Source organism: Hordeum vulgare, chromosome 2H (assembly GCF_904849725.1).
Source record: "Hordeum vulgare subsp. vulgare chromosome 2H, MorexV3_pseudomolecules_assembly, whole genome shotgun sequence".
Classification (NCBI taxonomy): Eukaryota; Viridiplantae; Streptophyta; class Magnoliopsida; order Poales; family Poaceae; genus Hordeum; species Hordeum vulgare.
The window spans coordinates 478,594,933-478,667,021 of NC_058519.1; the positions used below are offsets into that span (position 1 = coordinate 478,594,933).

Sequence of the window (72,089 nt, forward strand, 5' to 3'; positions counted from 1 at the left end):
GCAGAGTTGTTGTCTCCAGCCACGGCCACTTGGGACGAAGGACAGATTCGAACAGTCTTTATTCCTTTTGATGCCGATGCAATTCTGAAAATTCCCGTATGGACACGAAAAACAGAAGTTTTTTGGGCCTGTTTCCCGGATAAACATGGGAGATTCTCGGATAGTTCTGCATACAAGTTCTTGGTCACCACAAAGTTGCAAAGGGAAGAGTGGCTAGAGGGGCGATCTGGTTCTTCGATTTCAGAAAGAGATGAAAATTCATGGACCATGTTGTGGAAGATACTAGTCCCATCCAAAGTGAGGGTCTTTTTATGGAGACTTGCTCGACACTCATTACCCACTACGGATGTGTTACAGAAACGAAATATGGAGGTTCAGAGTGCATGCCCGTTGTGCCGGTGTGAGGACTCCTCGCGTCATGCCCTCTTGTCGCGCACAATGTTGAGGTGTATATGTGCCTTATTTGATGAATCAGTTTTACCCAAGACTGGATTTTTGACCTGCACGAGTCGTTACCGCATGCAAGTTACACCAGGATGGTGGTGACACTTTGGTCAATCTGGTATGCTCGCATAAAGCAGTTTACAAAGGATTTTTTCAAAGCCCTCACAAGACCATCTCTTTTGTCAACACATTCATTGGGGAGCTCGAGCAAATTTTGACAAAGACTGCTAGAACACCGGTGCTAGGGCATCTTTGCCCGAACCTCCACGGTGCCTAGCCCCGCCTGCTGGTTAGATGAAAGTTAACGTTGATGGAGCTGTCGCTAGGAACAGCCACGACGGAGCTGCGGCAGCTATATGTAGAGACGATACTGGAAACTATTTAGGTTCATTGGCAATAGTCTTAAGAGGAACGTATGATCCAACAATTTTGGAGACTTTTGCGTGTAGGGAGGGATTATCATTGTGAGAGGACTTGGCCATACAACACTTTGTCGTCGCTTCAGATTGTAAGGGAGTTGTCAAAGACATCAATGAGGGGACTAGAGGCCCTCATGTAGCAATTGTACATGAAATACAAGACCGTAGCTCTAGTTTTTCTTGCTCTTTTATTCATGAACGTAGAAATTTTAATTTCAAGGCTCACAATCTCGTCAAGCTTGCATGTAATTTAGGTGTTGGGAGTCATGTTTGGTTTGGAAACACGCATGACTCATCTCTTGTACCTATGAACATTATACACAATCAATAAAAGGGGCGAGATTTCTCTCTCTCTAAAAAAAAATGAACACAAGGACCTCACCATAAACCATAACAAATGAAAGGTCCAAACGGAAATTAGTTCCCGGAGAAAACAAATCATGAGCACGCCATATCATGGCACATCATCATCATAATCTAATCACCAAACAAAACTAGTAGTACTAGTACTACTACTACCTCAGAACACCAGCAGCAGCAGCAGTGGTATTAATTAATCGAACCCATCCCAGCGAAGAAGAGGAGGAGGAGGAAGAAGAAGCCTCTCCTTCTCCTTTAAGCTTCGAATCATCCTTCCCCTTCCCTCCCACTTCATCTCGCCGCGACGAAGCTTCCAAAACCCCCCAAAAGGATCCCCCAATCTTCGCCTCTGCCTCCGGCCCGATCAATCTCTCAGCAGCGGATAGCGCTCGGCTAGGCCCCGGGATCCATGGAGAGGTACGAGCTGCTCAAGGACATCGGCGCCGGCAACTTCGGCGTCGCCCGGCTGATGCGTAACAAGGAGACCAAGGAGCTCGTCGCCATGAAGTACATCCCACGAGGCCTCAAGGTGCGCCCGCGGCCTGCCACCACCGGCGGGATTCGGGTTCCCCTGTGATCCATCCCAGCATGGGAACGCCCCAGCCGAGTTTTTCTTATCCCCCCTGCTGCGAATTCAGTAACGGAGTTTTCCTTTTTGGGCGTTTCTTGGTGTTTGCAGATTGATGAGAATGTGGCGAGGGAGATCATAAACCACCGGTCGCTGCGGCACCCCAACATAATCCGATTCAAGGAGGTGGGCGAGGGAACGGGCAAGGCGCCGGGATCAATCCTTTCCGCCTTCTCTGGCCGAAGAAGAGCATAACGGATGGATTCTTTTGCAGGTGGTGGTCACGCCGACGCACCTGGCGATTGTGATGGAGTACGCGGCCGGCGGCGAGCTCTTCGACCGGATCTGCAACGCCGGGAGGTTCAGCGAGGACGAGGTGAGGGATCGGTCCATTGCCCGTGCCCATTTCCGGCGCCGATTCGCTCGTGTAACCGATGTTCGCCCTGTTTCCTGCAGGCCAGGTACTTCTTCCAGCAGCTCATCTGCGGCGTGAGCTACTGCCACTTCATGGTAAGAACAAACAAACCGGTGCAATCGCTGATAAGTACTCCGTATAAAATAGTCTTTGATCATCAGATGGCATAAAACACTCGTTGATCTGCAGCAAATTTGCCACCGGGACCTGAAGCTGGAGAACACTCTGCTGGACGGCAGCCCGGCGCCCCGCCTCAAGATCTGCGACTTCGGTTACTCAAAGGTAACAATAAAAATAGTAGTAACAACAACAATAATAAAAGGAAGCATTTTCTGCGGGGGGTCAAAAGTTGCACTTTGCTTGGCTTTGCGGCCGGAAAGACGGGAGGATTCATCTCGCCCTCCCGGAATGCAATTGGTTTCCTCTTCCTGCGCGAAGAAACTGCTCGCGAAAGCAACGTCCCCCTGCCATTGTTGACCCGAACAAGTTCGGCGCCACGCCAAGGCCAACGCCTTTTTTCCCGCTGCGGGGCACTGAATATGCTTCCCTTTTCTTCCTTTTGCAGTCGTCGCTGCTGCACTCGAAGCCCAAGTCGACGGTCGGCACGCCGGCGTACATCGCCCCGGAGGTGCTCTCCCGCCGGGAATACGACGGCAAGGTCAGTCAGCCAGCTCTCCCCGCCCGCCGTTTTCTCTACTCTTCTGCCTCGTGACTCTGCGCGTGGGCCCGCCGTGCGGTGGGTCCCGGCGGCAGTGGCGGTAGCGACCCACTTGTCCTGGCCCGTGAGCACGTGCCGCCTGCCGCGGCAGTACACGTACACGTAGCGTGGCTCTCGCTTCTCGAGGCTGCCAACCGGCAGCCTTTGTGGACTGGGTCTATGGGCCACACCACTACATCAGCAAGTGGGCCCGCGGGTTCATTCAGGCGTGGGTCTATGGGCCGGGTCCTCTGTGGCCAGCTATCTCTGACTGGTGGATTCGGAATTTGTCCCTAGTTACAGATTTGCCTGCCTGTTACCGGGCAGACGTGCGCACTCCCACTGGGCGGTGGGTCCAGCGCCACGCTGGCTCTGAGATAGTGTCTCTCGCTTGCTGCTGCTGCTGCTGCTCCTGTGGCAGGTGATTAGATTCCCGGTTAAATGTGGACAGTCCTTGTCGTGGCGGTCCTCCGATTTTTTATTTTTATTTTGGAAGGCAGTGGATTTTGTTGAAATACCATCTCGAAAAAAGCGAAAAAGTGAGAGATTATGCAAAGATATGTTGTTCTTTCTGTGTCTGATGATGTCGATTTGGACATTCATATTCTCGTGAACGAAATTCACACATCATGCTGGATCGATGGCGATGCTCGCTCCAACCAGCGATGTCTGCTTTCCATGCACGCCATCCAAATGTGAAAAGAGGGGAGGAAAGGTTTAGGTTGATCGGATTAGTGGCTTACGAGTTCTTTTTGTTTCTTCGCGAGAACATCACGAGTTCGTAAGCTCGTGTGCGTCCTCTTGGTTTAGTTTATTGTGCCCTGGGAGTAAAGTTAGATTTCGTGGAGAAACCATGGATTCTGTCGATACAGATATTAGAATTAGATTCCCTATTTTTGCACTTGATCCTAGCAACCTTAGCTGGGGACCGGGCTAGGGTTGTTTGTAATTTCAGTTGCAAAATGCAACTTCAGTGCGTGAAGAGTCGAGTGCGTGATTATGTCTATAGGAGCATGCGTCAAAAGGAGTGATTTTACATCACTACGGAATTAAAATGCTCAGACGGAGATAGATCAGTTGAATGCATGTTTTGTGACAAGCAAGCCCCATGAGGCAGACACACCCATAGGCACATCAGCTTGACAAATCGTTTGGTTCTTGTTGGACGTGTCATTTTTTTAGGCTCATTTGATACTTTATGTCCTTGTCTAAGACATTTTACCATCATGGTCCTAGTGCTACAGATACCGATTAGCTAATTGATGTTGTCACAAAGGGCCATCTGACCCAATCCTTTTCAACTAGCCTTGTTAGACTGAACTTCTCGTTGGCACTTTGTGGTCCTTTATAAATATTTCATTACCCATCTCTTTTTCTCTCGTTGTCTGATACTGGCATGATATCTCGTGAAGAATTTTCTGTACGACGGTTACCGTTTTTTTCTTCCTTCACTGTCCAAGAAATCATATCAGACTGGTTACATCTTGCCTTTCCAGCTCTGCAAAATTGGTCGTGTTTGCTTGTCAAAGAGAGACAGTATGATGCGCTGGAGATCAGCATAGATAGTCTATGGATAGCATAGCAAGCAGCACTACTTTATTGTTCGTTTCTAGGCCAACCCTTTTAAGACTGCAAAGTGTCATTGATTTCCCTAAACATATGGCGTCCACTTTTTCTGCAATAAAATATATGCATTTTGTCTGCTTTCACATTAAATTATGCTCATGTTTGTCTTGACCTACCGATCTTCGGTTAGATTGTTTTGAAATTCGCTGATTGCCTTCGTGGAACTAAAGTTGCATCTAAATCATTTTGTTTGAAGTTCGTAAATATAATACTGTAGTTATGTGTGACTTCCCCAAATACCAACTGCATAGAACACAACAGGTGTGATTATTATATGTAGGCATGTAGCTCATCTCATTTCCCAGGGGGAATAGATTTAAGTTCAATACAATCTTACAAACATGTAAACGCAGGTGAATTTTGAGCACTTGAAGCTTTATGTACTATTTCTGCATTTGTGATCGCACATCTTAAAATGGTTATGTTCCAAATGTGCTTTCCTGCAAGCTGTTCTTGCCTTATTGCCTTTCATTTATATATATTTGTCTGTTAGTTTGTTATGTGTTCTAACAATAACATATTTGCATCTATTGATGGTTCAGACAGCCGATGTGTGGTCTTGTGGAGTGACCCTTTATGTGATGCTAGTCGGCGGTTACCCTTTTGAGGATCCTGATGACCCCAAGAATTTCAGAAAGACCATCGGGGTAGCAATTTCAAACCTTTTTTTGTGTGTGTGTGCTAAGTAGCGTTGAATTCAGCTTTCTTATGGTTGGTCCATTTGTTCTTATCGCAGAGAATAATGTCAATCCAATACAAAATACCGGAGTACGTCCACGTATCCCAAGACTGCAAGCAACTCCTTGCCAGTATTTTTGTTGCAAACCCTGCAAAGGTACTTTTCGGATTAAATTCAGGTCAGCTTTACTGGAGAGATTCATCGTTGGCTTATTCCTTTTCCAACCATCATGCAGAGAATAACAATGAGGGAGATCAGGAACCACCCCTGGTTCTTGAAGAACTTACCAAGGGAGCTCACGGAAGCTGCCCAAGCAATGTACTACAAGAGAGACAACAGCGCCCCAACCTACTCGGTCCAGTCCGTGGAGGAGATCATGAAGATTGTCGAGGAGGCGCAGAAACCGCCTCCTTCCACCACTCCGGTAGCAGGTTTCGGGTGGGCGGAGGAGGACGAGCAGGAGGATGGCAAGAAGCCGGAGGAAGAGGCGGAGGAGGACGATGAGGAAGACGAGTATGAGAAGCAGTTGAATGAGGTCCGTGCCAGCGGTGAGTTCCACATCAGCTAGCTGATGGGGGTGCTTCACTGGCGTGAGAAGGCCACAGACCGGGGATAAAATTTGTCATATAGTTTGTAGTTTGTGGTTTTGTTCTCGAGTTTTTCTCTTCATTCTTGTCTCTGATTCTGCAACAGTGTAAATTACCAAAGTGGTTCCGTCGCTGTCTTTACAATGACTGATTAAGTTAGCATGCGGAAACATAATGTATGGAATAAATCATCTTATTGAGCATGTTCTTGCAGTTATCTTTCATGTCCTGAAGATTACAGCTGCACCCTGAGCTGTTAATTAATCTCGTCTGTTAAATCGTGCTGGGACAATTGTCAAATGATCCAGAGTGGTGCCACGGGCGGCAAAATTTCATGTTTTGATCCTTTATCAAAGTTGGCAGCAAAATTTCATGTTTTGATCCTTTTATCAAAGTTGATCGAGATTTGACCCTCATTTGTAAAATTTCGGGATCTGATCATTTTCCTACCGCCGGGGTCCATGGCAGTAGGGTATAACAGTCTACCGTCGAGATCCCTGATACTATAAAACTTATCCACGTCAGCACGACGCACCCCTATAGCTAAATATGTTGGCAGTAGTCTGTACAACCCTACCGTCGAGGTGCTCGGCGATATACTTAGGAAAATTTTACGGTACAACATGCACCCTATAGTCAGGGTATTCGATGGTAAGCTGTTATACCCTACCGTCATGAACCCCGACGATAGGAAAAGAGTCAGGTCCTATTTTTTTTAACAAATCAAGGTCAGATCTCGATCAACTTTCATAAAATGATCAAAACACGAATATTTAGGCTGCTCTTTGTTGATGTCCATGTACTACTTGTGAATCCTGATGTGCAACTTTCCTCTCTAACTTCAGAGAAAACCCTGCAGATATTTCCAAATGTATCACGTAGTGCTTTCACTGCAGTATGTGGTCCAGTTTCCGTCCACATACTTGGGGATGCCGCTCTCCCTTCGCTCCCTCCGGAGGCTAGACTTTGATCAGTTCATTGCATCCTTCGATGGAAAGTTGGCGGGCTGGATTGGAGGACTGCTGTCGAGAGACGGCCGGATTGCGTTGGCACGGTCGGTGCTTGCTATGATGCGTGTATACATGATCTCGACACACCCATTTCCAAAGTGGCTGCTAACCTGGATTGACAAACGGACCAGAGCATGGATATGGAGGGGAATGGAAACCTATAGAGAAGGTCACTGCCGGGTCAGCTGGCTACAGGTGTGTAAGCCGCTTCATCTGGGAGGCTTGGGTCTGCTCAATACCCGCATGTTTGGGGCGGCTTTGAGGATGCGGTGGCTGTGGCACCGATGGAATGATCCATGTAGAGCCTGGTTTGGTTTCCCGATTCCATGCTCGGATGAGGAAGTTGCAATGTTTGCTTCGGCCACAGTGGTAACGATTGGGGACGGCCGCACGACCCTCTTCTGGTTTGATGCATGGCTGGACGGTATGGCCCCGAGGGACATGGCGTCGGGCCTGTTAAAAGTGTCTGCTAGGAAAAGAAGAACAGTTGCTGAGGCACTGGCGGGCTCGACATGGCTCCTGGACTTGTCGGCAGGTTTTGAAGAGGAAATGCTAGATGAACTTATAGCACTGGCTTCCAGGCTTCAGTGGCTAGCGCTGCGTGATGGTATCAAGGACGGCATAGTTTGGAAGCTGTCGGATAATGGAATCTATTCAACCAAGTCAGCATACAAGCTTATGTTCTCGACGCATGTTGGCACTCTGATGTTAAGCTTGATCTGGTGGGTGAAAGCCACGCTGAAGTCCAAGGTGTTCATGTGGACGGCGTTGCAGAATTGTGTCCTCACGGTCGATGTATTGCTACTGAGAGGATGGGAGAATGATTACTCTTGTCCACTATGTCGGCGGAACCTTGAAACAATCAGTCACATTCTCAGCGAATGCTCCTGATCCAAGCAGCTTTGGGGAATGATAGCTTCATCCACGGGATGTCAATCGCTGAGGCCGGCAGCATGGAGAGCGAACGACGACCTCATGTCGTTGCTGCACGGGTTATCTGGTAGGCTTACCAAGCAGCAGGGAGATTCAGTTAAATCCTTGGGAATGCTAGTTTGCTGGGAAATATGGAAGGAGCGGAATAGACGTATTTTTTACAACAAAGAAAGGTCGGTCCAGGCTACAATGGTGATCATCCAAGACGAAGCTACAATTTGGCGGCCCGCAGGATGCCCGGTGCCCTTCGATCCCGGTTGAGTACAGTAGCCAGTTAGTTAGTTGAGCTGGTTTAGCAAAGCTAATCCCTCGGTTGTTTTTCTTGACGCGGTGAACTCTATTTGCTGCTGTAAACGTTGCCCCTTTCTTTTCCTTTTGGGTTTTTGTTCTATTTGTATCATCCGTGGCTTCGGCTTCCCTTCTGCAATAGAATCTTAGCAGTTCTCCTGCTAACTTTGAAAAAATAGAAAATGAAAATGGTGCTGCTATTAGAGCAACTCTAACGCGTCGACTCAAACGAACGCCGTTTTGACTGTTTTTTATTCGTTTTAGTCGGTCATCCGCTCGACGTCCGTCCTGTTTAAGATTTGGGTCGGCAGTGTGCTCAAATGCGTGACCCATTTTATGTCCGCGGACATGTTTGAAAAGGCCCGTGGCCATAGATCAAACCAATGACCATATGCCGCCACCCAAAGTTCATGCCGACATCATGCGAGCGGCAGTCATACAATGTCCGCTTCAGAAAACACCACACAGTTCATGATGGCGCACTTGCCAGCCGTCGGCACACATTTTTACACACAGAAAAGGGACGGGAGTTCGACCACGCCATTGCGGCCGTGGTCATGCCTGCACACTTGCCGACATACAAAAAGGGATGGCGCTCGCTGCCATAGATCACTCCTCGTCAAACTTGAGCATGTCGGCCTGCATCTTCTTGAACCACGACCTCTTCCTTGGTGACACAGTGTTGAGATCCACGTTCATGATCTCCACCTCCGTCATCATGCTAGCGAGAGCCACTTCTTTCGCCTTAGTCTTGGCATTGGCGGCCTCGATCTCTAGCATCTTTGCTTTCTTCTCCGCCTTCATCTCAAGCATCCCAGCTTGCTTCTCCGTCTCCATCTCAAGCCTCCTCCTTTGGATCTCCATGAAGCTGTTCGTTTGCTCTTCCTTGTCTTTCCGGTGCTTCTCCTCCCTTGAATCCTTTCTGGTCATCATGTCCTTCACGGTTGCAATCAAGGCGATCGACACTACATCTCGCTTGTCCTCTTTCTTGGAGTTGGTCTTTCCCTGCGGTCGTGGCTTCTCACCTTCCCCAACCTCCTCCACAGCTTCCCTCCCCACATGTGATGTGAGGGCGGCATATTGGAGCTTGAACTTCTCCTCATCTTTGATGATCCTCCAACAATGAGAATGATTGAAGGACTTGCCTTCGTGTTGGACCTTGAATGCCTTCAAAGCTTCGAATGCCTACAAATGAATTACACACAAGGATATTAGAAAATGAACATGCAAACAAAGAGGGGCGTATGCATGCATACCATGTCTTGCATGCCGATGCCGCTCATGGGGCATGCCTTGCTGCTCTCATAAGTGGCACAAAACTTGTTGCATTCTTGTTGGATCAACTTTCCATCACTTTGAAATGGACACCCACCTATGCATACTTTGCATTTGGTACGACGAAAACCTCTTGCATTCGTGAAACTCACGATGGAAACAAATCCAAAAGGTTGATGCCTTTTGTTCAGCGCCGACCTTCGGGTCTTGCCCAATGTCCCGCCAATACTCACAAAGGGGCTTGTCCTTGGCCGTCGTGTATTTCTTCGTCCGTGTGCTCTTGCGCTTCGGCTGCACCCCGGCGGCTTGATTGGCGAGCTCGTCCTCAAACAAAGGCTCCTCGTCGATGTCCACCTCATCCTCTTCCTCGAGGCCGTAGTCATCCGGAAACACGTGGTCGAGCACGAAGCTGTCGAGGTCGAGGCCGGCCTGATCTTGCATGGAGGCGGGCTGCATGCCAACTTGATTATAGGTCGACGACGTGAATGGCCCACCTCGGTCGTCCTGACTTTGGGTCACTTGGGGATCGTAGCCAGCCGCAGCCGCGGTGGCACCGGCTGCAGTCGCCGCATCACCCTTGAAGATGATGCTCTACATGAAGCGGTTGGCCCCTTCATCGTCGACGGCGGCCGGCATTCCGTCAAACCGGTTGCGGGCGCCGGAGAGCATATCGACTGACATCTCTCGCGCGCGTTTCCTCAGCCCACTGGATGATGAGGCACCGGCTACCAGTGTGGCGTTGAGGTTAATGGGCGTGGGCACGGGCGTGGAAGGTGCCACCACGCTCACCTACGACGGGCATTCCGCGGAGAGACGGGAGGCTTGCGGGTAGACTTGGAAATGGGAATCGGCTGAGTTGTCGACGCACGGGGCGACTTTGACAGCACCATCCGAGGGAATGCATGCGAGCATGTGCTGGCTGCGGCCATGGTGGCGTTGACGATCCCGTGCTGGCCAGGGTTTAACCCTAGGTAGAATAGTGCCTTCCTCGTTGCCACCGCGACGCGTGCAGCGGTATCCTCCTGCTGCACTAAGGCGGTTATGGCCGCGGCGGTCGCTTCTTCATCCCTTGCGTCCGCCCATGCCTTCGGCCCTTTCTCTTTGCCGACTCCCTAGCTCGCTCCTCAGATGTAAACTCCTTCTTCTTGGGCACGGTGGCGGTCTTGCGGTGGGGTGGGGGAGACTTACCTTTGCGGGAGGGGGCGGTTGTAATGCAGGACGAGGCGAGGGAGGCGAGGCCAGCGACGACATCGAGGTCGTCGTCCATGGCGAGCGGTCGGGAGCGCGCGCGGACTGGAGGGTTTTAGGAAAGTGAAGGAAAATGGTGGAGACTTTGCCATCGATTAGCGGGCAAGAAGGAGTAGTTGGCATGCAGTGCGCACGTCCGTCTCATGTCCGCGCCGACGCAAATCAAGCTCAAAAATGGGTCGACACGTGGACGAAAAACGGACGCACGTCTGCTTGGGTCAGCTCGTTGGGATGAATTTTCTGTCCGCCATGATCCGAACGGACGCGCAAGAACGAAATGGGTCAGCGTTTTGAAGTTGCTCTTAAACCACTAAAGTTTTTTGGCCCTCTTTGGATCCATGGGTTAGAGTTAGTTTGAGCTAGTTTTGGTTCAACTAGCCCTAAAGTATCCAAACATAATGGTTAGATTGGAGCTAGTTGCATCTAGCCAATCCAAAAAAACTATCCCACCCAAGAGGTGCTAATTGGAGCTAGTTCTCATGGGGTTCATTAAAAAAATATTTTTCTCTCTCTCTCCCACCAGCCAAGAGATGCTAATTGGAGCTAGTTTTCATGGGGCCCATTAAAAAATCATTTTTCTCTTTTCATAAAGTGCATCTATTGTCAATCTAACCCTTTCATCCAAACACCTATTTGGCTAGAGTTAGTTTAGGGTTAGTCATGAGCTAAAAACTAACTCTAACCACTAGCTAAGCTAGAGTATCCAAACAGGGCCTTTGCCAACAGAAAATTGCATATACCATGAGTTCTCTTAGTGATCTGTTTAATATACCATCAAGTGATCCCGCAAATCTATACTACTAATAAACAGTCCAACGTATTCATCGCTACGTCACCCCAACCAAAGCTACACAATTTCCCGCAGAGGAATTATAACCTTACGATCAGATCTTGTAATTATATCTAACCATCCAAATTGTGGCAGGCCCACCTTAAATGTGTGTCTACCATATTAGTTGCACGGACGAAAACTCTGCCAGTTGACGTGCAACCAAAAAAATCTCCCCCGTTCACGTTCACGTCCAGCACCTTCCTTCGAAAAATTAGGGGAAGTGCTAAACAAAGTAGCTGAATTCACGTCCAGCAACTTATACGGAAACAAACAGCAAATAAGGGAAATCATATAACAAAGTATTTGAATTCACGTCCAGCAACTTATACGGAAACAAACAACAAATAAGGGAAATCATATCAATCTGCCCCCGTTCAATGTTGCCGTCCAGACGTCCAGCAGTTCGTGCGCCGTCGTCGCCGTCCAGACGCAGCCGTCGACGCATCCACCAACGGCCGCTACGACGAGCTCTTCACCAACAGAGCTGCAAACGTCGACGCATCCGCCAACGGCCGCGACGACGAGGTCTTCACCAATAGAGCTGCAGCCGCCGAGGCACCCGTCCACGGCCGCGACGACAAGCTATACACCGTATAAGGTGTTGCCTTCTCTCTGCGTTCAGATCCATCTATTGCTTTGATTGATCTGGTTGTCTTTCTGCAAAAAATTATCATAACAACTACATCATGATCCATTGTTCTAAATAATTAATAATCTATTGCTTTGATTGATCTGGTTGTCTTTCTGCAAAAAATTATCATAACAACTACATCATGATCCATTGTTCTAAATAATTAATAATCTATTGCTTTGATTGATCTGGTTGTCTTTTTGCAAAAAATTATCATAACAACTACATCATGATCCATTGTTCTAAATAATTAATAAAAACTAAATTCAAATGATTCCATACGCAGAACAAGAAAAGTTTGATGGTAAATAGTAGGATGTAGTTGAACATAAAACTCTATACCTTCCTGTACAATGGTATGATGACATTTTTCACATTAACAGAGTTGGCGGAGTTCGTATGACACCAACCACTCCCAACGGGACGCGCACCCCCTTCCAGGATATAAGCAACTCCCAGTCGTTGGGTGATGATCAGTACCTAATCAGTATATTTTTGTTTTGTTGCTCGACTACTAAATTGTCTCATTTATTACAGACCCTAAAGAAGTAAAAAGGCAGAGGGATAGAGAGCGGTATGGACAAAATAGGGATGAGATTAATAAGAGACGGCGTGAGACCTATAAACAGAAGAAGATTGTCGCTGCCGAGAACAGTGCGGGAAACGCACAGCTGACTATATCACAAGGTAATGACCATCAACTAAATGATATAAGGCCCATACGTATTGTTATTTAACGATCTATTCTTTGTCTATTCAGACCGTAGTGATATTAAGAACCGCATTGAACGTGAGCGGTATGCACAGAATAGAGAGGAAATATTAAAGCGACAGCGACAGGCCCGTGACCAGAAAAAGCATAATGTTGTCGTCCTTGATGGCAGTAACCTTGTAACACAAGTCATGGCTACCGGACAATCAACAGTCATACAACTGGCTAACATAACATGTGCGGGTGGTGCAGTACCAAATTCCAGAGAGCTTCTAGACGAAAACGAGAATATTTATGGTGGCAACGAATCCGATTGGTTGCAGAGAAATGATGCATACCAGATTCAACGAAAGTCTGGACAAGTAAGAGTCACACAAATGGAAGTGGTAGAGAACCCACAACTCAACCTACGTATCCAAGAAGATTCTTTTAAAAAAAGAGGTTACTTCTGTGACTTATTAATGGTGCTAAATTCTCAGGTTTGACTTTCTTCTTTAATTTGGCCCTCTCCTATAGTTTCAGGTATAGCGCATTCTGATGATAATGGTCCAGTGATGCAGCCTACACCAGCTGCAGGGCAAACCACTCATAATCAAGGTGGTGTGCGTTTTTTTCTAAAACTGGTACATGACAAAGGGTTACAACCAAAGGTACTTACTCATTGGGACACAAAATGTTTTCAGGCAACGACCATGAAGAACATGCATACGGAATACTGGAGCCCGATGTCCACACCGTCAACATTGATGGTGTGCATTATGTCCTTTTGTGTTTCATCTCCTCATTGTTGTTGAACATGAACTTAACATGATTTCTGACCCTTAATGAATTATTCATATCTTCGGTACTAGAATGCGATGGAGATAGGAAGGAGATAGAAACTACAGACGTTAACCATGATGAAGAAGCTAGGATCTTCGCGGAACGAGGTATATTGTTGCTATCATGAGTTATCAGTAAACTATAACATATGATACTATGGTTTCTACATGCAGTTTGATTAATGCAAGTGTCTAATCTTATCCAGAAGTTGCTTTTGAATCCTAGCGAGTGGATCAACAGGATGGTCATGCGACTCCCAGTACTGATATTTATGACAGGGTTTACATGAACCTGCCCAAAAAGCACCATGTGCTTAGGAAAGTTAGTGATTGCCACCACTGTGGAGCTTTGAGGATTCAATACGAGGGGCCTGCATTTTGTTGCAGAAAGGGGAAAGTGGATATATTTACTCCAGATGTTCCTGAAGAGTTGAAAAGGTTGTTTACAAGTCAGGATGATGAGGATGCTAAGTATTTCAGAGAAAATATACGGTATTTCAACTCTCATTTCTCTTTCACAAGTCTTGGAGTCACACTTGATCGTCGAGTCAGCACCGCAACAGGAACCGGTGTATATACATTTCGTGCATGTGGGGGGTTGTACCACGCTCTTAACGATCTATTGTCTTCTGATAATGGCCCTCGACATTTGCAGCTATATATTTATGATACAGATGAAAACTTGTTTCACAGGGTTAAGAGGACTCCGAATCTTAGGTTAGATCTCATCCGAAAGATTCTGAAAATACTAGAGCACAACCCTTATGCTCAAGTTTTAAAAAGCCTTGGTACTGTTCCGAATCTAGATGAATACAGAATCTCATTAAATACAGAGATCAACCTTGATCAAAGAAGGTACAATGCGCCAACTACCTCTCAGGTAGCAGCAATCTGGGTTGAAGGGAGCGACCCACAAAAAACTTTTGATAGAAGTGTTATCGTGTATGCCAAAGTAGACTGTCCCCTGTATATTAGAGCATACTATGGGTGCTACGACCCATTGTCATATCCACTATTCTTCCCACATGGGGAGATTGGTTGGAATCGTGAGATGCCGTATATTGGGCCGGTCGCTGACACAAACCAGGATTCAGTGGATTATTCTACACGTCAAGAGAACCAAGCCTGTGTTTTTCCTTCAGGTATAATGTTCATTATTGGTTTTTCCATTTTAGTAAAAGTCAGCCTTACTCACTAATCCATCTTTCAGACGATAATAATGACAATATAACAGAACAAGTTGGTCATACTGCACACCAGGATGAAGAGGCTACTGATTTACCTGGAGGTATGTGACCAGATTGTTGTTTTTATATTCTTATGATTCTGTTATACCAAATTAAATGATGTTAAACATTTTTTAGATGACAACGAGGATAACCCGGTTGAGGATTTTGGTGACAATGAGATGAATGCCACAAACTCAAGGAAATTTGTTAGCGCGAGGGAGTATTATTGCTTCAAGCTGCAGGTCCGGAAGAAGCTTCTTAATATCATCTTGTTTGGGGGGCGCCTTTTCCAACAGTGGCCTGTTGACATGTACATCAAGATTGAGACAATGAGGCTTGACTGGTACTCAAAGCCAGTGAATCAAAAGGTTATACGCGCTGACCTCTCCCACGTAATGTACTTGTATTTATACCTATAAATTACATTATAGATGCCACACTCTTTGCTTGGACCATGTGTACTAATTGGCGCCAAATATTAATTTATTATAGGGTCTTGTTGACACCATCATCGCTAGTGAGTCACGCGGTGACCGGATTGGGAAGCGAATCGTGCTTCCACGTACATTTCCTGGTGGTGATCGTGACATGCAGCGCATGTTCCTGGATGCGATGGCAATAGTTCAGCGATGGGGTAAACCGGATTATTTTATCACGATGACATGCAATCCCTACTGGGAGGAGATAACTCAGGAATTGTTGCCTGGACAGCTGCCACAAGACCGTCCAGACCTTGTCGCAAGAGTATACAGAGCTAAACAACGAAGTATGATGGACTTACTGACTAAGGGTAAGCATTTTGGAGAAGTCGCGGCTTATGTACATGTCACTGAGTTTCAGAAAAGAGGTCTCCCTCATGAGCATATACTTCTGATCATGAAAGCAAAAAGCAAGATAAGGACCCCGGATGATTATGATGGGGTGATATCTGCAGAGATACCCAACAAAAAGAAATATCCTGTTCTCCATGATCTGGTAGTCAAACACATGTTGCACGGACCATGCGGTGCACTCAAGAAAAGTTGCCCCTGCATGATAGATGGACAATGTCGGTTTCATTACCCGCGAGATTTCTGTGATGCTACATTACAAGGGAAAGACTCATATCCCATCTACAGAAGGAGGGATGATGGGGTGCGAGTTAGGATCAGAGGAGCAGAATTGGACAATAGATGGGTGGTCCCTTACAACCCCTTTCTGCTGACGACATACAATTGTCACATTAATGTCGAAGCATGCTCGAGCATCAAGGCAGTCAAGTACTTGTTCAAGTACATCTACAAAGGGCATGATAAGGCGTCTTTTGCGTTTGAGCAGGATATTATCAATGATGGGGGAATCATCAATGAAATTCGGCAATATAGGGATGCACGATATATATCTCCTCCCGAAGCTATTTACAGGATTTTCGGCTTCAAAATGTTTGGTGTCAGTCCATCTGTATTGCAGCTCCAGCTTCATTTGCAAAACATGCATACAGTCGCATTTAAGGCACATGATAATCTGGAAGATGTTGTTGCTCGGCCATCTTCTTCCAAATCCATGCTTACCGAGTACTTTGAGATGAACCAGAAGTATCCGCACGCACGGAAATTGTTGTATAGAGAGTTCCCGGAACATTATAGGTGGATAGCCGGTGGTAAGAAGTGGCAGACAAGAAAAAATAAGAAAACACAGATTGGAAGGCTGGTGCATGCACACCCTGCTGAAGGAGAGAGGTACTACTTGCGTGTGCTCCTAAGTCATCTCAGAGGTGCCACTTCATTTGATGATTTGAAAACAGTAAATGGCAAGCTATGTGGGTCCTTCTGAGAGGCGTGTGAGCACTTAGGACTCATTGAGCACGACAGGACACTTGATGATTGCATGACGGAGGCAGCAACATTTCAAATGCCTTGTGCTCTTAGACGTTTGTTTGCGACTATACTGGTATTCTGCGAGGCAACACAAATCCGTCAGTTGTGGGACAAACATCTAGCATCAATGTGTGAAGATTATCGCCGTACTCAGTCGAATGAGGTAGCACTTGAGCAGATGGTCCTTAGGGATATCAAGGATCTGTTGCAATCCATGGGAAAGGATATTAAAAGCTATGGACTTCCGGTTCTGGTTGACATATATGGTGATTCTGACGTTGAGTATAAAGAGGTAACATAGGAGAGACAAGTCAAAGTGGACCAAGAACATCTAGACATATTCAGCCGTTTGAACACTGAGCAACTGGCTGGTTTCAATGACATAATGGATCATGTGACGAACCAAAAAAGCCAGATATTCTTTGTTGATGGTCCAGGAGGCACTGGGAAGACCTACCTATACAAGGCATTGCTTGCAAAGGTCCGTTCAATGGGTCTAATAGCGATCGCAACTGCTACATCAGGTATCGCAGCGTCGATAATGCCTGGAGGCCGGACTGCACACTCTAGATTCAAAATTCCAATCAAGCTCACTCACAACAGCATGTGTAGTTTCACAAAGCAGAGTGGTACGGTAGAGTTGCTTAAACATGCCTCCTTGCTAATTTGGGATGAAGTTGCTATGACAAAGCGTCAAGCAGTAGAGACACTCGATAGATCACTACAGGATATAATGGAATGTGCTTTACCGTTTGGCGGAAAGGTTGTCGTCTTTGGTGGGGATTTCAGGCAGGTCCTCCCCGTTGTGACCCGAGGGACAAGAGCACAGATCACTGATGCTACACTGTTGAGATCCTATCTGTGGGAGAAGATCTGCAAGATACGCCTCACGCGCAATATGCGGGCACAGACAGACCCTTGGTTCTCTGAATACCTCCTAAGGATAGGCAATGGAACGGAAAAAACAATTGGTGACGACTATGTGTGTTTCCCTAAAGACATTGTGATAACTTATACCGAGGATGAAAAACAAGTTAACAAGCTTATTGAAGATGTCTTCCCATCCCTGCACACCAATGCTACGTCGAGAGAGTACATGAGCACACGTGCAATTCTCTCAACAAAAAACGAGTATGTGGATGACCTGAATGACAAGATGATCTTGAGGTTTCCGGGGGAAGAAAAGGTCTACCATAGCTTTGACTCTATCGAGGATGATTTCCAGAACAATTACACGATTGACTTTCTGAACTCGATCACACCAAATGGGTTGCCCCCGCATGTCTTGAAGGTAAAAATCAACTGCCCGGTCATCTTGCTACGGAACCTCGACCCTCATAATGGGCTATGTAATGGAACACGGCTTATGATCAGGGCCTTCCAGGATAATGCAATCGATGCAGAGATTGTTGGTGGCGAGCATGCTGGAAAGAGGGTGTTCATACCTAGGATCCCTATGTCGCCCTCGGAGGACACCTCACTTCCCTTCAAGCTTAAGAGAAAACAGTTCCCCATCCGCCTGAGTTTTGCGATGACCATTAACAAGGCACAGGGTCAAACCATTCCAAATGTCGGTATTTACCTTCGAGAACCTGTTTTCTCACACGGCCAACTATATGTTGCACTGTCAAGGGGTGTGTCAAGAAAGATGACGCGGATTTTAGCCAAGCCTAACAAGGAGATTGATAAAGCTGGGACAAGCACCAAAAACATTGTCTACAAAGATGTTTTAGAGGGGTGATGTATGTGCAATCTTTCGTGTTTTGTTTGCACCTTTGCTTTTGTACCTATAACTATTCTGATCTGGTTTTCTTTCACACCACATGCAGTGCATTTTTTGGACATTTTTAGTTTCTTGGCTGGTCAATACTGGAGGGCCTCACCGTGCAGGTGGGGAACTGTCCTAAAATGAAAAGGCGTTCACATATGAACTGTCCTAAAATGAAAAGGCGTTCACATCTCACCTTATGTTATGATTACTTGTATCATCATTTGGGGAACATACAAATTTCCATTTATTTGGTCAATTGCAGACCTGAAGATCCCTATACCAGCAAAATTTAAGCTGGATGGGATCACTGTGACAAATAATGAAATATTGCAGATTTAAGATGGTTGGAATTACCTTGATTTTAGTAGACACAAATTTGGGACATATGTTATGATTACTTCTCAATGCAAATTTTTATTTAACACATGACCAGGAATATAAGAAACAGGAGTACGAAACTCACCTTGATTTTAGTAGACACAAAATCAAAGAAACATTAGAATGAAATGTGACAGAGAGATGCTTCAGCAGCGAGAAGATAACCTCCATCAGGTGAAAAACAGTGCAAAAAAATATATCAATCTTTGAGAAAAGAACAAATCAAAGAAAGTATATCAATCTTTTAGAAAAGAACAAATCAAAGAAATAAGTATTGTCTACCTCTAAAACAATTCAGAAGGAAAATATGCAACATATTATTAACATGTATTTTTATGTGAACCACCAAGTGAAGAAGGTTACTCGCCTCTTAGTTCCACACCCGGTTGAAAAGTTTCCCGTTTACTACCATCTTTAGCAATACCAACATCATTGGTTGCAACGCCTATGACTATTTGATTTTCATCATAAAGGATCTGTCAGAGCAGAACTGAGGCAAATATTAGTCCTCCCACGAAAGAGTTCGTCAACTGAAAAAGGGTCAAAAAGAATGGTACCTCACTCGCAGCAAACCCTGGATACACTTCAACACCTAATTCTTCATCCTTTACGGACATCCATCTTACCAATTGGCTCAAGCTGAACAAAAGCAAGTATGTTAACACACACGGATTCTCTGAAATAAGAGGAATATAGAACTATACAAGCATCAAGCGAATAATAAAAAGAAAATATCAGCACCTTATTACATAGTTCCCTTTGTTATCAAAAGGAGATGGAAGTGTCCATGCCTTGTTCTTTCTTAACATCCAGAACTTGTCAGATGAGACATGGACTCTGATTGGGGCCTGTTGAACATATCACAGTCACATAAAAATGAGTATCCAAGTTACTTGGTACATCCCACTCTCAGTTTTCCATAGAGCACTCATAACAAGAATGATTTTAGGAACACAAAACTTGCATTTGTTCTATTTGAAGATATCACAACAACCTCCCACAAAATAATATCTTTAATTTCGTATGTTCAGCTGAATCTCCCCTTTTTCATAAAGGGCGCTTTTATTTACTCAAAATATAGCTAAGATGCACACAACCAAACACCAACAGTATGACAAGAACAAATATATTGGTTATAATAGTATACAACCAAATATTTTATCTCCATACCAGATATGAAGAAACTAAGACTCGAGCTATTTGTTTCCAAAAAGAAACAGAGGACCAGAACTCCATGAAATTAAGGCATGAACTATCTATTTAGGAACTCCAGACTACATTATTCAAGCATCCGAACAACCGCGAAAGGCGCAGCAACAACTAAAAGCCAAGCTGTGCAAAAAGCATCATCAGATCTGCTTGTCCAAGCTGTGCAAAACCCAGTATTACTGTATACAATGTATTACGAAAATAACTCCATTAATTTTGGGTGCGTGGGGTATAAAAAAAGGATGGGGGTCTGAGATAAATAAAAATAAAAGTGTGGGGCCTGAGATAAACATCATGATTCCCTTTCATCCTCACGTTATGGAAGTCCTTCCCATGATTTCTGGGAGGGACAGTACCTATAACTAACAATCTCTCGATCAGGAGCCTAATAAAAAACAGTTTTTCCACCCTAGGGTTTTCTTCCACCTCTCCTTCATCCTCTCTCCCGATCTCGCTGCCACATCCTCACACCCCTCCACCGCACCGGCCTCTAGCTTGCTGTATACATCTGTCTGTGGTGAACCATCGTCCTACATGTATCAGGCACAATCCTCGGTGGCCTCTGCGGTTCAATCTGATATCATCGTGGTAATGATGTCTCTCTGTAGTTACATCTTATTCACGATTCCAGATCTACAAGGCAAGGACGAACATAAGAAGATAAGCTTGGGTTTTCAGGAAAGCATTGGCAAGGGAGCCAAGGACGCAGAATCTAATGGAATAGCCGACAAAGATGAAGTGGAGAAAAAGGAGAGAACACATCCCACTAATTCCGAGGTGACAGACACATCTTTTCTTTTCCAACTAAGTCCTAAATTGTTTTAATTCTAATTATATTTTATCCTGCATACAAATTATTCTTTGTAATGTTGCTCTCAGGAATTAAACTTTAACGAAACAAGTGAAGAGATGCAGCCAACTCGGAACGAGGAATTAGCCTTCCATGAAACAAGTGAACAACTGCAGCCAGCTCAAGATGATGAATTAGTTCAAGATGATGACACCAAAGGGACAAAAACTATAGGGGAAAGGCTGGCAGAATCTAATGGAATAGCCAACACAGATGAAGTGGAGAAAACAAATAGCATGCAGTCCACTGATTCCGAGGTGACAGACGCATCTTTTCTTTTCCAACTAAGTCCTAAATTGTTTTAATTGTAATTATATTATATCCTACATACAAATTATTCTTTGTAATGTTGCTCTTAGGAATTAAACTTCAACCAAACAATTGAAGAGATGCAGCCAACTCGGAACGAGGAATTAGCCTTCCAGGAAACAAGTGAACAACTGCAGCCAGCTCAAGATGATGAATTAGCTCAAGATGATGACACCAAAGGGACAAAAACTATAGGGGACAGGCTGGCAGAATCTTGGAATAGCCGACACAGATGAAGTGGAGAAAAAAATAGCATGCAGTCCACTGATTCCGAGGTGACAGACGCATCTTTTCTTTTCCAACTATGTCCCAAATTTTTTTATTTCTAATTATTTTAGGTCCTGCATACGAATTATTTTTTGTAATGTTGCTCTCAGGAATTAAACTATGCTGGTACAAGTGAAGAGATGTAGCCACCTCAGAACGAGGAATTAGCACAAACATTCGTCACCGAAGGGGCAGAAACTATATTATGGGACAAGCTGGGAGAATCAAATGGAATATATGAGAACGATGAAGTGGAGAACATGACGAGCACGCAATCCACTGATTGCGAAGTCTCCGAAGTGACAGAGGCAGGTGGGGATGAAGAATTAGAACAAACGTCCGGCAGGGAAGGGGCAGAAATTATAGGGGACAAGCTAGCAATGCCTGCGCAGACAGGGAAGCCTATCCGACTGCATAACAAACCTAAGAAGGCACAAGACTACGTGGTGGCTCCAGAAGGCACGGACTAATATTTCTATTCCCTGGTTTTGCTACATTTGTTTTATTCGTTATTAATAAATGTTATTACTTGCATCATGATAGATTACGCCTGCACCGACGATGATTGGTCTGTGATTGAAAATATCATGTCTGAACCAAATGATAAAAGAAATTTAGTGAGCATTGACGACTCAAATCTCCAAAGAAGACACTTGGAACGTCTTTTAATCCCCGTAGAATTTCTTGGCGACGAAGTAAGTATATGTAGCTTTATGACGAGACGATGCTATTTGAACATGAGTTTCTATTATGTCCTATAACCAAGGTGTGCACTTCATATTGCAGATCATAGATGCATACATCTAAAGAGCATCTAAAGATGAGGACAGGTGGAAGTGTGTTCTTAGAGAATGCATGCATCTCTAAGTTGATAAAGGAATTTAAGTTTATACGTGATGACGCACCAAGATGGCTGTTAGACAGAGCTATAACTTATTTGGAACATGATATGGTGAGTCCCAGTTCCTTAAATATTACTATGAATTCAATCATGGATGAATGTTTGTACAGATGGGACCTAAACTAACAAAAACTCTATTTTCAGATATATGTTCCAGTAAACATTAAAGACTTTCATTGGTACCTAGGAGTTATAAATACCGGGGTGCGACGTATCCAGGTGCTCGACTCCCTAGGCCCACGAATGAACCGCAAAGACCTCATCGCTATGGTTAGTTATTAGTTCCACTGCACCATCTTTTGATAAGACGATTTATGTTATTCTTCGGTTGTGATGCTAATGCGTTGTCATTTATTCATGCAACAGCTCGAAGGACTGGAAAATGTATTCCAATATGCATCACTTCACATGGAACTAAAATTTGATAAGTGGAAAGACGTAAACATTACAGCATGGCGAAGGGAAGAATGTATTAAGAGCAGTCTGCAGACAGATGGGTATACCTCTTTCGAACCAAACTTGTTGCTCCCATCCCCTTTCGGTACCTCCTTCTCCTTCAGCATATCCGAACCATTAATATTAAGACATATGTTGTAAGGGCCCGTGCGTTGCAACGGAAGAAAAAAAAAATTCATAATCTCCAATTGTGATAATCACATTATGCTCTTAAAATTTTAGGACATTTCTTGAAATGCATGAACATTATTTGAATTATGATGAAAATGGCAAAGTATGTTTTGTTAATTAATGATAGCATATGCATAAGAACATTATTTTTATCTTGCTGATATATGTGTTTGCATTTGTAATCTAAATAAAGTCTTAATTTGGTTGCAAACATGTTAGACATATTCATCGAAAACAATCAATTGTCCTTGGGCACACATGAAACCAGAATTCCAAAGCCATGGTTGTTTGCCTTCAGAACCTAAATGCGCCAAGAAGACACCTTTATACACCTCACAACGTTGAAAGAATGTATGTTAAGCAAGCAAACCAGAGGCGTGACTCACCTTGAATGCATCTTCGTCAGTCTTGTCATCTCCAACATAGATGGGAAGAACATCGTCACTCTCGCTTAGTCCAAGTGATTCAAGCAAAAATTCCACAACTTTCCCCTTGTTCCAGTCAATGACAGGGCGAACTTCAAGAACCTTCAATTAAGAACGTAGCTGACTAAAACAATGCTATAATTAACAAATAATTTGATACAAAGCCTGGTGATTGTGCATAATATTCACCTTCCTCCCATGGGTAAGCCTAAGACAAGGGTAGTCCTTCAGAACAGCAGTTACACGCTGATGAACTGTTTCATAGTCCTACGAAGCAATAAACAGAGAAGATAAGTGCCCAGTCAACATTTTAAAAAGAGAATTTGTTTCTGATATGAAACTGAAAGGAACTCTTAGTTGTAGAATTACATGTGGTGCAACGTTCTGGTAATGCACAGACACGCAGAACTTGTTATCTTCCATCCTTGCACCATCGATGTCCTTTATACTCTCGCTAAGATTTTCGAACACCTGGCAAGCCACCAAGGTGAGCAACCTGAACTATATGTTCTAACATGGCACCGTAACCTTTAGAGTTTAGACATTGATACATACCTCAGCTATCATAGGTAAAAACTCACTTGCAGGTTGGAAGAGATTGACCTCTTTACCCTGCGAGTGAAAAGAAGTGAACAATCAAAATTTCGAAACAGAAGAAAAGATCGTGTTGGAACAAAATCAAGAAAGTTGCTTCACCTCTGAATAAGTGGACTAACACATTCCACATGCTGGCCATTGGACTCAGACTTCCTAATAGGCCCCATGATGTCCATTCCATGACTTCCAGCATAGTACAGTTCAGTTAGTTTCACAAAGTCAAATACCTAAAGGGACAGAAAACGTCAGGTAGAAGAAATATAGAGTAAAAAAGGAGGCAAATGATATAACAACATACCTTGTCACGAGATCTTCCGCTAATGATTGTAGTCGGGAAAAGTGATGCGACATGCCTCAGAGCAGCACACATCTGGGAAAACAGATCTTTAGAAAGCTGAATGGAGTGAAGCCGGAAACAGCGAGCTTCCGCTCTTCCCCTTTCAGCCTCACCAGCCACCACTCCCACAGCGTGACCTAGCCAAGCACCAAATCGAATCAAACCACCGCCCATCTAAGAAGAAAACAAGTAGGAGAGGCGCATGCGAAATGCGGGAAAGGAAAGGGGGAGAGAGCGTACGTGTGGGTGCTCGGCGGCGGGGGCTGCGGTTGACGATAACGAGATCTTGCCCTCGGCGGAGGGTTGCGGGTCTTTCTTGCCCTGGGTGGAGTAACCTGCCGGCGACGGGATTCCTGGCGACGGGACCTCCCCGCATCACATGGAAGAAGGAGGGCCCCGGCGCCGGCGTAGACGAAGAAGGGGCGGGGCGTGGTAGAGCATAGGGCCAGCTCGCGAACCCCCGCGTCCGAAGGAGGACGAAAGGCTCGACATCGCTGGCGACCATGCCGAGCTCGACCACCCCGCGTCGCAAGGAGGAGGGAGGGCCCCGGCGTCGGCGCATACGAAGAAGGGCGGGGCGGAGTAGAGAACAGGGCGGGGCCCTCGCGGGCGCTGATGACGAAGGGGAGGCGCTGCCGGCGATGGAGATGAAGGGGAGGGGAGGCCACCAGAGAGCAGTCGCCGTGGAGTTGTGGATAGGGATGGGGTGGGGAGAGGAGGGAGTGGGTGAGATTGTGAGTTTTTTTTCTATAACCGAGTTGGGGAGTGGGTGATGTTGTGAGTGGGTAGCGTTTATCTCCTATAAAAACATTTTTTTAGCAACTCGGTTATTTCGTGTAGGCATGTCCGATTCACTTGCATGGGTGAGGTTTTTTTATCACCGCGGCTATCAAATATCTATAATTTAATTTAATTTAATTTAATTTCTATAAAAATCATTTTTATATAAAACATTTATAAAATTGATAAAAATGTATTGGATATATTTAATTTCTATAATCATATATAGGTCATCTTGTGGTCTGTGGATGATAAATTTTATGGAGTACTTCACTGGAAATGATTTGTCTGACACTCCTACGCAGGTAATTTTTATGTAATACTTATTCTATGTTGTATCATTATTTAACTCTTATTTCTACTTTAATAGGATCATTTTTATGTAATACTTATTCTATGTTGTATCATTATCTAACTCTTATTTCTACTTTAATAGGATCATATGGCAGATTTTAGAACAAAACTAGCTGTCATTTTAGTGGACTCGGAATTGAATGATGATAATATAAGAAATCGAGACATGGAAGATGACGAAACCATTATAGATCCCACGGATTGTATGATTTTGGATGGACCCCCTCATAATCTCAAAACATCGAACACGTCATTAGATGTTGAGCTCATCTCACAGTCATATATCCTTTCACCGTGTGTCAACCCAACAAACGATGACTTAATAGACGAACCGTGCTTGTTCATCAGTATGATTGATGATGACGCTTTACTAGAGTAAGCCATGTTCTTTTAGTTCATTTTGTATTCTAATAAATTACTCCCATGTCATTATAATTGACGAAATTTTGATTTTACAGAAGCGAATGGGTGAAAAGCTCTGATCCTTACCCTATCAGCTTAGAGTTGAGACAAATAAAAAACATATTAAACAATGATGAATATATGGATATTGATTGCTTTAACATGGTTGTGCGGATACTAGCGCGGCACGAAGTCCAGCTTCTTAGAGACATTCCATCTCACTACATGGATCTAAACTTTTGTGTAAGTTACTATAATTGCGTTTTACATATTTTTTCTCATAGCACTATTGTTTTCTTATTTTTATTTTAGTCCATGTTCCAATATGCACGAGAGCCAAGTCATCATGAAAATATGGACAATGCTACGTTTAAACGATTCTTTCATAGCTGGCCTGACAGCAATGAGTATCATATCTCACAGTGTGATATGGTAAGATTTTAATTTTTCGTTTATAACAGTGGTTTATTTGATTTTAATTAATATTTCATGTATTTATAAATGCATGCATCATTGCAGATTTTATTGCCTTGGGACATTTTTGGGGTGTTTCTATTGTTTGTCTTGGATCAAGATAAAAAAATTATCTCAATTTTTGATCCGATACCAGTACCTACTTTGGGGAAGAATATACTTAAAACCGTGGTTAGTAACCTAAATCTCGCACTCCAAGTTGCAAACCCTGCATTCAAGGACGATATCTCTAAATGGGAATGTATAGTTCCGGTTGTTCCAACAAACTCACACCGGTATGAATCTTTTCAATGCATTAAATATTAAATAATTCATTCATTCAACACACATTATGTGTTTATTTCATACATGCAGTGCCTTGTCGGGGTATTTAGTTTTTAACTACATGCACTCATTGTGCGATGGAAAGCTATATTTTCCTATACCCGAGGTGAGTATTTACACCATGCTTATTTGTATACACATTGCACATACAAACTTGGTATAACAATGTTGTCTAATGCCTATGTAGGATTGTTTTGAACTGAGGAAGCGATTTTTGGTGCATATTTTAAAGTATGAAGAAAATGAATCTCAAAACAATATCCCATACATTGAAGGAAGCATCATAGATCGCATCTATAGATGGACTTTCATTGCTTCAAAAGATGGACCATCAAGGTGTGCTTAGTCCTGGTTTTTAAAATATATTTCTGTAAGAATTATAATACAATTATTATGTGATCGTGAATTTTATGCGGAGACATGTTTCTGGATCATATGTTACGCACGTTCTCATATTGTTTTATATAAGACACCGATAAATGGCTCAATAAAAAACTCAAATATGTTTTACTATAGATTATGAAACGTGTGTTGGATCATAAATATGTCACAATTTTGAATATACAATTTGAATGACATAATAACATTTTGTACCCGTCTGAAAAAAGCAGAAATTATTTTTCTATATGATACCATATGAATCCAATATTTTTTAGACGTGCGTTGCACGTGCATGCTTACTAGTCATTGCAAATAATCAAATCCCGTAAAAGGAAACTTTCTATTAAAATGAGTTTTATCTTCTATGGGTTATGCCATTTTATTCTCCAGCAGAAATAATAATCAATTCAATCAAGAAAAACCCGAGGGTTGATGTTTAATGGCAAGAAATGCGCATTTGCTGCCTAGGTGCAGAAAAACTGACGTGAATTAGCACGGTCTTAAAACAAGCGTACAATCAGTATGGAAGAGACAACTATATGATGGAAGGTTATTACAGTATTAAATTAAATCCTGCATACTCTCTCCGTTTCTAAATATAAGTCTTTCTACAGATTTAATTAGTGAACTACATACATTTTAGAATGTAGATTCATTCATTTTGCTCCATACGTAGACCCTTGGTGAAATCTCTTAAAAGACTTATATTTAGAAACGGAGAGAATATATATTAGATTAAGCTTAAGGGTTTAGCCATACAACACGTCCAACTATAAAATGCAATGCCACTCGCATCTCACAAAATAGTCGCAAGTCAAGATAAGATACCACACACCCATGCTGAGATATAGGCTGTAGTTAATTGAGCGCTTTGTTTCCATTTCCTCTCAACAACCGCAGCCTACTTGCTGCTATTGTCTAATCAGACGGAGAAAGTACCTCCCTGCCTTGGAAAAATTGGAAGACGCCCGCAAGTATAAGTGTATAACTGTATGCCCATACGATCGACATTGATGGCGTTGCCAATTATAGGACGGAGAAAGTTTTTCCTCTGTCATAGTGCTCACCCACGGAGTGGGCAGAGAGCTCCATACCTACACTTGGCTAAATAAATAAGTTCCACATTTCACCCCCTAAGATTCGTGGTGATACTTTTCTACCCCCACTTGGAAATTGCTTAAAAATACCCCATTTAGGCAAGTTTCTTCAAGGCTTTATCATTTTAAAGGTTTACCAGTTTTTACCAACAGGTTTCTTTTTTCTAAATGAAGACGCTAGGAGCGTCCAGCTCTAGCTTGATAAATCCCACAACAGGGAGGATACCCATGACAAACCGAAGAAGTACGAAAGAAGGTTTAGAAATCCAGCCAAAACTTACAGGACCATTTGCGCAGCCAAAACTTATAGGGCCATCTGGGCGAAATGAGCATGCAGGCTCGAAACATTCAAAAATTACAACTACCCTAAGAAGCACTAGGAAGGGATCTGGTGATGTTGTTGACATGTCGAACTATGACCATTGCTGTCTGCAGGCAATCAACATCCTGTGAGATAATATAGAAGCGTCTCAATCTCCTAGACAAGGAGACCCGCAACTTATATTGATAGGTAGATTGAAGTATGAGTTAGGGATAGAGAAGATCTTAAACTATCCTAACCATACAATAGAATCCTACCATACCAAGGCACTGTGGCCAACAGATTTCTTTTTTAAAAAGGAACAATTCATTTGAGCCTCTAGTTGTGTCATGCCCATTTTATTTGCCCCTAAATTCAAAAAACTCTCGTTTCTATCCAAGCTCCTTTGCTCCTCTTATGTTTTTGCCCTTTGTCCGTTTGACCGCCACTTTGAAAACTTCACAACGAATTCATACTAACTCGAAAAAATTCAATAAGATATCAAAATGTTTGAAAAAAAGTCACCTATATCTGCATGCCATTTAAATTCATGACAAAAGTGCTGGGAAGTCATCATCTCAATTTCACCTCATATGATGTCACCAAGAATAGTAAAATCCAAAAAAATTGAAAACAAATTAAGAAAATTCTGATTTTTTATTGGAAAACGTTGAAAAATGTGTTGAGTTTTTGCAAAGTTTCATTCGGGAATGACATTCATGGAAGTCGTGGCAAGAAAAATGATGCTCCAAAACAAAAGCATTTTTGAGTGCTAATTTTGATTTTTTGCCACGACTTCCACAAATTTCATTCCCACATGAAACATTTCAATCACTCCAAACATTTGTCAATGTTTGGCACTAAAAATTTCATAATTTTTTGAATTTGTTTTCAATTTTTATGGATTTTACTATTTGTGCTGACATTATATGAGCTCATATTGAGATGTGGACTTCCCAACACGTTTGTCATCAATTTAAATGACATCAAAATGTAGGTGATTTTTTTCTGAACATTTTGATATCTTATTTGAATTTTTCGAAGATAGTATGAATTTGTTATGAAGTTTTCAAAGTAACGGTCAAACGATAAAAGGGCAAAATCATAAGTGGAACAAACGAGTTTGGACAGAAACGAGTTTTTTTTAATCTAGAGGCAAATCAACGAATGTGACACAATTATGAGCTCAAATATAATTGTCCTTTTTTTAAAAAAATATGCTAGGAGCGTTCGGCTCTAGCTTGATAAAGCCCACAACAGGCAGAGTACACACACAAACCGAACAAGTATGGAAAAAGGTTTAGAAATCCAGCCAAAACTTACAAGGCCATTTGCGCAGCCAAAACTTGGCCATCTGCGCGAACTGAGCATAAAGGCTCGAAACATTCAAAAATTACAACTACCCTAAGAAGTATCAGGAGGGAATCTGGTGATGTCGTTGACATGTCGGACTCTGACCATTGTTGTCTGCAAGCAATCAACGTCCCGCCACCTCCCAAGAGGAGCCCACTGCTACAAAAAAAAGAATACATTTGAAGATGTAGTGAGCTGGGTCCGAAGGGAATACCCCATAGATGGTAGTCTTGCTACATATGTGCCAAAGCGACCAAAGCAATGCCCCAACACACCTCCATGTTAAGCGTTGGATCTTGATACGTCTCAAACGTATCTATAATTTTTGATGGTTTCATGCTGTTATCTTGTCATCCTTGGATGTTTTATGTACCTTTTATATTTTTTTGGGATTAACTTATTAATTCAGTGCCAAGTGCCAGTTCCTGTTTTTTTTATGTTTTTGGCTCTTTTCAAATCTGATTTTGGAACGGAGTTCAAACGGAATAAAATCCCCGAAATAAATTTTTTCCGAATGGAAGAAGATCAGGGGGCTTGTGGGCCAAGCCAGGAGGGCTACAGGGAGCCCACAAGCCCCCCATCCACCACCAGGGGGCGGCGGATGGCAGGCTTGTCGCCTCCCTGGCGCCCCCCTGACATAGATCCTTCGCCTATATATTCCCTAAAATACAGAAAAAAATCATGGGATCCACGAAAATACTTTTCCGCCGCCGCAAGCTTCCATTTCCGCGAGATCTCATCTAGAGACCCTTCCCGATGCCCTGCCGGAGGGGACTTTGGAGTTGGAGGGCTTCTACATCAACATCATCACCCCTCCAATGACTCGTGAGTAGTTCACTTTAGACCTACGGGTCCGTAGTTAGTAGCTAGATGGCTTCTTCTCTCTCTTGGATCGTCAATACAAAGTTCTCCATGATCTTCATGGAGATCTATCCGATGTAATCCTCTTTGGCGGTGTGTTTGTCGAGATCCGATGAATTATGGATTTGTGATCAGATTATCTATGATATATATTAGAGTCTTTGCTGATTTCTTATATGCATGATTTGATATCCTTGTAAGTCTCTCTGAGTCTTAGGTTTTGTTTGGCCAACTAGATCTATGATTCTTGCAATGGGAGAAGTGCTTGGTTTTGGGTTCTTACCGTGTGGTGACCTTTCCCAGTGACAGTAGGGGCAACAAGGCACACATCGTGTAGTTGCCATCAAGGGTAACAAGGTGGGCTTTGTCGTAGATATGAGATTGTCCATCTACATCATGTCATCTTGCTTAAGGGGTTACTCTGTTCTTTTGGACTTAATACACTAGATGCATGTTGGATAGCGGTCGACGTGTGGAGTAATAGTAGTAGATGCAGAAAGTATCGGTATACTTGTTTTTGACGTGATGCCTATAGATATAATCATTGCCATAGATGACGTCACGACTTTGCGCGGTTCTATCAATTGCTCGACAATAATTTGTTCACCCACCGTCTACTTGCTTTCATGAGAGAAGCCATTAGTAAACACTACGCCCCCCGGGTCTATTCACATCTATTGTTTTCACTTTCGCTTTTACTTTGCTTTGTTACTTTGTTGCTTTCAGTTCTCACTTGGCGAACAATCTATAAGGGATTGACAACCCCTTCATAGCGTTGGGAGCAAGCTTTTTGTGTTTGTGCAGGCACTTGAGATACTCCTTCACTGGATCGATACCTTGGTTCTCAAATTGAGGGTAATACTTACCACCGCTGCGCTACATCACCCTTTCCACTTCGAGGGAACACCAACGCAAGGCTCCAAGGCCACGGGGGAACCTTTGCATATTTGCCTAGGAAGTCCCTTAAGGCGTAGCCGTAGCAGAAGGATTCCTGGTGCCGTTGCTGAGGAGTATCAAGACAAGAACAGTCTCCCTTCAACACTCCTATTTCTGGCGCCGTTGGAAGGTCTTTTGTTGCAGTAGCAGATCCACACAAGGCCTTGTTTGGTTTCGGGGGAACAAATCCCCTAGTGGAACAAAACTTCTAGGGGATTGGGTTGACCCCCTTCTGTCACCAGATCCCCGAGATCTCCGTCCACCCCACATCCCCTGTTTATATTTTCTTTGGTTCCTCTAATCTTAATCCCCCATTGAATAAAAAATCATACTCATATGTCTTGCGCTGTCTGCGTTGCTTCTAGTGGACTAGTTCCATGGGTGCCAGCAGATTCTTCTGCACCCCGTGGAATGAAGTGGATTGGGCCGGTATTTTCCATGCCTTTAACCAAGCCAAACAGTCAAAGTGTGATCCACGTGTAATATTTCCCGGCCTAAACAACCCACGTGGATTGGGCCATGATTCCGGGTAAACCACGTGGTTTACAGCATAACCAAACGAAGCCCAAAGAAGACACGCAAACTAGAATACCAACACACGACAAAGGAGTCCAGCTAACCCACACGGCCTCCCTAACGTCTGAAAAGACCTCGATGACGCCTAGAGGGGGGGTGAATAGGCTATTTAAAAACTTCTTCAGATTTGGCTTGAACCTGATGCGGAAATAAACTAAGAGGGTACTTGTCAAGCACAAATCCTAAATGCACTAGGCACTGCAACGTGTATCAACAACACGATCTACTAAGATGGACACAATGCAGTTACTAACAAGCACAAGTAAGGTACACAAACTTACTTGAGCTATATCACACGACAAGTAGGTGAACAACACAAGATACTAGATCACACTATATCACACGATATATCAAGGGCTGCAAGTATGTACGTGTGAATATAGAGGGTATGCTTGAATGATTAATATTGTACAAGAAATGACCAACACAATATAATGAGCACAAGCAATATGCAATGTATGTATGCTCAAATAACACAAGTAAACCACAAGTAAGGAGTTAGGGTTAAGGATAACCAAGGTCACTGAGACGAAGATGTATCCCGATGTTCACTTCCTTGGAGGGAAGCTAGTCACCGTTAGAGAGGTGGATGTTACCACGAAGGCACACCAACGCCACGAAGGCTCACCCTATTCTCCCTTTGAGATAACTCCACGAAGGCGTTTCTCAACCACTAGTGGTAAGCCTTTGAGGTGGCTTCCAAACCCTCACAAACTTTTCCAGGGGAAATCACACGGATTGATTCCTCTCCGAAGAACTCCAACCGCCTAGGAGTCTCCAACCTCCAAGAGTAACAAGATCACGGGGAATGCTCAAAACTTGCTCAAATCACAAATAGCTTGGGTGGAGAGAAGGAGAGGGACAAGATCTATATTTTGATTGGAACAACTCTCAAAGGGGCTCACAAATGCTCTTGGGATCTAAGATTTGGAGTGAGCAAATGTGTGTGAGGTGGAAATGTGTTCTTATGAGGATAAGGCTGTGTTGGGCAACCCTCTCACGAAGTGGGAGGGGGTATTTATAGAGTGGAGAGAAAAAGAGTCGTTGGGGACACTTTAAGTCACACAGGGTCCGGACGTCCGACAGTTGTCGGAAGTCCGGGCGTCCGTGAGGGGCGGGACGTCCGACCGGGGTCGGACGTCCGAGACTTTTAGGCATGACTGGAACTCTTCTGAATTCATCAGCGGCCGGACGTCCGACAGGGGTCGGTCGTCCGAGGCCTGTAGATGTGCCTGAACATATTTGAAATCATCAGCATACGGACGTCCCGAGTGGCCCGGAAGTCCGTGTTATACATCTCAACTTCTACTCGTGGTAGGTTCCGGATTTCCGACGGGTGTCGGATGTGCGGCGCTCGGTCGTCCGGAGGGAGCCGGATTTCCGAGATATAGAACTCAACTTATACTGGTGCAGGCTTCCGGATTTCCGGGACTTGCCCGGACATCCGGGCCTCGGACGTCCGGAGGTGGCCGGAAGTCTGAGTTATATGGCTCTGATTTCTCTGGTATAGGATTCCGGATTTCCGAACTAGTCAGTCGTCCGGTCCGAGGCACTGGTTCTGTTTTTAGATAACAACAAAACAGTGGAGATGTGGTCTGAGCAGAAAGTGATGATGTAGTTTGAGCAAGTTCATCGCAAAACCTGTGATCCCCTCTTAATAGTGCGGGATCCCTAAGGACTCAAGAATCATAAAAGAGTACTGATGATCCATACTTGAGTGTATACTTTTATTCGCTGATCATCACTCCGCACAACTAACGTCAAAGGAACTGATACCTTTGAGTTAGCCCTTTCACTTGAGCTTGATGTTGTTCTTCCTTCTTGGCTCAAGTTGAAAGCAAGACATGATGAAGTCTTCAAGTAGCTTTCCCATACACAATGCGGAAAGCCTAGCTTATGTATTCATCTTCATTTGTCCACCATGTGAACATCCACAAGAATCAAGCATGAAGTTCTCAAGAATTCTTATCTTGATCTTGTCCTGTCCACCATGTGAACATCCACAAGAATCAAGCAGGTAATGCTCAGGAATGCTTATCTTGATCTTGTCCTTGTTAGCACATGAGGTTGTCCTTGTCAGCACATGATCATTGACAATAGTTTCAATGACATATTCGTGTTGATCCGCTTGAACTTGCACACCACAATCTTGATGACGATCACCACTTGACGTCATCCTTCGTGGGTTGTATGAGATCTTCCTTTTGAAGCAAGCCCAATGGAAGCACACCTAACCCCCACACAGGAATCTCACAAAGACCATGGGTTAGTACACAAACACGTAATGGACAATGCTTACCATACCATGGGATCACTTGATCCCTCTCGGTACATCTTGTACGCTTTGTGTGTTGATCATCTTGATTTACTCTTGTCTGAGATCTTGATCAACCTAGTGTTTCTATGACCATTCTTTGGATAATACCTTGAATAACATCTTGGTCATCATATAAACTCCTTGAACATAATACCTTGAATAACATCTTGGTCATCATATAAACTCCTTGAACCCCAACAGATGGACTTCAAGAAGTGTCTATGGACAAGTCCTATAAATATAACTTAAAGCAACCATTAGTCCATAGGAGTTGTCATCAATTACCAAAACCACATATGGAGATATATGCTCTAACAATCTCCCCCATTTTGGTAATTGAAGACAAGCAGTTCAAGAGAGTTTATATAAGGAGATAAGCATAACCAAGCGCACACAGACAACCAGTTCAAGAGAGTTTATATAAGGAGATAAGCATAGCCAAGCGCACACATACAAGGTAATAATGCATGTGTGCAATATGTAAATGCTTACGCAATAAAAGCAAAACCCTCTAAACATATCCAAAGTAAACTTGCATGTGTGCAAGATGTAAATGCTTACGCAATAAACGCAAAACCCTCTAAACATATCCAAAGTAAACTCTCTAAACTTTTCCCCCATTGGCATCGATTGCCAAAATGGACGACAAGTTTAGAAAGCCAAAATAGTAGGTGGTCCTCCAAAAAGTGTGTACTTCTCAGCAAATGAGTGCAGAAAAATACACAAATACAATGATAAGTAGTTGGAGGAAAACAACCTATATTGAGGACCCAAAGATTGCAAATAAAAGGATCGTATGCCACAAAGACATACAAAGGTGGAGGCAAGCAATCAAGGAATTCTAGATGGAACAAACAATCATATGGTCCTTCGAACCACATGAGTAAAAGATATTATGATAGATGCAACATAGTGCTTTATCAAAAACTAGAGAAGCTCCCCATGATTTGTGCACTAATATGAGATTTTTGTATTTGACACAGGTGCACAAAATAGGATCGTTGCTCCCCCATAATTAATAGACACACACAACGAGTGCAAGAAGATAGATGAGACAATAGGCATATCAATTGCACAAAACTAATGGTTGAGAAACATGTAAAGGAAGCAACTTAAGAATAAGCTCAACCAAAGTAATGTGTGTGAGTCATGGCAAAGCACTTGAGAAGACTTAAGATAAGGATGAGCATTGCTCATCAACATAGTCTTGATGAATATGAGATACAAAGTGCAAGACATATCATTCCCACACACACATACTAGAAAATGGGTTCACTAGCTTACTAATAAACAAAATAAGAACCAACGCTTGTGACAACCCATTGTGAAGATAGGAAGTAAGAATCTTGTCAAGAGGAGGGATACTAATTGAAAATGGCAAAACCCTCATCAAGACAAGCATGAGGAAAAATAATCTTCACGACCAAAGAGTGCACCAAGATGTAGGAAAATAAGATACGCACTCAAAACAAATCCTTTCACGTTGCCACCAAAACCGAAAAAGGAAATGCAGCGGTGGACGTGAAAGAAAAGAGGATATCAATTAGAGATGTAACTTCTCTCATGTGACCAAGATTCTAAGTAGAAGACAATCATGATGATATATATATCCACAAAAAAGGATGTACACACGAAATGGTTACAAGAAGGAAGAACACTAGATATCCAAAAAGGGAAGTCATAAATATATCAATGAGATCTTTTGCTTGGAAGCATAGCACATGGCCTAATATTTTCTTATTGTATAATATGAACTTCCAACATACGAACATCAAAGACATCCCAACTAGCAGTAAGACATCATCGTTCGGATGCTTTGAGAAAGCAAACAAGTACTACGAGAACAAATCAAGAGATTCATGCCATGATGCAACCTGGAAAAGAAAAGACAGGTTGGGTCCTTTGCAAGAAAAGAATGCATGAAGTGGATACTTGTTACCGAGACAACATTGGATTGATGTAGTAGATAGTTGTTCTTTGATCATCCTAACTTGGCTCCAATAATCACATGGTCTCAACATCTTCCTTATAGGTGAGCCGAGCATCCAATGCATCTCCAATTGTTCCTGGAACAACAAAACAAACAAAATGGTGCCCAAACTCATTGGGACCAAAGAGTTAGAAAACCAGCAATACATAGGACAAACTCCACACACATATGTGCATATAGATATGAATTTGAATTTCATGCACACTTTAGCCAATTTATGACAGGGTGGAGTTTCCCTTATATATTGGGTCAAAGGAGGAAAGCAAGCAAAAGAAGTTGTATATAGTAGCTAGATATGCATGCTCAAGACTCTCAAGAATCAACTCAACACAAAGTTGATAAGTCATCAAAAGACAAGATATCAAGTGATAATAAGATCCTAAAACAAAAGAACTATCACTTGAAAGATATCAATTAAAAGATACATCAAGGAATGAGATATCCATTGACACATGCCAAATAGAAGGCAACAAGAAACCAATTAAAGGAAAACAAACACGAGGTATCTAGTTTCTAAGAGAGAGCTAGGTTCCAACAAACAAAGCCCTCTACAAATTTTCATGATGACACAAAGCATCATAAAGAGCAAGACTTGCCTCCCATCAACACACACTTGATGGGGATCAAATGATTTTATGATGGGTGAATAAAGAGAGTGTTTTTAAAGGGAATAGGATAGCTCCCCCAAGGGACGTGCATTATATAGAATTTGCATTTGAATACAAAACGCACACGATGGGATCATCACTTTCTCTATATCTGTAACCACACTAGACATGTTAAAAATAGATTCATAAGAGGCAAGAAAGACAAACGAAACACAAAATCCAATGTAAAGATGATTAGCAATTCCAATCACATGATGGGAATACCAATTGTCAAGGACAAGAAGTATTTTCGAAATGATACTCATTGGTAGATCACAAATATATATCCAAGATCATCTTTACCCATAAAACGCAAGCATATGACACTTGTAGAGATAACATGCCACCTAGGAACAGGATAATTTACAATATCAACACTAAGTGGCAACACCTCAAATGTACACATTTTCTAGGTTTGTAATATGCACATAGCATATTACTCCCCCATAATGTGATAAACCAACAATATTAACAAGTGGCAAATTGAAACCAACAAGAGATAATTAATGGACCATATAGAATTTGAATTTCTCATGAGTAAGACATACCACATAGAAACTAGATAATCTTGAAATATAAAAACTAAGTGGTATTCCCCATGTATACACATTTATAGGATTGAGAGGTGTGCAAAGCACATCACTCCCCCACAATGGGACAATCCATTAATCTCTCACAGGAGCCAACAAAAATACAAACAAGATGCAAATAGGCTCAATACAAGACTCGCATGTACATGATGTGCAAAGCAACACATACTTGATTACTCAAGATAAGCAAGTTGGAAGCACAACATATACAAACGCATGCAAGGTACAAAACCACAACATGCAAAAGGGGGCAAGCACCTAACAACGTAAACAGTTTAAGTATAAGTTACCGTAAGGAGGCACATTGGATATAAGATAGAAACTCGATAATCCAAATGACTTGGCTTGAGATAATATGAATGATGAAGACCCCTTAGTTCTTCATTATGTATCCAAGTCTCTAATGTCCTCCATAGTCACCTATTGATCAAGTTTGAGCTTGTTGGTCCCCAACTACGTTGGGTCCTAAGAGGTTAATCACAATAGGCTTGGCAACCCAAATGGTTCTTTTCTTGACACCATTTTGAGTACCAACAAACTTGGCAAACACATTGCCAACCTTATCCTTCCCAAGGGAATAGATATCATCAATAGTGATTGGGTTGGATAAGTTACCTCGTGTGCAAGACGAAGCAACGTGACCTTTCTCACGACATAAGTAGCAACATCTACCCTTTGCTTTCTTCCCAGTTGATTTCTCACCTTGGGGAGTGTTGGTTTGGGTCTTATTGGGAAGAGGCCTTCCTTCAACTTGTAGTTGAATATGTGATTGAGTTTGTGGCCGCTTCCCTTGTTGCTTGTGACTTTGAGACTTCGTATTCAGAGGGCAAGATCTAACATGGTGCCCTTTAACTTTGCACTTGAAGCAAATGATTTTGGCCGAATTCTTGACTTGTTCTAGGCCCCTCTTGTTCTTGTTTGAGTTTACTCCAAACTCATTTTTGTCATTCGGAGATGTTTGCTCACACATGACGTTGTTGAGTGTGGGCATCCCTTCGTGACACTGTTCCAAGTCTTTCTTCAAAGAAGTGACTTGGGCCTTGAGCTCTTTGATTTCCTCTGCACGGTTAGTATCAATGCAAGTACTAGAGGAAGTGTAGGCTTCAATGTTAGAGCAACAAGGCAAGGAAAGTAATTCATCACATGAGGTAGCAACATTATGAGTAGACGAATTACGAGGACTAGCACATGGAAATATAGTACTTTGACCAGAAGTAGTGCCATTGTCCACATGAGGCTCGCTTGATGTTACCTTGGTGATGATAGCCTCATGAGCTAACTTTTGCACATTAAAGGATGTTAGAAGATCGGCATGAGAGCTTGTGAGCATTACATGGTTTTCTTCCAACTTCCCATAATTGCTAGTTAGTAAATCAAGTTGAGCATGTAGCTCAAAATTCTCCTTCAATGTTGATACTTCAAAAGAGGTAGAGTTAGATGTACAAGTATCATCAACAATATGAGAGGAGTAAGTAGCAAATAGAGACTTCTCATGAGTAGATTGAAGCTCCTCATAGATCTTAGAGGTTTTGATGAGCTCTCCCTTGACATTATTGCATTCAAGGATAAGGACCTCAAAATCCCTTTTAAGTTTATCATGAGCAACTTCAATCTCTCCTTTTGAAGATCTTAAGTCTCTACATGTTTGATGACTCTTCTCAAGTTCATGTTCAAGTTGTTCACTTTTAGCTTGTTCATGATTAAGTGAATCATTACAGTTTTCAAAGTAAGCAAGAACATCTTGGAACCTTTGAAGAGAGTTATTTTTAGCTTTATGAAGAATTTTACTGATCACATAGATATTTTCAGTCAAGTCATCATCATCATCATCATCGCAAATATCATCGTTATTGCACACGGAAGATGATACCTCATTATTACCTCTTGCCATGAGGCACATGTGAACTGGAGGAGTTGATGATGATTATTTTGGTGAATCAGATTCTTGATTAGCCAAAAGTACTTCATATTTCTTGATTTCCCCTAAATGGTTAGTCATAGAACAACTAGGGAGAAACAAGATATTTTGATCAAGAGTACACGAGGAAGCAGGCATATCACCACAGACATTTGTCAAGGAATCTTTAGGTGAAATGCATGACCTATCAGCACAATAATTTACACTATGTGTGGTGCTAGATATGCTCGTTTCCATAGAGGCTATGCCATTTTCATCAACATATATTTCTTCACTCACCATGTCATTACCTTGTGAGATTGAAGATGCTGAGGTGAGCAAGCAATCGGATATGGGAGTAGTGGTGGACTCTTTAAGATCGAAAAGAGTGAAGAGCTCATGCACCAACTCCTTCATCATAATACCGTCTTCATCAAGATTGGACCCACCATATATATCTTCAAGTTTAGTCCAAACTTCATGAGCTGACTTGCAAGTCGAGATAGACTTGAACACTTCAGGACTTATGGTTTGATGAATGGCAAGAAAGGCCTCACAATCAAGATACATTTCATTAGTAGATGAAGATGCATCATCCTTTTTGTCGGCAATCCCTACAAGAACAATTCGTAAAGTATTTGGGCCCATGGCCCGAAAGTGATGAAGCATACGAATTCTCCATAGGGTATAATTTGTGCCATCAAAGTCAAAGATGCCATTGTGCACTAATCCAATAGTCGACATCGATACTCTCTAGGTCGTGAAACCTAATTAAAGAGAAACCTAGCTCTGATACCAATTGAAAAGACCTCGACGACGCCTAGAGGGGGCTGAATAGGCTATTTAAAAACTTCTTCAGATTTGGCTTGAACCTGATGCGGAAATAAACTAAGAGGGTACTTGTCAAGCACAAATCCTAAATGCACTAGGCACTGCAACGTGTATCAACAACACGATCTACTAAGATGGACACAATGCAGTTACTAACAAGCACAAGTAAGGTACACAAACTTACTTGAGCTATATCACACGACAAGTAGGTGAACAACACAAGATACTAGATCACACTATATCACACGATATATCAAGGGCTGCAAGTATGTACGTGTGAATATAGAGGGTATGCTTGAATGATTAATATTGTACAAGAAATGACCAACACAATATAATGAGCACAAGCAATATGCAATGTATGTATGCTCAAATAACACAAGTAAACCACAAGTAAGGAGTTAGGGTTAAGGATAACCAAGGTCACTGAGACGAAGATGTATCCCGATGTTCACTTCCTTGGAGGGAAGCTAGTCACCGTTAGAGAGGTGGATGTTACCACGAAGGCACACCAACGCCACGAAGGCTCACCCTATTCTCCCTTTGAGATAACTCCACGAAGGCGTTTCTCAACCACTAGTGGTAAGCCTTTGAGGTGGCTTCAAACCCTCACAAACTTTTCCGGGGGAAATCACACGGATTGATTCCTCTCCGAAGAACTCCTACCGCCTAGGAGTCTCCAACCTCCAAGAGTAACAAGATCACGGGGAATGCTCAAAACTTGCTCAAATCACAAATAGCTTGGGTTGAGAGAAGGAGAGGGAGAAGATCTATATTTTGATTGGAACAACTCTCAAAGGGGCTCACAAATGCTCTTGGGATCTAAGATTTGGAGTGAGCAAATGTGTGTGAGGTGGAAATGTGTTCTTATGAGGATAAGGCTGTGTTGGGCAACCCTCTCACGAAGTGGGAGGGGGGGGGGTATTTATAGAGTGGAGAGAAAAAGAGCCGTTGGGGACACTTTAAGTCACACAGGGTCCGGACGTCCGACAGTTGTCGGAAGTCCGGGCGTCCGTGAGGGGCCGGACGTCCGACCGGGGTTGGACGTCCGAGACTTTTAGGCATGACTGGAACTCTTTTGAATTCATTAGCGGCCGGACGTCCGACAGGGGTCGGTCGTCCGAGGCCTGTAGATGTGCGTGAACATATTTGAATTCATCAGCATACGGACGTCCGGAGTGGCCCGGAAGTCCGTGTTATACAGCTCAACTTCTACTGGTGGTAGGTTCCGGATTTCCGACGGGTGTCGGACGTCCGGCGCTCGGTCGTCCGGAGGGAGCCGGATCTCCGAGATATAGAACTCAACTTCTACTGGTGCAGGCTTCCGAATTTCCGGGACTTGCCCGGACATCCGGGCCTCGGACGTCCGGAGGTGGCCGGAAGTCCAAGTTATATGGCTCTGATTTCTTTGGTATAGGATTCCGGATTTCCGAACTAGTCAGTCGTTCGGTCCTCGGACGTCCGGAGAAAGACGGATGTCCGAGGCACTTGTTCTGTTTTCAGATAACAACAAAACGGTGGAGATGTGGTCTGAGCAGAAAGTGGTGATGTAGTTTGAGCAAGTTCATCGCAAAACCTGTGATCCCCTCTTAATAGTGCGGGATCCCTAAGGACTCAAGAATCATAAAAGAGTACTGATGATCCATACTTGAGTGTATACTTTTATTCGCTGATCATCACTCTGCACAACTAACGTCAAAGGAACTGATACCTTTGAGTTAGCCCTTTCACTTGAGCTTGATGTTGTTCTTCCTTCTTGGCTCAAGTTGAAAGCAAGACATGAAGTCTTCAAGTAGCTTTCCCATACACAATGCGGAAAGCCTTGCTTATGTATTCATCTTCATTTGTCCACCATGTGAACATCCACAAGAATCAAGCATGAAGTTCAAAAGAATGCTTATCTTGATCTTGTCCTGTCCACCATGTGAACATCCACAAGAATCAAGCATGTAGTTCTTAGGAATGCATATCTTGATATTGTCCTTGTTAGCACATGAGGTTTTCCTTGTCAGCACATGATCATTGACAATAGTTTCAATGACATATTCATGCTGATCCGCTTGAACTTGCACACCACAATCTTGATGACGATCACCACTTGACGTCATCCTTCATGGGTTGTATGAGATCTTCATTTTGATGCAAGCCCAATGGAAGCACACCTAACCCCCACACAGGAGTCTCACAAAGACCATGGGTTAGTACACAAACACGTTATGAACAATGCTTACCATACCATGGGATCACTTGATCCCTCTCGGTACATCTTGTACGCTTTGTGTGTTGATCATCTTGATTTACTCTTGTCTGAGATCTTGATCAACCTAGTGTTTCTATGACCATTCTTTGGATAATACCTTGAATAACATCTTGGTCATCATATAAACTCCTTGCACCCCAACAGATGGACTTCAAGAAGTGTCTATGGACAAGTCCTATAAATATAACTTAAAGCAACCATTAGTCCATAGGAGTTGTCATCAATTACCAAAACCACATATGGAGATATATGCTCTAACAACGTTGCTCCAAGAAAATTTAGCTAGATGACACCTAAAAACCCGTGGTTGGCATCCTCGTGCACCGAGCACACAAAACATTGGCCTTCGTAAGGGCCATTTCTCTTTGCTACGTCGGCCGAGGTAGGAACATGGTTACGAAACATTGGCCACATGAAGATCTTTTCTTTAAGGGGAATTCCGGTTTTCCATCACCCCCTCACTACGGTCCTTGGTAAATATGGCATGTGAATACTTGACCAAAAACTATCTCGGGGAGGAAAGATGCAACGACACCTTGTCTGAATTATTTAGACAAAAGGTCCCCAACTTGGCATACAACACATTCGAGGTGCCATGCTCGAGGAGGGAGAGATCATGGCGAATGGAAAATGTTCGGATGAGAGGATAGAAAGGCATCACTCACCCTAATGTTCGACTCAACCACGAGGGAGAACATGGACTCGAACTCCGTCCAAAGCGGTTGAAGATCCACACATGAGTCCAACCAAAAGCGACTTTTTTAGAAATGGAGGAAGACCACTGGCCTCTGCATCTGAGCGATGCATGCAACCATTTTATTAATTATTCACAAAAGACCTTACAAAGTAATACATCAGTAAGACTGAAGCCATCGTCTAGGCAACATATGTCGCTACTTCTATACAATTGATGAAGGGATGTTGGTAGTCTGGGCCTAATACCAAACAGACCTCGGAGCCAAACCTAACATCTATGACATGAGGCCTCAACCAAGCCACCTGTCGGGTATGGGGCACTCACCGGTCCGGCGCACACTCAGAGGTCGCCGCCGCCAACTGCCACCAATTCATATTCAGAACTGTACCGACACATCCACGTTGCCCGGTCTAGTTGCCGTCAACGTCACCACGATGCCAAACAGGGTCACCCTCCTGCGCGAGTCCATCTTCGCACATCAGACGCCTAATCACCACGGCGCCACGCCATCGAGATTTGTCGCCTTCAATGTGCAAGATGAAACACCACTCCATCGAAGAAAACATCCACTAGTCCCCCGAGCCCGCATACACCTCCAAGAATGATGCCCCCAAGGACCACTGGACCAACTATTGTTAGCCTTAAATTGTTTCCAAGGCAAAAGCGGGTTTAACTTCTTGGATCCTATTCCAAAACGGCGACCCACATGCAGAGGACTTGAAGAATAATCCCTTAGGAAAATACTTGGCTTTAAGCATATCCGACCAAAGAAGTGTCAAATTTTAGTATGTTTCCCCAATCCATTTGTAAAGGAGATCTACTTTCATGAGTTTGGAGTTAATCACCCCTAGCCCTCCCTAGTTCTTGGGGCGACAGACAACCACCCACTTGACCATGTGGTACTTATGTTGCCCCTTTCCAAAAGAACAGGGATCACTGAGAATCTAACATAGCATGAACCCCATCACCTAGGAACAACATACCCATGGTAAACACGAGGAGCGAAGATAAGCTAGAGTTGGTTAACATAAGCCTAGCATCTAAAGACATAAATTTTCCACGCCACGGGGCAACCCTACCCGCAACTTTGGTGCACAAAGGTACCCACTCCACTATGGCTAAAGTTTTGGTGGAGATTGGGAGACCCATATAAGTTATGGGGAAATGGCCTAACTTGCAATTATGAAGGTTCGCTACCCTCTTCCTCTCAAGAATGTCGAAGTCCATGGACACCACCTCACACTTGTGGAAGTTAAATTTTAGATCGGACATCGTCTCGAAACAAATAACAATAACCTAGGCATGGAAATGTTGTTCTAGCCCGGCTCAAAGAGCAACATCGTGTCGTCTGCATACTAAAGTTGATAAACCTCCCCCTCCGATAAGGTGGGTCATGACCCCCTTGATGTGCTCCCACAGACTTGGCCTCGACAAACATAGCAGATAAAGCATTTGGGAAAAAAATAGAGAGGAAAGGGCGATAATGGATTGCCTTATCACAAGTCTCTCTTGTTAATGAAGAAATGCCCAACTTTCGTGTTGATGGCAATTGATGTCTATCCCGCCAAGACCAGCTGGAAGACATAGTACACCCAGGGTGCCACCAAATCGTTCCACACAAGCACTTCCCGCGAGAAGGCCTAGTTCACACGGTCATAGGCCTTCTCAAAATATAGTTTAAGAAGAATTACTCTTTATTTCATGTACTTTAGCTCATGAACAATCTCATGAAGCTCTAAGATCCCTCCAGAATGTATCGACATTTGATTAATGCATAATGGCATTTATGAATAACACAATGAGCGACCAGGTCCATACACGAGGCACAACCTTTGGCACATATTTTATAAGGAATTCTTATTAGAGCATTGACCAAAACTGTCATATATCATGTGTCACATGCACTTTCGGGATAAGCGATAGGATGCCAAAAATTGAGGTGCGAGATATTTCTACTTGTAAACTACGTTGGGGTTTTCCCCAAAGAGGAGGGGAGTTGCAGCACAGTAGAGATATGTATTTCCTTCAGTGAGAACCAAGGTTATCGAACCAATAGAAGACTCGCATAAACCTCTTTTAGCAGCACCTACACACACAGAACCAAACACTTGCACCCAACACGGGCAAGAGGGTTGTCAAGCCCCTTGAACTCATTACTTGCAATTATTAAGTACTGATAGATAGATAATATAACTATAAAAGTAAATAAATTATAGCAAGGTAAATAATGTTTCTGTAGATATATTTAAGTAGACCCAAGGGCCACAATTTTCGCTAGAGGATTCTCTCTCGAACATAGCATATGGTGGGAAAACAAATTACTGTTGGGTAATTGACAAAATAGTGCATAGTTATGAGAAGTTGTTCACAACAATGATCATGTATATATGCCTCACGTCCATAAACAAGTAGACCGACTCCTGCCTGCATCTACTATTATTACTCCACCCATCGACCGCTATCTAACATGCATCTAGAGTATTAAGTATGAAATAGAGTAATGCTTGAAGCAAGGTGACAAGATGTAGACAAAGTAAGACAAGAAATATGTTCATAGCCATCGTTTTATCCTTAATGGGAACAATACAAATACGTGTCATGTTCCTTTCTTCACTGGGATTGAGCACTGTAAGATTGAACCCATCACAACGCACCACCCCCACTGAAGATAAATCAATCTAGTTGGCCAAACCAAACTGATAGATCGGAGAGAGATACAAAAAATATAATAATCATGCATAAAATAATTCAGAGAAGACTCAATATATATTCATGAATAATATGATCATAAACCCACAATTCATCGGATCCCAACAAACACACCGCAAAACAGGATTACATCGGATAGATCACGACAAGAATCACGGTGAACTTTGTATTGAAGATCAAAGAGAGACAAGAAGGCATCTAGGTACTACCTATGGATCCATAGGTCGGTGGTGTACTACTTAAACATCATCATGGAGGCAACAAGGTTGATGTAGATGGCCTCGTGATCAATTCCCCATCTCGTAGGTAATACTTGTGATCTGTGTTGGGTTTTCCGTGAAGAGGAACGGGTTATCGCAACACAATGTGGGTAAGTATTTCCCTCAGTTATGAAACCAAGGTTTATCGAACCAATAGGAATATCAACCACAATCGTCTTCAATGGTTGCACACAAAAGGACAAACAACTTGCACCCAACGCGGGTGAGAGGGTTGTCAATCCTTTTGTTCTTGTTATTTGCAAGCGAGTGTGGTGTGTAGATAATTGTATATAGCAAGATAAAAACAAGTGAATGGCAGCAAGGTATTGAAGGTTATATATATATATATATATATATATATATATATATATATATATATATATATAGAGAGAGAGAGAGAGAGAGAGAGAGAGAGAGAGAGAAACTCTATTCATCACTCAGGGTGCAGAATAATTTATTCTTCACCTGAGATAATATTATGATCAATTTACAAATAAATTACATTTGAAATACAAATATTTACATTTATATTGAATCATTACTTAAAATTTGACAAAAGAAAAACAAAAATATAGGTCACAAGACCAATTTTTTTTGAGTTTATTGTATTTTTTGCACTATTTTTGTATGGTCGTAATTTTACGTGACATAAAATATTTTTACATTGATTATATTTTTTTACTGTCTCTTTTGCATATAAAATAAGACAAAATTTACGGAACATAAAATTACGATGCATTGATGTTAAAATAGAGGGGGGTGAAGAATAACTATTCCTCACCCAGGGTGACGAATAGTGCGACCCTATATATATATTGTGAATAGACCCCGGGGGCATAGTTTTCCCTAATGGCATCTCTCATGAAAAATAGCATACAATGGGTAAACAAATTACTGTTGGGCAATTGACATAAAGCGGATAGTTATGCGATATTCACGGCAATGATCATGTATATATAGGCATCATGTCCATAAATAAATAGGCTGACTCCTGCCTGCACCTATTACTATTACTCCACTCATCGACCGCTATCTAGCATCCATCTAGAGTATTAAGTAAAATAGAGTAATGCATGGAGCACAATGACATGATGTAGACAAAGTAAACTCAAGAAATATGAATAAACCCCATCGTCTTATCCTTAGTACGAGCAACCCAAAGATGCATCTTGTCCCCTTCTATCACTGCGATATAGAAATTCGCCACGTTGAACCTCCCACAACGCACCTATCTCACCAAAGAAATATCAATCTAGTTGGCCAAACTATTTCAATAGATCGACGAGAATTACGAAGCTATCATAATCATGCACATAAGGATCATATAAGCATTAAGAGGACTCAAATATTTATCATGAATAATCTGAACATAAACCCACAATTCATCGGATCGCAACAAACACACCGCACAAAAGGAATTACATCATGTGGATCAAAGAGAAGATGTGATGATCATTGTATTAAAGATCAATAGAGAGAGATTGTCATCTAGGTACTCACCATGGACCCATAGATCTGTGGTGAACTATTCACACATCATTGTAAGGACAACAAGGTTAATTAAGAGGCCCTCCGTGATCGATCCCCCTCCAGCAGGGTGCCAGAACGGATCTCCAGATGGCACTTACGACGGCGTAAAAATTGTTTCGCGATTCCTCTTGGTGTTTCTAGGGTAAAAGAGAATTTATAAGCTAGAGAACGGAGTCGGGAGGGCCACAAGGGAGGCACAAGCCATCATGGCGCCCCAGACCGTACCCTTTTGGCTTGTCGGCCCCTCATGCAGCCACCAGCCTTCTTCTGATACTCCTCGGTCTTCTTTTGGTCCGGAAAGAATCTCCAAAAAGTTTCAAGTCAATTGGGCTTCGTATGGAAAACCTGAAAAGTGAAAACATGCAGAAAACAAGTGGCACTAGGCACTGGGTCAATAGGTTTGTGCTAAAAGATAATATAAATTGGTAGATAAATACCCCAAAATTATTCTAAAATTATAATATATCAACACAGAACAATAAAAATTTGTAGATACATTGGATACGTATAAAGCATACCCAAACTTAATTCTTGCTCGTCCTCGAGTAAGTAAATGGTAAAAACAGAATTTTTGATGTGACAAGCTATCCATGATGTAACCTTATGCATGCATGCTCACTGATAAATGATGAATTAACGAATATTAACACAACAATACTTATAGGTATAAGCAGAAAATCATTGATCTTTCAAAGTATACGATCCTCAAAGATTGTTTTACCCCATTGAAAGGACGTGGATGTCGCCTAGAGGGGGGGGTGAATAGGCACTTTAAAATAATTAAGGTTTAGGCTAGAACAAATGCGGAATAAAACTAACGTTTAATTTGTCAAGCACAAAACCTACAAACAACTAGGCTCACCTATGTGCACCAACAACTTATGCTAAGCAAGATAAACAACTAAGTGGTAGCAAGATATATTACAATAAACAATATGTCTATCACAAAGTAAAGTGCATAAGTAAAGGGTTCGGGTAAGAGATAACCGAGGCACGGGGAGACGATGATGTATCCCGAAGTTCACACCCTTGCGGACGCAAATCTCCATTGGAGCGGTGTGGAGGCACAATGCTCCCCAAGATGCCACTAAGGCCACCGTAATCTCCTCACGCCCTCGCACAATGCAAGATGCCGTGATTCCACTAAGGGACCCTTGAGGGTGGTCACCGAACCCGTACAAATGGCAAACCTTGGGGGCGGTCACCGAACCCGTACACGTGGCAACCCTTGGGGGCGGTTACCGGTACCCGTACAAATTGCTCGGGGCAATCTCCACAACCTAATTGGAGACCCCGATGCTTGCCCGGAGCTTCACACCACAATGATTGAGCTCCAAGACACCACCAAGCTTCTAGGACGCCAAAGCATCCACGAAGAACAATATCTAGGGTACTAAGTACCAAAGGTAGTAAGCTTCTCAACTTCTCACTTCCACGTATCACCGTGGAGAACTCAAACCGGTGCAATTAATGCAATGGCAAGAACACACGAAGTGGTCAAGTCCCTCACACTCAAATCCCTACACAACAACGAAAGCTATGGAGAAATATGAGAGGAAGAACAAGGAGCTCACAAAGAACTCCAAGATCTAGATCCAAGGGGTTCCCCTCACATAGAGGAGAAAGTGTTTGGTGGAGATGTGGATCTAGATCTCCTCTTTCTTTTCCCTCAAGAACAAGCAAGAATCATTGGAGGGATTGAGAGTTAGCAAGCTCTAAGAATGTCAACAATGGAGGTAGAACAAGAGCTCAACAGATGGATAAGACCAAGGGGGAAGAAGACCCCCTTTATATATAGTGGGGGAAGGAATCAGACCGTTACCCCCACTTACATCCCGAGCCCAGCGGTACTACCGTTGGCTGCAGCCGCACTACCGCTGACCCTCCAGCGGTACTACCGCTGGCTGCAGCAGTACTACTGCTGAGCCCATGGTAGCGCAAATATACTACCGGGCCAACCACCGCCAAGAAAGTCTTCGCAAAAAGTCCGACGCAGTACAACCGCAAAGATGACGGTACTAAAGTCCTGGAGCGGTACTACCGCTGACCAGAGGCGGTACTACCGCTGGGCCAGCGGTACTACCACCAGCTCTAATGGTACTACCGCTAGGGCCAGCGGTACTACCGCCAGCTCTAGCGGTACTACCGCTAGGGCCAGCGGTACTACCGCTAGGGCCAGCGGTACTACCACTAGGTCCAGCGGTACTACCGCTCGCGAGTGAAACATCCATAACTTTCGCATACGAGCTCCGAATCGAGCAAACCCAAGCTTGTTGGATTCAGGACGACAAGAGCAATCCAAACAGCTGATATGAAAATGCCAATGATCTAGAGATGTGAGACCTCTATGAATGAAGAACCGGCAAAAACTCCAACATCGAAAACATCATAGTGGTTGCATATGGACTCCGTTTTCGATGACCTCGAGCTTGTCATGAAGATGACCATAAGCTCTAAAACTCACAAAGAGAAACACCAAATAAGAACCAGGAAGTATGATGCAAGGATGCAAATGATTTGAGCTCTCAACGAAAGATACGATCAAGCTAATCACTTGAGAGCCGCCCTTGACAGTACATCATTCTATCCTAAACAGAAAACCTATCAAGGGCAAACCTATACCTTGCACCTCGACCTCTTGAGCTAGATGATGATGATGTTGGCTTCCTCAAGATGGACCACCTTTCTTGATTGCGTTGGCTTGATGAAGACTAGTTGATTGCTCCCCCATACTCACTATGGGTGAGCCACTCTTCAGCATACCTTCACAAGTCCATTGCCACCACAATGGACGGCAAGCTTCAAGCACGATATATTCATGTTGGTCCTCTTGAACTTGCACACCGCAATCTTGATGACGATCACCACTTGACGTCATCCTTCATGGGTTGTATGAGATCTTCCTTTTGACGCAAGCCCATGGAAACACACCTAACCCACACATAGAACTCTCACGAAGACCATGGGTTAGTACACAAACACATAATGGACAATGCTTACCATACCATGGGATCACTTGATCCCTCTCGGTACATCTTGTACGCTTTGTGTGTCGATCATCTTGATTTACTCTTTGTTTGAGATCTTGATCAACCTTGTGTCTCTATGACCATTCTTTGGATAATACCTTGAATACCATCTTGGTCATCATATAAACTCCTTGAACCCACCAGATGGACTTCAAGAAGTGCCTATGGACAAATCCTATAAATATAACTTAAGGCAACCATTAGTCCATAGGAATTGTCATCAATTACAAAAACCACATATGGAGATATATGCTCTAACACCCATTCATCTTATTATATTAGCAAGGCACAGCTCCATCTTCACGAGATTAATACAAATGTCAAGCACCACGGTGTCCAAGTCAAGCAATTGGATCGTACTTTTTCAATATGCATCAACTTTTTATTATTCACGCAATATATGAGCGTGAACCATTGGACATAGCATAAAGGTGGAATAGAATATGGTGGTAGGTTTCAAAGGGGTAAAAAATGGAGATGATAGTCTCACATCAACTAGGCGTACCAATGGGCTATGGAGATGCCCGTCGATAGATATCAATGCATGGAGTAGGGATTGCCATGCAAATGATGCACTAGAGCTATAAGTGTATGAAAGCTCCACTGAAGCTAAGTGGGGTGTGCATCCAACTTGCTTGCTCATGAAGACCTCGGCCATTTGAGGAAGCCCGTCATCGGAATATACAAGCCAAGTTTATGAAAAAGTGATTCCCACTATCATATGAATGGTACAACATGAGACTCTCTACATGAAGAACAAGGTGTCACTTTGAGGCAAAAGTGTTGTAAAGGATAGTAGCAAAGTCCCTTCTCTCTTTTTCTCTCATTCATTTTTTATGGTGGGCCCATTTGGCCTCCCCCATTTTTATTTCCTCACTGGGACAATACTCTAATAATGATGATCATCACACTTCTATTTACGTACAACTCAATATGAAAACTGATAGGAAGATATGACTATGTATGAATGCCTCTGGCAATGTACCAGGATGTGCAAAGATCTAGCATGACATGTATAAAAAATATGATGAACGGTGGCTTTTCCACAAATACTATGTCAGATCTATATGATCGTGCAAAGCATTATGATGATGAACGAACTAGTCATGTGAAGTGATGATGGCATTTGCATGGAAATATATCTTGGAATGTCTATGCAAATGCCATGATAGGTAGGTATGGTGGCTGTTATGAGGAGTACGCAAAAAGGTTTATGTGCAATAGAGTGTGACATGTCACGGGGTATGGATACACTGACAAAATTTGCACCAATCCTCAAGGTGAGAACGGGTGATGCATGCTACTGCAACAAAAGACCTTCCAATGGCGCCAGAAATAGGCGCGTCGACGGGAGAATACTTGGCTTGATCCTTCTGCTGCGGCTACGCCTTAAGGGACTTCCTAGGCAAGTATGCAAAGGATTTCCCCCGTGGCCTTGGAGCCTTGCGTTGGTGTTCCCTCGAAGCGGAAAGGGTGATGTAGCGTAGCGGTGGTAAGTACTTCCCTCAGTTTGAGAACCAAGGTATCAATCCAGTGGAGGAGTATCTCAAGATCCTAGACAAACACAAAAACTTGCTCCCAACGCTATGAAGGGGTTGTCAATCCCTTATAGATTGTTTGCCAAGTGAGAACTGAAAACAACAAAGTAAAAAAAGCAAAGTAAAAGCGGAGATGTAAACGATGGATGTGAATAGACCCGGGGGCCGTAGTGTTTACTAGTGGCTTCTCTCATGAAAGCAAGTAGACGGTGGGTGAACAAATTACTGTCGAGCAATTGATAGAACCGCGCAAAGTCGTGACGATATCTATGCAATGATTATTTCTATAGGCATCACGTCTGAAACAAGTAGACCGATACTTTCTGCATCTACTACTATTACTCCACACGTCGACCGCTATCCAGCATGCATCTAGTGTATTAAGTCCATAAGAACAGAGTAACGCTGTAGCGACCCGACTCAAGACGAGTCAAGCCTCTGTGTATCTGTGCCATCCCTGGATCAGTATGCTGGCACACACAGTACATCAATGTATATATCAAAGTGCAATCACATGTAAATAGCGTAAAACTGATATATACCTTAAATATCTCAGCGGAAGCAGACAAGGGAGTGGAGTTCCAATAAACACCAACGGCAAGTTGAGTGTACACCGTAACCCTGAATCGTACTCTTACTCGTCGAAGAAAAATATCTGCAACATGAGACGTTGCAGCCGTGTAGGTCAGCACATTGAATATGCCGGCAAGTCACATAAGAGAGGGGTAAAATAATAATCAACTATCTCTACATGCATATTTGGTCGGTGGAGCTAAGTTTTGCATAAAGCCAGTTTTATCCTACAACAAGAGGGGTTGAAAGCAAAATGTTACTACAATGTTTGTTGTTAACGAGATGGTTCCGCCAACCAGTTCTCATACCCGAGTTGTCAATAATTCCCACATCAGATATATTTAATGGTGTTGAGAAATCCAGATAAATTCAGTTCCTTTGGCTCAAGTTGTCCATGACCGTGGACACGGCTAATCGATTAGGTTTGAGTACTCTGCAGAGTTTTGCACACGTTCCCCACAAGATTTGATCCCCTCCGGGTTTGTCCTCGCACTTCAGGGTGTTTGAAGACCGGATGATCAAAACATGGTCTTTCAACGGGTCCCTCTGAATCCCTGTCGGTGCCCATCCATTCCTACCGTTCGTCTACATCTGCTAGCACCGCCTGTCCAGAGTCGTCGCGTTGTCCAACCAAGCCAGAGCCCATAATGACTTGTGGTTGTGCAGGTAAGCCTTGGGTCTTGAAAATATCCGTCCGTCTCTTTGAGCCTGGGTGAAGCTTTCCGCAGGATGACATGGCCTCTCCAACATCCCGGGCATCCACTGGGTTTTCCAGGGAGCCGATCAACCGTCCTTCACCCAGTGTTGCATTGCGTCCGAGGCTGTCACATCCCTAAAACCTAAGCTAGATAGCATTGTTCTCATGTCTTCTTTGCATTTGCATCTAAGAAGTTTCAACAAAAACAACAAAGTGGCAAAGGAAAAACTCAAAACCCTAGCCACCATTTCAATTAAAGGAAATTTCAAACTAGTTCAAAATCAATGAACCCAAAATGGCCTCAAGAAATGTTCAAACTTTCTGATAAATCATGAAAGTAAATGAGCATTGGAGAAAACTATTTCCTTGGCACTTCAAGCATTTTAAATAAATGCAAAAGCCACTGGTTTCAAATTTAAAAATTTGAAAACAGAAGCTATAATTTTCCAAAAATGTTGAAAGTCTTGGAAATGAGTGGGGACATTATAACAAATATTTCAGGAGGTTTAAAATAGTTTTTACTTTTTGTTTTGGAGCTGAAATAATTAGCAAAGCAATAAATAGCAAAACAGAAAAACAAAAGCAGAAGAAAAAGGAAAAGACTTACCTGACGCCCACGCCAGGCCCAGCCCATCTCGCCGCTCGTCCCCTTCCCCGCGCCAGTAGGCAGCAGGAGGTGGCCGCCGCCTCCTCCGGCGCGGCCACGCACCTGCGTGCCTTCCTGGCCGCCGGTTCGCGCTGGCGACGGCGGGGATAAGCTCCCCAGAGCCTCCCCTATCCATTCCCCGCCTCGGTTCTTTCCCTCCGCCTGGATCCCCTCCTTCTCCCTACTGCCGCCATTAGAGCCAAGCTCGAGCTCGAGCTGGCCGTTGCCCTGGCCATAGGAACCCCTCCCTGAGCACGCCATTAGATCCGCCTCGTCGCCCTGGTCATCTCTGCATAAGCCGAAGTCCCCTCGAGCCCTGCAACGCCCGCAACGCCATCGTCTTCTTCCTCCGGCCGCCGGACCTCTCCCGTCAATTCGTCGCCCCTAGGCCTTCCCCGAGCCGTCTGAGCTCTTCTCTGCACTCCCTGTGAGCATGCGGTGGTTTTCCCTAACCTTTCCCCATCGATCCCCTCCTCTAGTCCTAGTTCCACCGGAGCCCGACGAGCACCGCCTCTGTCGCTCGTCGCCGGTAGCCCTCCGATGTCCAGCTCGTCCTCCCGTGAGCACCAGAAGCTCCAGGACGACGCGTAGATGCCGTAGCAGCTAAGATCTAAGCGTGGAACCCTCTGTTTCAAGCCCCCCGACGATGCCCGAGCTTCGGCCGCCGCTCCGGCTCGTCGCCGACGCCTCTTCCGGCGACCCTAGCCTCCCCAGTTGGTCCTGCCAGATCGGCCGCTTCGCGAGCTAGCTGTAGCTGCCTCTGCGTACGATTTGGTGCTGTGCAGCGCCGTCTAGGTCGCCTCCGGCGAGCCCTCCGCCGCGGGTTTGGTCGCCGGCGACCACCCTCCGGTGGCCGTCGACGTGGCCGGCCATTAGGGCCTAATCGCCCTCCCCTGAGTCACTGCCAGAGGGCCCCACGCCTGGCCAAACCCCAATTAGGGGCTGGTCAGCGCGGGATTAGCCCAGAGAGGCTGACCAGTGGGGCCCCCCTGTCAGGTTTGACCTGCATAGGTCGGCTGACCTGCTGACGTCAGCCTGATGCAATAAATGGAATTTCCAGTATAGAAATAATTCAGGAAATTGCTAAAAATTGCAAAAATCATAGAAATTAATCTGTAACTCCAATGAAAATAATTTATATATGAAAAAGTATCAGAAAAATTTAAGGATTCTGATTATGCTATTTTCAACTATGTTTGAAAAGTTACAGAACCCTAAATTGTGAAATAAGGAATAATTCAATTCTTTTAATCACTTTATAAATGGAATTTGCAAAATATCCAAATTTCATTATGAATGCAATGATCACACACTGCCCTAGATGTAAATCAGTACCATAACATGACATTTCATGCATGTTAACAATAGGTTGATCTGAGCATCAGGTCGAATCAATTAAACCGGTATCCGGGAATACCCGTTTGAATTGCTATTCGAATGTGATTCAAATCAACTCTAAACCTAAAACATCTTGATTATAATAACTCATCACTTTGCATTCTCATGTCATGCTCATGCATCATTTGATTACATATGATTGTTATTGAATGTTGCCGTTCATTTCGGTAGGCTCCGCACCCCCGGATTCCACCGAATATCCGTCCGACGGATATCGTTCCTCCTCTGAGCAACAAGGCAAGCAACCTTTTGATCATCCCGATAACACCTATGTTCTTGCTCCTGCACCTATTTAATGCATTAGGATCAAATGCTTCAACTGCTTTTGCCACGATAGTTGGACCCACTTCCTTTGCATGACTTAACCTTGTCATAGTAAATAGCCGAACCTTGCAACCTAGCATACCTGGTAGTTGCTTGAGCTATGATGTGCCTTATCCTGCTATGCATGCTATGCTTAGAGTTGTGTATGGTCTGTCATCTGGGAGATGAACAGAAATGTGGAATGTGTTCGGTGAGCAAAGGTCGTGTGTTGAACTTGATTTGGTAAAGGTACCGGTGAAAGGCTGTGTAGGAGTACATGGCGGGTTGTTTCATTGGAACCGTCCTTAGGAACTGAGTTCCGTGTATGAAATCCAAGACTAGATACTACCACATGCTGGGCCCTGAAATATGACCCCGCTCGGCCTATTAATCGTGTAGTACTCGGTCCAGGAGTTGCAAGTAGTTTCTGGTGTTTATAGTAATGCTGGAGGCCGTGCATGGTGCTGACCTGAGAGGTGGACCGTGATGCGGTAGGCAGTGGCATGGTGTACCAAGTGGCACCCGGATGGTGGGCTTGGGAACCCTGCGCACATCGTTTGAGGCCGTGGCGGAAACCTCGGCCGGACTTCCGTACGGGTTACTCTCAGATAGGCGATAAACCTGGACTAGGTACTAGTGTGGTTAACGGTCGTGGCCGACTCCCTCGCTGGGCTTCCGCTTGAAGGTTGTCGAGGTGCATGACGTGCACATGGCGATAAGTGGCGGGAGCGTGTGTGACGAAGTACACCCCTGCAGGGTTATGATCTATTCGAATAGCCGCGTCCGCGGATATGGACTACTTGGAGACATATGTTGTTCATAGATAACTTTAATGGCTACTCATAAAATTGTCAAGATAAGCGTGAGTGTCGTGGACGGCATTTCCGTATGGAGACGGAATGATTCCACGATAGTGTATTGTTGTGGTGTTAGTGGACTCGTGTGCGAGAAATCTAGTTGTCAAAACTAATTTCAAAAGCAAGTTGTCTAGCCACGAGTCAAATGCTGGCTTTCCGAATGAGACCCCACAATACCTTCTTGATACCTTGCATGAGTAGTTAGCCATCCTAAAGTCTTGCTGAGTACCTTCGTACTCATGTTTGCTTAATCATGTTGCAGAGGTTGTTAATGACCCTAATGGAGGTTTCTTCGTAGACATCGACGACGACGAGTAGCTGGTGTCCCAGCTACGATCTGGCCCTACGTCGGCTCTGTAGTACAGTCAGGCCATGTGCCTCCTAGCTGCTCTGTCTGTACCCAGACAGCTTATAACTCTTCCGCTGGCTTGTATTGTGTGACTGATATTTTGGGTCGTGAGACCCTTAATGTGTAATAATATGTGTGGGGCTCTTCCGAGCCTCTTCAATAAAGCTTGTATGTTTATGGTTATGTTGTGATGCCATCGATGTATCTATACATATCGATATGCCATGCGTACGTGTGTCTTACTTGATATGTATGGGGTTCGATTACCTAGTCGTGAACTTTAGTAGCACTCCTTACAAGGAAATGCCCTTTTGTGATCCAATGAGCCTTGGTAGTTCGCTACTGCTCCGGACGCATTGGTTGACCGGCATGTGTCCTTCTTAGCTGTTGTGCCTGTCCCCTTTGGGGAAATGTCACACGACGTAATGGAATCCTTGTAGCTTGCTACGACTCGTCTACGTTCGTTGATGACCGACACCTGCTTTGTTGGGTCATGTATGCCTGTCCTTGTGCGGAACTGCCACTTTGGTTTATGACTAGACATGTCGATCCGGGTTCTTTGACATTGGAATGCTAGCGACACGACCGCATACGTGAGTCAAAAGACGCAAACGGTCCCGGCTAAGGTAAGGCTGCAGCCGTGGAGTTAACCGTGCGTGAGACCACAAAGAGATGCGATGTGTTACAGGCTGGATTCCTATGGCTTAGGATCGGGGTCCCGACAGCGGCCTTGAAAATCTTGTCTTAGTCTGGTCTTGATTATTATATCAACCTCGCATCACTCGTGGTATACACTCAACCGATAACCCGTCTACTCAAGCATAGAATTAAGAAATTGTCGTCCCGGGGCCAAGTATCGGGGTGTTGTGTTCCTACCACATGATACTACAACATAAGCTAAAGTTTCCAAGTACCTAGGCAGCATGCAATTGAGCAAAGAAAGGTGATCTACCATGCATCGAAAACATAGGTAATTGTATGATCAAAGTGACTTGCCTGTGATGTTGACGAAGAAGAAATTCCTCGAGAAAATAACTTGATAGACTACTCGTCACTCTCCGATGAAATCTATATAGCAAACATATCATTCACATAAGCACACATACTAGCATTCATTCTAGCAATCAAAACAAAAGAGAGAGCGAATAGAAATCGAAAGAAACTTCAAATAAGACTAGGGAGTCTTCTACTACGTCAAACACTAAATAGTTTTGTCTAACAGAAAATATTAACAAGGAACTAATATATAAGTTTAACTAGGATAAAATAAAGTCTTTTTCACAAAACTTTTGAAAGCATTCCGAAACGGGATTTGAAACAACGGTGAAAACAATTGCACGTTACTACGGAGCTAGAATCGATTTAATGAAAACAAATAAAACTAAAATAAAAACTTGTTGCAAAACTACTGTTAACTAACATAAACAAACAATAATAATCTTTCTGAAATAATAAAAAAATATTTTAAAACAAAAGTAGAAAATGAATTAGCCGAAAACCTAAAAGCGGTGAAATAGAATTTGTTTCACAAGAAATAATGAGTTAAGATACTCAAACAAATCTGAAATTTTTACCACTGGTAACTAAGATCACTAGTGATCAGTACCAAAAGGAATCAAATTAAAAGCTATTTTTAAACTCCTGGAATAGGCAGAACAAGGTTTAAACTAAATCTGATCTAAATTATATTTAAAAATTTCAAACATACACAAATTATATGTTTTTAAAAACTAGAGGAAATTTGTGAGCTACTGGAAAAAGAATCAAAGTCATTGGACTTCGGGATCAAAAGTTGTGGCCAAAACAAAATGGAAAGTTGCTGTTTTTGTAATTTTGACGGAAAAAACTGGAGATAACTAGTACTAACAAAGGGGTACACGTGTCCTGATGCTAGTGGTTGCGGTGGGTGTTTGTTGGAAACTTAGGAGCAAACGGCCGAGGGCTAGCAAAACTGCTGGCTAAATTATAAGTGGGACTAAAAACCGCTGGTTTTTCTAATCTAACCGAACAGTTATATATGATCTAATCTAGACCCTTGCCTAAAGATCTAAGGGCTACTAACAAAAAGGGAAAATAACAGAGAGGGGAAGGAGTTACCTCGGCTGGGAGAGCTCTCCTCGTGGCTGGCAATGGCCGATGGTGGAGGGGGGGCTCCGGTGGGGAAGGGGGAGGGGCCGGCAGGAGTGGGGAAGGGGGGGCGAAGGTGGGGATGGGGTAGCGAGGTGGGGGGCTCTCGACAGGGGGGCGCGGTGGAGGGAGGGGGCTGCAAGGGGGGCGAGGTGGAGGGAGGGGGCTGCAGGGGAGCGATAGGGAGGGTCCTGGCGAGGGGTGGGGAAGGGGGCGAGGTGTGCGGGGGGGGGGGGGAAGGGTGGTGATGGTGCTGGCGAGCCTGCAGGTGGGGAGGGAGGCGTGGTGGAGGTACAGGGGGCGAGGTGGAGGGAACTCCTGGCAAGTTTTTCTGGTGATAACTCCGGCGAGGGCGCGCGAGCTAGAGGCGAGGAGATGGGGTTTTCTCGGGAAAAATGGAGAGAGGAGGGCGGTGGGAATTTATAGGCGGTCTCGGATGGCGCCCGGAAGGAAGGAGGAGGGAGATCGGGAAGGAGGGGATTCCTTCCTCCATGGATGGAAGGTTTCTCTGTCACGTGGGAGAGAGGAGGAAGAAGAAGATCTCGGCCAAATTTGGAAAGTGCTTAATGGGCCACCTAGAGTTTTCCTAATAAAAGTGATCTCCTTCCTATTTTCAAAACTAGGAAACTAAAACGTTAAAAAGGAAACCAAATCAATTCGGAATAAAGAGTTTTTATATACTAAAATTATCAGGAAAATAAAATCTAAATGATGGGCATTTTTCCACGGCCAAAATAAAAACTTCAAAAAAAATGTTTTTCCAAAAAATCCCTAAAAGCATTATTTCTTTTTGCAATTATTTTCTCAAATTAAATTTTGGTTTTTTCTTGGCTCAAAATATTTCAATGAATGGCCCTGGTTTTTGGAGGGTCATTTTCCTCCGCTCTTTCTTGCGTGCAAGAATTTTGTTGGGGCATTTTCTCGGGGAAGAAAAATATAGAAGCAAGGGCAAATATTTTGAAAGGATTCAAATGCAAACTCCGTTCAAATTCTTTATAGTTGAAGAAGTCATGTCATCTTCTCTCTTTTCTTTTAAAAGATTGAATTTGAATTCATCGGAGATGGGGAAAGTCATTTTATTCCCTCTCATTCAAAAGTTTTTGAAAAGTTTCAAATTTCACACAAGTTTCAATCACTCAAGCAAACAAACAAACAATCTAATAATTATATTAACATTCCAAAATTTATAATTTTGGGGATGTTACAAACGCCTTAAGCAAGATGACATGATGTAGAGGGATAATCTCAAACCAATGATAAAAAACCCATCTTTTTACCCTTGATGGCAACTACTTGATGTGTGCCTTGCTGCCCCTACTGTCACTGGGAAAGGCCACCACATGGTAGAACCCAAAACCAAGCACTTCTCCCATTGCAAGAATCATAGATCTAGTTGGCCCAACAAAACCCAAGACTCGAAGGGACTTACAAGGATATCAAATCATGCATATAAGAAATCAGCAAAGACTCAAATATATATCATAGATAATCTGATCACAAATCCACAATTCATCGGATCTTGACAAACACACCGCCAAAGAAGATTACATCGGATAGATCTCGATGAAGATCATGGAGAACTTTGGATTGAAGATCCAAGAGAGAGAAGAAGCCATCTAGCTACTAACTACGGACCCGTAGGTCTGAAGTGAACTACTCACGAGTCATTGGACGGGCGATGATGATGATGAAGAAGCCCTCCAACTCCAAAGTACCCTCCAGCAGGGTGCCGGGAAGGGTCTCCAGATGAGATCTCGCGGAAACAGAAGCTTGCGGCGGCGGAAAAGTATTTTCGAGGCTCCCCTGATTTTTTGCGGAATATTTGGGAGATTATAGTCCAAAGACCTAGGTCAGGGGGCGGCCGGGGAGGCCACAAGCCTGCCCACCGCCGCCTCCCCCTGGTGGCGGAGTGAGGGCTTGTGGGCTCCCTGGAGCCCACCTGGCCTAGCCCAAAAGCCCCCTAGTCTTCTTCCGTTCGGGAAAAAATCATTTCAGGGTTTTTCTTCCGTTTGGACTCCGTTCCAAAATCAGATTTGAAAAGAGTCAAAAACACGGAAAAACAGGAACTGGTACTTGGCACTGAATTAATAAGTTAGTCCCAAAAAAGATATAAAAGGTACATAAAACAACCAAAGAAGACAAGATAACAGCATGAAGCCATTAAAAATTATAGATACGTTTGAGACGTATCAAGCATCCCCAAGCTTAACTCCTGCTCGTCCTCGAGTAGGGAAGTGATAAGAATGAATTTTTGATGCTTTCATGCTACCTAGCATAGGTGTCCTTTGTAATTCCTCTTATATGACGTGAATGTTCAGATCCATTAGATTCAAAACAATAGTTTGCTATTGACGTGGAAACAATAATAATTCAAGCAAACTAGCAAAGTAATCATGAACTTTCAAAATAACAAGGCCAAAAGAAAGTTATCCCTACAAAAGCATATAGTCTCGCTATGCTCTATCATCATTGCACAACGAATTTAAATCATGCACAACCCCGGTATTGGCCAAGTAATTGTTTCACACCTTTACTTTCTCAAACATTTTCAACTCTCACGCAATACATGAGCGTGAGCCATGGTTATAACACTATAGATGGTGTGGAATGTAGTGGAGGTTGCAAGACAAAAAAGGAGAAGATAGCCACATTAACTAGGCATATCAATGAGCTGTGGAGATGCTCATCAATAGATATCAATGTGAATGAGTAGGGATTGCCATACAAATGATGCACTAGAGCTACGAGTATGTGAAAACTCTTAAAGAAAACTAGTGGGTGTGCATCCAACTTGCTTGCTCACGAAGACCTAAGGCAATTTTGAGGAAGCCAATCATTGGGATATACAAGCCAAGTTATATAATGAAAATTTCCCACTAGCTATATGGTGGTGACAAGACGAGAGACTCTCAATCATGAAGATCATGGTGCTTAATATGCACAATGTGGAAAAAGTGGTAGCATTGTCCCTTCTCTCTTTTTCTCTCATTTATTTTTATTTTTATTTTGGTGGGCTCTTTGGCCTCTTTTTTTTATGGGCTTCTTTGGCCTCTTTTATTTCCTCACATGGGATAATGCTCCATTAATGATGATCATCACACTTTCAACTCAAAACTTAGAGCAACTATGACTCTATATGGAATGCCTTCGGTAGTGTACCGTGGCAATGATCTAGCATGGCATAGACATAAATGGAGACATCATGCTAGCTATCTTACGATCATGCAATGGCAATGTAGACGTGGTGGCACATGTCATGGTGGTAGTTGCATGGCAATATATCTCGGAATGACTTTGAAAAAGCCATAGTAGGTAGGTATGGTGGCTGTTTTGAGGGAGGCTAATGGTGGGTTTTGTGCACCGGCAAAAGTTGCATGACACTAAGAAGATAGTGATGGTGGAAGGTGAAAGTGCATATAAACCATGGACTCAACATTAGTCATGAAGAACTCATATACTTGTTGCAAAAGTTTTATTAGTAATTGAAACAAAGCATTCAACGCATACTCCTAGGGGAAGGGTTGGTAGGTATAAACCATCGCGCGATCCCGACCGCCACGCAAAGGGTGACAATCAATAGACTAATCATGCTCAGATTTCATCACATAGTGGTTCACCATACGTGCATGCTACGGGAATCACTAACTTCAACACAAGTATTTCTAGATCCACAACACCTTTATAGCATAACTTCAATATTACCAAAACCACAACTCAAAACTAATTGAGATGAATCAAACTTCTCTAACTATTCAATGCACATGAAGGTGGAAGTTTCCGTATCCCTTTTGTTAACTACCCCTTTTGAGACTACTTTCAAAGCATAGATCAACTACCAAGCCACGCACTGTTGTGCTCTAAAAGATATAAGTGAAGCACATGTGAGCTGAATTGTCTACCAAAAGATATAAGTGAAGCTCGACAAAATCACGGTGGGTGCATGTCTCTCTCTAGGTGTGCAGCAAGGATGATTGTGACACAACAAAAAATAAAAGACTCCTACGATACAAGACGCTCCAAGCAAAAACACATAACATGTGGTGAATAAAAATATAGCCCCAAGTAACGTTACCGATGGATTGAAGACGAGAGAGGGGATGCCTTCCCGGGGCATCCCCAAGCTTAGGCTTTTACGGCATCCTTGAATCTCTTGGGGTGCCTTGGGCATCCCCAAGCTTGATCTCTTGCCACTCTTTATCTCTTTTTCCATAAGAACTTCACCCAAAACTTGAAAACTTCACAACACGAAACTTAAACAGAAACTCGTGATAACATTAGTATGAGAAAGCAAACCACCACTTCCTTAGGTAATGTAGCAAACTTAAATTATACTTGTGCTGATGTTGGGTTACTGTACTTTCAATCTTCCATGGCTAATACCCCCCCGATACTATCCATAGTTTCATCAAAATAAGCAACCAACACAACAAAAACAGAATTTGTTAACAGCACACCAGTCTGTAGCAATCTGTATATTTCGTATACCTCTCGTACTTCAAAAATTCTGAAAAATTACGACAGTCTGAATAATTTGCGTTGCAATAAGCAGCAAAAAGAATCAACTCAAAAGCTCTTACAGAAAAAACTAAAATTGTTTTCGTGAGCAGAAAGTTTCTGTCTTTTCCAGCATGACCAAACGATCATCCCCAAGACTAATCATAACGGTTTTGCTTGGCACAAACGCAAAAATAAACACAAAAAACACAATCATAACAAAATTACGAAAGTGTGGAAAACACAAAACAGAAAGAAAAAGGATAGATTCGTTGGGTTGCCTCCCAACAAGTGCTTTTGTTTAACGCCCTTAGCTAGGCATTCAATGATGCTCTCACAAAAGACAAGAATTGAAGCACAACGAGAGCATCCTAAAGCATGTGAAAATAACATCTAAGTCTAACATACTTCCTATGCATAGGCATTTTATAGGAAAACAGATTGTCAAGACAACCAATAGTTGCCACATGCAAGGAAGAAGAAAGAGACAATAGCAATCTCCACATAACGAGAGGTAATTTGGTAACATGAAAGTTTCTACCACAATATTTTCCTCTCTCATAGCTATTGCATGTGGGATCATATTCGAATTCAACAATGTAACTATCCCATAGGATATTCTTTTCATGATCCACATGCATGCAAAGTTGACGCTCTTCAAAGATAGTGGGATTATCATCAACGAAAGTCATGACTTCTCCAAACCCACTTTCAATATCATTGCAAATATCATATTCATCATGAGGTTTAAACAAATTTTCAAGATCATAAGAAATATCATCACCCAAATCATGATTATTGCAACAAGTAGTGGACATAGCAAAACTAGCATCCCCAAGCTTAGGGTTTTGCATATTTTTAGCATGATTGTCACTAATAGGATTTATAGTGAAATCATTGCAATCATGCTTTTCATCCAAGGAGCCCTCGTGAATCACCTCACGAATTTCTTCATCACGATTTTCAGATTCACGCATCTCAAGCAAAACTCCAAAAAAATAATCAAGTGCCCTCAACTCACTAGCAATTCGTTCCACAATAGTGGGTCTCTTAAAGATATTAGCAAGTGGGTGAGGATCCATATCAATGGATTTTTAGCAAGCAAAGATGCAAGCTAAAAGAAGGCACATGGTAACACAAGCAAACAGAAAGCAAGCGGAAGAAGGGCGAACGGAAAAAGGCAAATGAAAACGGCAAATGTGAAGTGGGGGAGAGGAAAACGAGAGGCAACTGGCAACAAAAGTAAATGCAAGAGATGAGTTTGTGAGATCTACTTGGATAGATGTTGATTTATCCTCCCCGGCAACGGCGCCAGAAATACATCTGCTACTGCAACAAAAGACCTTCCAATGGCGCCAGAAATAGGCGCGTCGACGGGAGAATACTTGGCTTGATCCTTCTGCTGCGGCTACGCCTTAAGGGACTTCCTAGGCAAGTATGCAAAGGATTTCCCCCGTGGCCTTGGAGCCTTGTGTTGGTGTCCCCTCGAAGCGGAAAGGGTGATGTAGCGTAGAGGTGGTAAGTACTTCCCTCAGTTTGAGAACCAAGGTATCAATCCAGTGGAGGAGTATCTCAAGATCCTGCACAAAGACAAAAACTTGCTCCCACCGCTATGAAGGGGTTTTCAATCCCTTATAGATTATTTGCCAATTAAGAACTGAAAGCAACAAAGTAACAAAGCAAAGTAAAAGCGGAGATGTAAACGATGGATGTGAATAGACCCAGGGGCCGTAGTGTTTACTAGTGGCTTCTCTCATGAAAGCAAGTAGACGGTGGGTGAACAAATTACTGTCGAGCAATTGATAGAACCGCGCAAAGTCGTGACAATATCTATGCAATGATTATTTCTATATGCATCACGTCCGTAACAAGTAGACTGATACTTTCTGCATCTACTACTATTACTCCACACGTCGACCGCTATCCAGCATGCATCTAGTGTATTAAGTCCATAAAAATAGAGTAACGCCTTAAGCAAGATGACATGATGTAGAGGGATAATCTCAAACCAATGATAAAAAACCCATCTTTTTACCCTTGATGGCAACTACTTGATGTGTGCCTTTCTGCCCCTACTGTCACTGGGAAAGGTCACCACATGGCAGAACCCAAAACCAAGCACTTCTCCCATTGCAAGAATCATAGATCTAGTTGGCCAAACAAAACCCAAGACTCGAAGGGACTTACAAGGATATCAAATCATGCATATAAGAAATCAGCAAAGACTCAAATATATATCATAGATAATCTGATCACAAATCCACAATTCATCGGATCTCGACAAACACACCGTCAAAGAAGATTACATCGAATATATCTCCATGAAGATCATGGAGAACTTTGTATTGAAGATCCAAGAGAGAGAAGAAGCCATCTAGCTACTAACTACGGACCCGTAGGTCTGAAGTGAACTACTCACGAGTCATTGGACGGGCGATGATGATGATGAAGAAGCCCTCCAACTTTGTATTGATTTTTTGCGGAATATTTGGGAACTTATAGGCCAAAGACCTAGGTCACGGGGCGGCCAGGGAGGCCACAAGCCTGCCCACCGCCGCCTCCCCCATGGTGGCGGAGTGGGGGCTTGTGGGCTCCCTGGAGCCCACCTGGCGTGGCCCAAAAGCCCCCTGGTCTTCTTCCGTTCGGGAAAAAAATCATTTCGGATTTTTTCTTACGTTTGGACTCCGTTCCAAAATCAGATCTGAAAAGAGTCAAAAACATGGAAAAAACAGGAACTGGCACTTGCACTGAATTAATAAGTTAGTCCCAAAAAAGATATAAAAGGTACATAAAACAACCAAAGAAGACAAGATAACAGCGTGAAACCATCAAAAATTATAGATACGTTTGAGACGTATCAATGCACGGTACCAAAGAGGCTAGCAAATATGAGGAGGTGAGATTGCGTATGTCCATCGTGTGACATTAGTCATGAGGAACTCATGTACTTATTGAAAAGTTTATTAGTTTTATCAAAAATCAAAGTACTACTTGCATGCCCAAGGGGGAGGGTTGGTAGGAATTAAGCATTGCGCATCTCTGACTCAAAATAACATTAGGATTTCAACGAGGAATAGAAATGTTCACACATCATCACCATGCCCTTTTAATTTTTTAGATGAACAAGAAGTTAAACATATATTAGTATCGACACCTCTCTTAATTAATAATAATGCACTCCCACCTTTTTCATATCGCCACATCAATATCATTAACTCACAATTTCTCTATATGTGCTACATGATGGTTTTAATTATCACTCATTGAATACCCATTATTTTTTATCTAGTCTTATGACCCATGCAAATTACCTCACTATTTATATAACTCTCAAACAATGTAAGTGAAGAACGAGTTAATAATATTTCTATAAAATCTACACGCCATCATTCTCAAAAATATATAAGTGAAGTACTAGAGCAACTGCTAAGCTCAAAAGATATAAGTGAAGCACATGGAGTAATCTAAAAACAAATTGTGATGATGTGGTATCTTTCTCAAATAGGTATGTCCAGCAAATGATGGTTGCGTCAAACTTAAAGTAAAATCAAACAAAATCAAACGACGCTCCAAGCAAAACTCATACGATGTGATGAATAAAAATATAGCTCCAAGTGACATACCGATGGATTGAGACAAATAGAGGGGATGACTTCCGGGGCATCCCCAAGCTTAGAAGCTTGATTCTTCCTAAAATATTACCTTGGGGTGCCTTTGGAATCCCCAAGCTTAGGCTTTTGCTGCTCCTCAATCCTTTGTCCATCGGGATAATACCCAAAACTTGAAAACTTCAATCACATAAAACTCAACAAAACTTCGTGAGATCCGTTAGTATAAGCAACATGTAAAATACTTTCAGGTGCCGTTATAAGTTGTTTTTTGATTTATTTTAGCATAGGGTATTGTATTATAACTTCTTCATGGCTTATATCCCCCGATACAATCCATAGCATCACCAACAACGAACTACTTCCACCCCCCCCCCCCCCCCCCTGAGGCAAACTCGCACTCTTCATTTTCCTAGGCTTAATGCTTTGATCCAAGCAAGGCAAACCCATAATGACTAGAGCGTTTGTGTTTTCAAGTGTGGCTGAAATGGCGCGAAAGTATGTCAGGAAATGGAGGCGGGAAAGATAGGGCGGGAAAAATTATGGAGGGGAAATTTTCATAACGTGGATATCAAAAATTGTGCATTGCGTGTAAAACAAATTCCATGCACCTATTGGCTTCGCCTACACCAATTAGTACTAATTGGTCACGGCTAGGCCGATTAGTACTAATTGGCCACGGCTAGGCCGATTAGTACTAATCGGCCTAGCCAAGGCCTATAGGTGGCCATTTGCATTGTCGACAAGCTTGTCGGCCTAGCCAAGGCCGATATGGACTAATTGGTCTTGGCTAGGCTGACAATATCACATTTTTGAACAAAATTCAAATCACGCAATATTTTTTAAAATCAAGAAAAAAATCAATATTTAAAAAAATTAGCATAATTTACCACGACAACAATAATGATAATTGCACGCTAAAGATAAAGCGTATGACAAGTTCACAGTACAATTTAACAAACGATACAATAATAGTAGAAATTAAAAGCCCTAACACACTAGGGCAACAAACTAGGGCAACACCAGGGCGACACCATCTTCACGACAAACCGTTCTGCCTTCAGTGCCATCTTCGGTAGTCCTCCTCCATGTTGTTCTCGCCGATGTAGTAGGGGAGGTTGTGCATAGCGTTGAAGGTGGGGAAGATGCTCTCGACGTCGGTGAAGATGTTGTAGGTTGTGAAGGCGCTGAACTCCCAGCCACACCAAAACACCTTCCCGAGAAGATAGAAAGCGTCGAAGCAGTTGGTGAAGTTCGCGAATAGCGCGGTCGGTACAGAGGATGCATTCGGACGCATCTCTTCCAGCTGGAACATGACCGGCAGGGGTGGCCAAAGCCCGCACGGAGGAACGCATGGGCCAACTCCCTAGGACCCCTCCACCTTGAGATCGCCCACACACGTAGCATGGACTCCACAACAACGACGGCGGGGTACCTCCTCTCCAGCACAACAACGACGACGATGGACCTAGGCTGTTGGGGAACGTTGCATGGGAAACAAAAAATTTCCTACGCACATGAAGATCTATCATGGTGATGATCATCTACGAGAGGGAGATCAGATCCACATACCCTTGTAGATCGCTAAGCGGAAGTGTTTATAAACGCGGTTGATATAGTGGTACGTCTTCATGATCCTTCCCACGAACCGTCCCACGATCCGTCCCGATTAAGTGTCGAACGGACGGCACCTCCATGTTCCGCACACATACAACTCGATGACGATCTCCACCTTCTTGATCTAGAAAGAGGGGGCGGATAGGTAGATGAGTTCTCCAGCATGGCGGCATGGTGGTGGTGGTGGTGATGATGCTATTCCAGCAGAGCTTCGCCTAAGCACCACTTAAACTAGAGGAGAAACAGATCTAGAGAGAGGGCAGCACGTGGCTGTTTTCTGTTGTGTCAAAAACCCTCAAAACCCTTAGTATATATAGGAGGAGAGGAGGGAGAGGGTTGTGCCCTAGGGCAGCCTTTTTCTCTCTCTTGCGCAAGGGAGAGAGGACGAGTCCTACTCCAATCCTATTTGGAGTAGGATTCCTCCTTCCCACTTGGAAACTCTTTCCACCTTGTGTTTTTTCCTTCTCAAACCTTATGGGCCTTAGTGGGAACTTATTCCAGCCCACTAGGGGCTGATTTATCTCTTACCACAACCCATGAGGCCCCTTGGGGCGTGACACACCTCCCGATGGTCCCCGGCACCCCTCCCAGCACTCCTGGTACACTATCGATGAGCCCGAAACTTTTCCGGTGACCAAAACAGTACTTCCTATATATCAATCTTTACCTCCGGACCATTCCGGAGCTCCTCCTGACGTCTGGGATCTCATCCGGGACTCCTAACAACCTTCGGTCACCAACACCTATAACTCAACTATACCGTAACGCCACTGAACCTTAAGTGTGCAGACCCCGTGGGTTCGAGAACTATGCAGACATGACCTCAGACACTCTCCGGTCAATAACCAATAGTGGGACCTGGATGTCCATATTGGCTCCCACATATTCTACGAAGATCTCTATCGGTTGAACCTCTATATCAAGGATTCAGTTAATCCCGTATGTCGTTCCCTTCATCCTTCGGTATGTTACTTGCCCGAGATTCGATCGTCGGTATCTCCATACCTAGTTCAATCTCGTTACCGGCAAGTCTCTTTACTCGTTCCGTAATACAAGATCTCATAACTAACTCCTTAGTCACATTGCTTGCAAGGCCTGTTGTGATGTTGTATTACCGAGTGGGCCCCGGGATACCTCTCCGTCACACGGAGTGACAAATCCCAGTCTTCATCCATGCCAACCCAACATACGCCTTTGGAGATACCTATAGAGCACCTTTTATAGTCACCTAGTAACGTTGCGACGTTTGATACACACAAGGTATTCCTCCGGTGTCCGGGAGTTTCATGATCTCATGGTCATAGGAACAGATACATTGACATGCAGAAAACAGTAGCAATAAACAGACACGATCACATGCTACACTTATAGTTTTGGGTCTTGCCCGTCACATCATTCTCCCAATGATGTGATCCCGTTATCAAGTGACAACACTTGTCTATGGTCAGGAAACCTTGACCATCTTTGATCAACGAGCTAGTCAACTAGAGGCTCACTAGGAACATGTGTTGTCTATGCATCCACACATGTATTTGAGTTTCCAATCAATACAATTCCAGCATGGATAATAAACGATTATCATGAATAAAGAAATATAATAATAACCAATTTATTATTGCCTCTAGGGCATATTTCCAACAGTCTCCCACTTGCACTAGAGTCAATAATCTAGTTCACATCACTATGTGATTGCAATGAACCTAACACCCATACAGTTATGGGGTTTGATCATATCTTGCTTGTGAGAGAGGTTTTTAGTCAATGGGTCTGAACCTTTCAGATCCGTGTGTGCTTTACAATTCTCTATGTCATCTTGTAGGTGCTACTACCAACATGCCATTTTGGAACTATTCCAAATGACTGGTCCACTATACGAATCCCGTTTACTACTCAGAGTTTTCCAGATTAGTGTCAAAGCTTGCATCGGCGTAACCCCTTACGCGAACTCTTTTAACACCTCCATAATCGAGAAAAATTTCCTTAGTCCACTAGTTACTAAGGATAAATTTTGACCGTTGTCTAGTAATCCATTCGTGGATCACTTTTGTACCCCTTGACAAATTCATGGCAAGGCACCCATCAGGTGCGGTACACATCATAGCATACTATAGAGCCTATGGCTAATGCATAGGGGACGACCTTCGTCCTTTCTCTTTCTTCTGCCGTGGTCGGGCTTTGAGTCTTACTCAAATTCACAACTTACAAACAGCCAAGAACTCCTTCTCGGCCGATCTATTTTGAACTCCTTCAAAAACTTGCACTACAAGAAATTCGGTCATTTTTTACGCTGCATTTTGGTCATTGAATAGTCATTGTTCTTCTTTTATGACCATTTTATGACCAAATTTGGGAGGTCAATAGTTGGCCGTCAAGAATGAAGAAACATGACCTTTTTAATATTTTGGTCATTAAATCTTTGACCAAAATGATATGGTCATTAAATCTTTGACCAAAATGCTATGGTCATTAAATCTTTGACCAAAATTTTGGTCATGGGTGACGTACCTAAGACACACAGGATCTTACATAGCAAGTCAACATGGCAGATGAGAGCCATGTAAGATCTGACATGGAATGCTAAAGTGGCATGTGTAGTGACATAGGACTGACATTTCATCATATTCTAGCCCAGTTCTACATTGGCCGAGCCTAATTGGCACATTCGATTTCTTAAGTTGGTCCATTTATTTTGAAGGAGATAATCAATTCGACAAATTTATTTCAAACACCATAATCTTTTCAACCAAAGTATTTGGTTGAAATAGTATAATTGGATTTTGTCAAGCCATTATTTCAAAACGTTCACCTCTAGAAAATCACGTTTTTGAGATAAGCAATCAAGTAATGAAATACAAGCTAAAATTAAATATTTATAGATGAAATACATCTTTGTTTCAGCAACACATATCACAGAAAATATAATATACATAATCCCTAAAATCCTCAAAACATCTAAGGCAAGTCATGGACAAATAGTTCACGCAA

General features: G+C 43.2%; 1 protein-coding gene and 1 pseudogene across 1 annotated transcript; one reads left to right on the forward strand and one right to left on the reverse strand.

Annotated features, from left to right (window-relative positions):
- Positions 1–1,282: 1,282 nt before the first annotated feature.
- Positions 1,283–6,012, forward strand: LOC123426743 (serine/threonine-protein kinase SAPK7). The gene is made up of 9 exons (XM_045110620.1): positions 1,283–1,752; positions 1,903–1,977; positions 2,066–2,167; positions 2,248–2,301; positions 2,396–2,488; positions 2,772–2,864; positions 5,072–5,176; positions 5,266–5,364; positions 5,444–6,012. Exons 1-9 carry the CDS (start codon positions 1,633–1,635, stop codon positions 5,774–5,776), a joined length of 1,074 nt encoding a protein of 357 aa, XP_044966555.1. The 5' UTR covers positions 1,283–1,632; the 3' UTR covers positions 5,777–6,012.
- Positions 6,013–22,719: 16,707 nt separating this feature from the next.
- LOC123428365 lies at positions 22,720–24,340 on the reverse strand (annotated as a pseudogene).
- Positions 24,341–72,089: the final 47,749 nt, after the last annotated feature.

Bases quoted from the DNA above. Each gene is read 5' to 3' on its own strand.
- LOC123426743 (XM_045110620.1), top strand. From the start codon at position 1,633: ATGGAGAGGTACGAGCTGCTCAAGGACATCGGCGCCGGCAACTTCGGC. The intron at 1,753-1,902 runs GTGCGCCCGCGG...TGGTGTTTGCAG, and splicing joins ACATCCCACGAGGCCTCAAG to ATTGATGAGAATGTGGCGAG. The intron at 1,978-2,065 runs GTGGGCGAGGGA...ATTCTTTTGCAG, and splicing joins ACATAATCCGATTCAAGGAG to GTGGTGGTCACGCCGACGCA.